Source organism: Canis lupus, chromosome 9, assembly GCF_011100685.1.
Source record: "Canis lupus familiaris isolate Mischka breed German Shepherd chromosome 9, alternate assembly UU_Cfam_GSD_1.0, whole genome shotgun sequence".
Taxonomy (NCBI): domain Eukaryota; kingdom Metazoa; phylum Chordata; class Mammalia; order Carnivora; family Canidae; genus Canis; species Canis lupus.
The window spans coordinates 24,993,667-25,064,933 of NC_049230.1; the positions used below are offsets into that span (position 1 = coordinate 24,993,667).

General features: G+C 43.8%; 1 protein-coding gene and 1 long non-coding RNA gene across 5 annotated transcripts; one reads left to right on the forward strand and one right to left on the reverse strand.

The window, feature by feature from the left end:
• Positions 1-5,608: 5,608 nt before the first annotated feature.
• LOC111097370 lies at positions 5,609-9,646 on the reverse strand. The gene is made up of 2 exons (XR_005364467.1): positions 7,579-9,646; positions 5,609-5,884 (listed from the first exon to the last, which is right to left on the reverse strand). It is a non-coding gene; the product is annotated as an uncharacterized LOC111097370 (long non-coding RNA).
• Positions 9,215-36,593, forward strand: CALCOCO2 (calcium binding and coiled-coil domain 2). 4 transcript variants are annotated; one of them, XR_005364465.1, is made up of 14 exons: positions 9,215-9,352; positions 16,466-16,655; positions 22,490-22,592; positions 22,743-22,876; positions 23,693-23,818; positions 27,191-27,279; positions 27,678-27,747; positions 28,376-28,498; positions 28,751-28,837; positions 31,280-31,375; positions 33,783-33,918; positions 34,008-34,252; positions 34,982-35,010; positions 35,535-35,646. XR_005364465.1 is itself a non-coding variant. In XM_038547598.1 (13 exons), the coding sequence occupies exons 2-13, from the start codon at positions 16,476-16,478 to the stop codon at positions 35,709-35,711; spliced, it is 1,350 nt and encodes a 449-aa protein (XP_038403526.1). In that variant the 5' UTR covers positions 9,215-9,352; positions 16,466-16,475; the 3' UTR covers positions 35,712-36,593. The 4 variants fall into 4 exon arrangements, 2 of the variants coding, with proteins under 2 accessions (XP_038403526.1, XP_038403527.1); XM_038547598.1 differs by lacking the exon at positions 34,008-34,252 and having other exon boundaries at positions 35,535-36,593; XR_005364466.1 differs by lacking the exons at positions 33,783-33,918; positions 34,008-34,252; positions 34,982-35,010; positions 35,535-35,646 and adding exons at positions 30,056-30,214; positions 30,487-30,690 and having other exon boundaries at positions 31,280-31,366.
• The last annotated feature ends 34,674 nt before the right edge of the window (positions 36,594-71,267 follow it).

Below are 71,267 nucleotides of genomic sequence, written 5' to 3' on the forward strand. Positions count from 1 at the left end.
TTTCTTTCCCTTGTGTCCTACCAATCTGCTCTGCCAAGCTCCGGCTTTAGGTCTCAGGTCCCTCTGGAGTGATATTGTGATGGAAATGAGGGAAAGGATGCAGGAGAGAGCAACAAAGATTTACAGCTTCCAGAGGGTTTCCATTAAAATCCTTGACAACCGGTTATTTATGAGAGGGTTGGCTGCTGCAGGAGCTAATAGGCCAGAGCCTGGCACCCCTGTCCTTTCAGGGGTGATGACAGGAACAAACATGGGGTGAACAGTAGAGCTGCCCCCACTGTAAAGCAAAGCAGGCTTCAATCCTGTCAGGCACCCCTCCAGGGCCAGAGTGACAGCCAGGAAATCAGAAAGCATTAGTGATTTGTGTCAGGCAAACCCAAAACAGAAAAATCCCCGAGGCCATGGCTGGGGCACCTGGGGGGCTCAGTTGGTTAAGTGTCTGACTCTTGATTTCAGCTGAGGTCATGATCTCAGGGTTGGGGCTAATGTGAGGCTCAGTGCTCAGTGGGGAGTCTGCTTAAGATTCTCCCTATCCCTCCATCCCCCCTTTCCCTCCCAAATAAATCTTATTTTTTAAAAAATATTTTATTTATTTATTCATGAGAGACACAGAAAGAGAGAGAGAGGCAGAGATACAGGCAGAAGGAGAAGCAGGCTCCATGTGGGAAGACCAATGTAGGACTCCATCTTCGGACTCCAGGATCAGGCCCTGGGCCGAAAGCAGGCGCTAAACCACTGAGCCACCAGGGATCCCAATAAATAAATCTCAAAAAGAAAAAAAATACAAGAAAAACCCCTGAGGCAAACACTGAGGGTTTTTCTGGGCCTGGGTGTGAAAGTTTGAGGTAGTGTGTTGGGAGTCTCCCTTCTAGCAGTCAGATAATTGGGACCACGTCTCCTCCTCTGAGCTCCAACTCAGGCAAAACTGTGCAAGAAGGACTATAGGACACAGGTATGAAACTTATTTTCACTGTCTTTTTGTTCGTAAGGCACCTACCTGTCTAAATAATAAGACAATAACAAGGGGCAGCTGAGTGGCTCAGTTGTTGCATGTTTACCTTTGGCTCAGGTCATGATCCCGGGGTCCTGGGATCGAGTCCTGCATCGGGCTCCCCGCAGGAAGCCTGCCCCTCTCTCTGTGGCTGTCATGAATAAATAAAATCTTTAAAATAATAATAATAAAATCCTCAGAATGTTGTTTGCCTGACAGTCGATGCACAGACTCTTTTTCTCAGTTTGGGACTCTTTCCCTAAGTAGTTAATGGGAAAAAAAGAGAGTCCTGCTTCTGTCTGTGCAGTCAAAGAAAGTCTTTTTTTTTTTTTTTTTTTTTTTTGAAAGTCTTGGTATATGTACCAGAGACAGGCTAAGGAGTAGAAATGAAACAAAGATTCCTAGAAGATCTTTATTTTCATATACCAGATTTTTTTTTTTTTAAAGTCTGTAAGGTATGAGGGAGTGTTGTGGAAGTATGTACAATCACAGAATCAGAATTCTGGTTAAATCAGAAAAGCTCTTACAACCTGGTATTTCCCTTGCATTTAGGAGAGGACACTGAGGCCCAGAAAAATGTAGTGGCTTGACCAAGGCCTTGCAGTGAGTGGGCTCACAGAGACCACTACTTCCTCCTTCACATACTCTTATTACTGTTACTGCTGAGATAGAAGCAGAGATTGCTGCTCAGCACCTCTTTTGAGTTCCCCCGTTTTGACATCTATCGATGGGGCCAACAGAGCCCCTGGGAATGGGGCCAGTTGTCCACGAGCAATGGGGCTTCCAGGCTTCTGTCATTATCTTGTCCTTCCTCATCCTTCCCTTTTCCTTCTGGGGAAAACAGCTTACCCTGAAAGGAGCTGTTCATAGTTGTATTCAGGGCTTCCTCTCCTTGGTGTGGTGAATCTTAGAAGCAAGTTCCATAAAAAGTGCCCTCCTGCATGTGAAGTCACAGGCACATTACTTGAACACCTCCTGTGTGCAAAGCAGTTTTCTGGGTGCCTTGGGAACCACACAGACACATGCCCTAATACATCTGCTATGTGTAGCAGAAGGACCCTCTGCCATCAGATCAAAGTTGCCTGTTTATCTTCAAAGAGCTTGGAGCATACATTTCCTGTTAACACTTATTTTGGGGGGTGCCTGGGTGGCTCAGTCGGTTAAGTGTCTGCCCTCAGCTAGTGTCATGATCCCAGGGTCCTGGGATCCAGCCCCATATCATATCATCAGGCTCCCTGCTCAGCAGGGAGTCTACTTCTCCCTCTCCTGCCTCCTCTCCTCTGCTCATGCTCTGTCTCTCTCTCTCTCTATCTCTTAAATAAAGAAATAAGATCTTTTAAAAAAAAACACTTATTTTTGGTGGGTCAAACAATATGTATGTGTACAAAATGAGTATAATAATAGGAGGTCCTCTTTCTTGCACAGTGATATCATTTTATATGGTGAAAAAAAATAGTGATATATAATCCAGACATACATGCAGTTAAATTCACATAGAATCTTTGCTTTTTGAAAACTATTTATTTATTTTTTTTTGAAAACTATTTAATGAATAATTTAAATATTCAATGGTTAGAGAATGGTGAAGTAAATTATAATAGAATCACTTATTGTAATAAGAAAGAAACCAATAATCAGGAAGTTTATACCAATAAACATAAGTGTTTGACCTAAAAGCTGTAAGAAAAAAAAACTGTAAAAGCTATGACTATAATTGTGTCAAACACATATTTGTATGCATAAAAAACTGAAAGAGGGCAGCCCCGGTGGTGCAGCGGTTTGGCGCCGCCTGCAGCCCAGGGTGTAATCCTAGAGACTAAGGATTGAGTCCCTCGTTGGGCTCCCTGCACGGAGCCTGCTTCTCCCTCTGCCTGTTTCTCCGCCTATCTCTCTCTCTGAATGAATAAATAAATAAATCTTTAAAAAAAAAAAAAAACTGAAAGAAATGTTAAGAGAATTTTCCCCAAAAGGGGGCAAATCATGACTCTCTTCCAGATATGAAAATGTACACATGTTAAAGATTTTATGTAACTCAGTCAGTAAGGGAACTGGTCAGATAGTCAGATGTTCAGCTGGTTCCAACAAGGCAGCACAATTTGAGAAAATGAATGTTGAAAGAAATTGTAAGAGGATACAAAACTGTTTCCCCCCCCCCCCCACACACACACACACAAGGAAAGGAGGGAAAATAGTCAAACCTCTATCAGACCGAGCAGGAATTCCTTGCCTATCAGTTACCTACAATTTACAGAGTTGTAAAATAATTCCCATAGAATCAGTTTAAGTCAGCTAATCAAGGAAAGGTGTCCTACATTTTTCTCTATAGAGAACAATTTTGAAAATATGGGTGGTATTATGAAATGTCTCTCTCTCACTCTCTTTTTTAATTTTACTTTATTTAGTGTAATTTTAAAAAAGATTTTATTTATTTATTCATGAGAAAGAGAGAGAGGCAGAGACACAAGCAGAGGGAGAAGCAGCCTCCATGCAGGGAGCCCGACATGGGACTCAGTCCTGGGTCTCCAAGGATCACACCTTGGGCTGAAGGCAGTGCTAAACCACTGAGCCACCCGGGCTGCCCAGTGTAATTTTTTAAAACAAAGATAGCCCTCTAAAATTCTTACAGGGACCACTGCAAAGCACCTTTAAATATTAACATCCCCTGCAGTGTTTAATAGGTCACTTGGTTTGCCCATACATTCTAGAAACCATGGGGTTAGGAACACCTGGGTGGCTCGGTTGGGTGTCTGCCTTTGGCTGGGGCCATGATCTGGGATCCTGGGATCAAGTCCCACATCAGGCTCCTTGCTCGGTGGGGAATCTGCTTCTTCCTCTACCTGCTACTCCCTCTACTTGTGCTCTCTCTCTCTCTTTCTTTCTTTTTTTTTTTAATCTCTCTCTCTTTCTGACAAATAAATGAATAAACTATTTTAAGAGAAAGAAAGAAACAAAGAAACATGGGGTTAATATGAGGCATACCTAGGTCTGGTTACTCCAGACGTTTATGAAACACCATACTTCTTTTTAAATTTTTATTTATTTATTCATGAAAAACACAGAGAGAGGCAGAGACATAGGCAGAGGGAGAAGCAGGCTTTCCATGGGGAGCCCAAATGCAGGACTCAATCCTAGGACCCCAGGATCATGACCTTAGCCAAAAGCAAACGCTCAACCACTGAGCCACCCAGGTACCCCATAAAATACCATACTTGACCTGCGTATGGTGAAAGCCTGACAGCATCCCAACCTCATTAGTATTCTCCTTCTTTCCAATGATTATTCAATCCTTCTCCTTCTCAAACCGGGACATAGAAGCTTTCTATACTTTATAAGGTATCCAATTGCAGAGTTTTAGGTGGTTACAGAGACAGTGAGCTTCAAGGAAAACATTTCTCTCATCCTCCTCTTTCATAGAGCTGAGAGTCCAAAGGCCAGAGTCATTGCTACTGAGTAGAGCTGGGCAGGGTTGAAGCTGAGGGCAGAGGTAAAAAGTAAGCAGCTGCTGTTGCTTGGACACCTGGTAGCCTACAGCTGCCTTCCTCTTCTCTTTCCCATAGTCCACACCCCTGTCACCCAGATGCTGTAGATCTGTACCAGCTAGGACAGTGATCAAATATGTCGATTTAAATTTCAGTTTGAGGGGCACCTGGGTGGCTCGGTTAAGCATCAGACTCTTGATTTCGGCTCAGGTCATGATCTCAGGGTAGTGAGATCAAGCCCTAAGTCAGGCTCATGCTTAGGAAAGAGTCTGCTTGGGATTCTTTCCCTCCCTGCTCCTCACTCCCTCCTCCTGCTTGCCCTCTCTCTCTGTCTAAAATAAATAAACGAAATCTTTTTGAAAAACAAAATTTCAGTTTGATAGGGAATTTCCATGTCTGTGCAGGTTCCCCATAGGTACACATGTATGCTATTAAATCTGATTTTCTCTTGTTAAATAAATAAATAAATAAATAAATAAATAAATAAATAAATAAATAAATCGAAACTCCATAAAAAACCCAGTTTGCAGTTGCAATAGCCACATTTCAAGTGCTTGATAGTCACATATGATTAGTGGTTACCAGGTCAGATAGTGCAAATAGTAAGCATTTCCATCGCTGCAGAGAATTCTACTGGACAGCACTACTGTAGATGACTACTCCCTCCCTCCATGTAAAATTTCTCTCCCATCCCTTTTTCTGCTGGCCAAGCTTGTTACTCAAATAAATCATATGTCTCCTTTGACAAAGACTCTCTCTTGACCAAACTTTAGTGATTTAGGTTCCTCTGAGCTCCCCCCCCCCCTTTTTAAAGATTTTTATTTATTCATGAGAGACACAGAGAGAGAGGCAGAGACACAGGCAGAAGGAGAAGCAGGCTCCATGCAGGGAGCCCGATGTGGGACTCGATCCAGGGACTCCAGGATCACGCCCTGAGTCAAAGGCAGACGCTCAACCACTGAGCCACCCAGGCATCCCTGAGCCCTTTTTTGACTAGGCTTCAACCGTGAGCTTCTATGTCTGTCCTTGCCAAGTCTGTAGCTGGGGCACAGGGTGCAAGGGCACCTGGCTATGGGAGCCCCAAACAGACCAGGTTCTGCCTCTCACCACTGACAAAGTCTAAAGGCAGAGAGACGAATCACAGAGAAACAAGAAAGGAATTTATTTCAGGGAGGCCAACACGGGAAGACAGTAGACAGTCTCAAAGACCGTCTGTGAAGTGCTGAAAATACTTGCAGTTTCTACGAGGAAAATGTGGGACAAAGGTCAGTGGGTTCAAACAGGTGGGCAGTAAAGGTCAGGTCTATCACTGTCTTGGAGTTGGTCTTTTGGAGTCCTGCTGGCTCAGGGCAATCCTTGTTGCTTCAGGGGGTAGTTTCAGAGCAGGAGATGTTTTGCCTGCAGGGTCTTTTGCCTGAGTTAAGAGATAGGTGAGAAAAGAGAACTTAATTAGAAAGTACAGACTAAAAAAAAAAAATAAATAAAAAAGAAAGAAAGTACAGACTGAGGTCAAAATGGAGGTAGTTGAAGTTCTCTTTCAAGTCTAATTTCAGCAAAAATCCTAAATCAGCTTATTTAGAGAGAGAATCCTTATTCTTGATATCTGATCAATCCCTAACCTGCCTTCAGCAACAATCCTATTAAATCAGTTTAGCAAGAATCCCCCATTCTTCATATCTCCTCTTAGTAAATTTCTACCCAGTGACTCCCTCAGCCTCCTTGATGGCTGTAAATTCCCACTTGTCCTTATTGTTTTTGGAACTGAGCACAATCTCTCTCCCCTTTTGTAATGTTCCTATTGCAATAGTCCCAAATAAAGTTTTCCTTATTGTTTTAAAAGGCTTCAGAATAATTTTTTCTCTAACACCTTTTTTGAAACCTTCCTTCTTGCCCTTAGGAAAAACTAATTTAATGCTACCTCAGCACTGTGTAAATTCCTCCTATAAAGCTACTATCATGTGGCTTCATACTCATTTATGCACTGGTCTTCCCTTATGGATTACTGAACTCTCATAAAGAGTATAGTGAATCTCATGATTAAGAGCACAGTCACTTGAGTCAGAATGCTTGGTTCAAAGACTTCTGATGACACTTACTAGCCAGGTGAGCTTGCGCAAGTAACTTTACATCTCTAAGCCTCAATTGTCTCATCTGTAAAATGGGGATAATAAAAGTGCTTCCGTTGTAAGGATTAAATGAGAAAACCCACTGTGTCAGGTACAGAATAACTACCCCCAGCCTCAGTCTTTATCTGTCTCCATTCCTAATATTTGAAGATAGAAGTGGAGGATCTTCTCTGTGAGTCTGAATATCAATTCTTATTCCTTCAATATCTAATTATAAATAGTTATACTTGCAGCCCTCCCTTGATACTCCTATTGGAAATAAATCAGGCTAATTTTTTTTATTATTATATGCTGTTAAAGTTAACTTCTCAAAATATCAACAAAACAACCTATCAATAAGACAAAACTGAGGGGTACTTGAGTAGCTCAGTCAATTGAGCAGCTGACTCTTGATTTCAGCTCAGGTCATGACCTGAGGATCCTGGGATCCAGCCCTGTGTTGGGCTCCATGCTCAGTGGGAAGTCTGATTCAGGATTTTCTCTCTCTCTCTCTCTATCCCTCTCTCTCCACTAAAAAAAATAAATAAATAAATCTTTTTTAAAAAGACAAAACTGGGTGCCTGGGTGGCTCAGTGGTTGAGCTTCTGCCTTTGGCTCAGGTCGTGATCCTGGAGACCCGGGATCAAGTCCCACATCGGGCTCCCTGCATGGAGCCTGCTTCTCCCTCCACCTGTGTCTCTGCCTCTCTCTCTCTCTCTCTCTGTGTCTCTCATGAATAAATAAAGAAAATCTTAAGGGGATCCCTGGGTGGCGCAGCGGTTTGGCGCCTGCCTTTGGCCCAGGGCACAATCCTGGAGACCCGGGATCGAATCCCACATCAGGCTCCCGGTGCATGGAGCCTGCTTCTCCCTCTGCCTGTGTCTCTGCCTCTCTCTCTCTCTCTCTCTCTCTCTGTGACTATCATAAATAAATACAAACTTAAAAAAAAAAAAAAAAGAAAATCTTAAAAAAAAAAAAAAGACAAAACTGACATTATTCTTACCTCAGTGAGGAAGAACACTTCTCTTGACAAAGTTGTAGAAGCAGCTCAGAAGCAGGACAAAATAGTGGTATTTATTGAGACTTTGAAGTTTGGTTTGGGCGGAGGGGTTGATCTTTCAATGTGAAAGTAGAGGCAAAAGTTGAGGATAAGAGTCATGATATAACAGCCTAGGATTGGTGGACACAGCCAAGCAAGAATTTTGAGGCCAGGGGTTCTAAGAGTCTTGAAATATATAGAACTATCATCATGTGATGCTTTCTATTAGAAAATTGGTGGTGCTTTTAGATGACTCCAGAAATGCACAACGATTTCATTTGCATTTTTAACATCCAGGCAAAGGTGCCATGAAATAGTTGTGTTAAGATGGATGTTAAGGTGTGTGGGTGTAGGGGATGTCAATTCTAACAGCTTTTTTAAAAGCTAGTAAGGAAAATTAAAGATGTATCCAGATACTGAGGGCACTTATCCCTGTGGGCAGAGCTTAAAATGAAAGAAGCATAATTTGGTAACACAGAAGGTGATTGAACTTTCAAGAAATACCCCAGTCCCTGGTTTACATATTATTTCCCTGCCAACCATTCTCAGTTGAATGCCACCCGTTTTGTGGTAAGGCAGTATAAGGAATGCTCAACCTCCTGCATGAAACGTAAAGTGTCTTCAGAGGTGTAAACTCCCTAGTTAGACTGCATAGAAAAGTTTCTTTCCAGATTTAGAAGAATGCTACTCCTTGCAGAAGAGGCACTTCTAAATTTAACCAGCCATAGATAGCATGGCAGGTCTTAAATAATTATTCTGACACTTGTTAAACCAGTAAGAGAAACTTTATCCAGGAGTATTGCCATAGGGATGTTATAATAGAGGAGATTGCACTCAACTCCAAATACAATAAGGTCAAGAAGTTGGAAAATTACTAAGAGGAGACATCAAAGGTGGGGGAGGGGGGATTCCTGCTGAACTGACTTAACAGGATTCTTGCTAAAGACAGGCCAGGGATTGATCAATTATCAAGGGTGAGGAATCTCCTCTAAAGTGACTTAGCAGGATTCTGAGTTCGAGTTTATTTTTTACACTGCAATTAGGAAGAATAGGACCTTGACAAAATTCACGTTAAAAAAAAATAATTTCTTTATAGAACGGGAATGGTGAGAGTATAGGGTTGCTCAGTGGTGAAACGTCAGGGTCCTGGGATCAAGCCCCACATCAGGCTCCCTGCAGGGAGCCTGCTTCTCCCTCTGCCTATGTCTCTGCCTCTCTTTGTGTCTCTCATGAATAAATTCTTTTTTAAAAAGGGGGGTGGGTGATGAAACACAGAAACTGGGACACCCAGGGAGACTGCTGGGTCTCCTTCAGGGGCTGACGGAAGGATGATTAAATGCAAAAAGGGGTCTCATCTATAAGACTCTTAGTGAAGTGGTATGTAGAGGCAGAAGAAAATTAAGATGACCTCTCAATGGCCTTTTCTCGTTCAGGACTGAAAGAAAATTCTGTGATTTTTGTACAAGTAAACGACTCCTTCTAGGGGAAGAAATAGGCTCCTTGGGGTGAGATTGCTGTTCTGGACGGGAGAAAACCACCTAGTGCAGCTGAGCAGCCCTGGAGCCCAGCACCTGAGTACTACAAGTCCCAGCAGGCACCGCGGCGGGGCGGTGCTTGGCAGCCGTTGTGACGTGGTAGGCGGGACCATACGGGATGGGCTCTCCCCTGGGTTTTTAGCTCCGCCCCTGCCCCTTGCCCTGCCCTGTTGCTGTTGCGCCGACGCCGGCTGCTACCCCCGGTGAGTCCCTGGGGTATAAGAAGGCAATTAGGGGCATTTGGGCCTTTGGGTTCTCCAAATTCAGACTTTCACTCCTCAGAAAGGACCTTGGGAGGCAGAGGTGCGACTGGTTTCGGTTTTCGCTTCCTTCCATCTTTCTAGGGTGACAGTAAGTGTGAGTGGCGTCATGGAGCCCCTGGAGCTCCTTCCCCGGCCCTGGAGGGTTGAGGGGCAGTTTTCTCCCTAGGAACGCAGAGTTTCGGTGCTTGTGGCCGGGTGGCAGGCTCCTTGAGTAGAAGGGACCCCCTCTGACGCGAGTCGGTGTCTTGACGTCACGGCGTCAACCCCACCCCCACCCCCGTCTTCTCACTCCCCTCCCCCCAACGGGCAGAGATCTTGGTAGTTCCTTAATCCCTGTCCTTGAGGCTTCAGCATCTCTGCTATGGGGCCGAGGCGAGCCCTAGGCAAGTTACTTTCTCTTTGGCCTCAGTTTCCCTGTTTGTAAGCTTGATCCCTGAAGTCCCATTTCTTCAGATGAGGCTTTCTGTAATTGGAGATATTCTAGGCAGAAGAAAGAGCAGCTGGAGTGTAATGACCTTCTGCTTTACAGTTGATTCCCGAGAGCCCCTCCCCACCGCTACCAATCAGCCCAATTTAGCAATTTAGTCTTGGGGCTGATGTTTTCCCATTATAATTTCAACCCCTCCTGGGCATGTTAACTTTTTTCTATCACTTGGATTCTTTGCTTCTGGTGCAAGCCAACAAGTGGCTATTACTGGAGTTGAGTGGAAGGATACAGATGCTATGTATTATTTTTTTTTAAAGATATTATTTATTTATTCATGAGAGAGACAGAGAGAGAGGCAGAGACGCAGGCAGAGGGAGAAGCAGGCTCCATGCAGGGAGCCCGACGTGGGACTCGATCCTGGGTCTCCAGGATCAGGCCCTGGGCTGAAGGCGGCGCTAAACTGCTGAACCCCCCCAGGCTGCCCAGATGCTACGTATTATAACTTACTTCCCCCTGTTGCAAAAACCGTTTAAAACCGAGGACTCTAATGCAGTAGGTCTTTGTAGATTATGTAGGGTACATAATTAGAGAATATCCAGGTGACTCACTTTCACAGGTATTTTCAAAGGGCTTCTGCCTGAAACGCTACCCTTTAGCAGATATGATAGCTCTGGAGTAGAAAGGACCCCAAGAAAGGTAGTAGGAGATACATAGCACCAAGAAGTATTATCTTTCAAGTCAGATAGTATCTAGGGCTCTTTAAACACTTTGTACTTGTTGATATAATACCATGGTTCCTTATTTCCTTCGATGAAAAGAGAGACTTAAAATGACCTTTGACTCTCTTTTTCCTTCACCTAGGTTCATTAAAGCTGGAAAGTTTCTTAGAGATTTTCTAGCCCAATCCATGCATTTTACTGATGAAGATACTGAGGCCTAAAAGGAGGTAGTGCGACTTGGCCAAGGTATCAGAGCTAGTTAGTGGCAGAACTAAGACAAGAACCCAGGTCTCTTGGCTCCTAGCCTTGTTCCCTTTCCACTGCACTTCGAACCCTGTCACCACCCATGTCACTTCAGGGGTTAGCACAGTCACCCCTTTCAAGGAAAAAGTGTACCATCTCACTTAAGGTAAATAGAGGTTTAGGACACAGCTTTGAGGCTTTCACACAGTTTCTTCTATTGCCTGCATCTCATGTCCCAGAGCTGTTTTTCTTTCCTTTCCTAGTACTGCTGGCACGGCTGTTGTGGGATGTGGCTGAGGGCCTGCTTAGAACAAGCTGGGCAGCCAGTCCCAACAGTTGTTAATGAGGAGTACTACAAGCCTCCTGGAGATCTACAGGTTCTCTAAGGCACTCTGAAAGATTTTAGGTAAAGAACTAGAATGAACTTGGAAATTTCTAATTAGAGCAAGTAGTTCAGTAATTTGAAGGCCAATGACTGTGTATCTTTGCTTTTGCTCGGAGCCATAGTTGCCACTGTCCAGGTTTTCTAAGGGTAGTTTTGAGCATCTCTTCCAGTACACAGGAGGAGTGGGATAGAAATCAGATCATCCATTTTGCTAATAGCTACTAGTTTAGAAAGTTACATAAGCAAGATGAAGGAATTAAATAGAGTTTGGGTTTGTTTGCTTCTCTTTTTTTTACTGTTCCCAAACGAAGAATTGATTTGCATTTCTTTCTTGGCTTTGAGAACATTTGGTTTCCTTCTGTGAACTACTGATACTGATAGTCTTCATTTCTCTAAATATGTGCCCACTGGTACAAAAGGCTAATGTAAAACTGTTAGACATACTCTACAGTAGAACTTTAGTTATTTTTTTTCTTAGTGTCTGTTCTTTTTTTAATAATAAATTTATTTTTTATTGGTGTTCAATTTGCCAACATACAGAATAACACCCAGTGCTCATCCCGTCAAGTGCCCCCCTCAGTGCCCGCCACCCTAGTCACCCCCCACCCCCGGCCCTCCTCCCCTTCCACCACCCCTAGTTCATTTCCCAGAGTTAGGAGTCTTCCATGTTCTGTCTCCCTTTCTTTTTTTTTTTTTTTTTTTTTTTTCTGTCTCCCTTTCTGATATTTCCTACCCATTTCTTCTCCCTTCCCCTCTATTCCCTTTCACTTTAGTTATTTTTTTTAATATGCATGTCTTCTTCATGGTTCAGCATACATGGGGAAAAATCTTTAGGAAGATTGGGGAGCTGATTTGGTTGCGTATTTGCATTGTTAGAGTCTGAACCAGGAAACGTTACAATATTTTAAAATTTTCCTGCTAGAAAGCATATCCATGTGCTTTACAGATTCACTCAGCAAAAGTAGAATTAGCTGTTCATTTCTTCAGGAGAACGTAAGAGAATATATGCCCTCATGGAACAGTCATGGGAGTAGTATATTAGGCTTGAAAAGCTCATTAGATGAAAATGTGTCAGGTTTTCTTAGAAGCCAGAAGCCAGTTCAGGGGACTCATTTTAAAACACATTGCCTGTTACTGCATACATCCTCTGAGGACACTAATACTTTTGGAAACTGAGCTGGAAAAATCAGAGTCCAAGTGAAGTGCTTCTGACAGTTTGTAGAATCTCTGCATTATTTTCCCATACTCAGTGGTTTGCTTTTAGACATTCCTATTTGTTTTTCCCTGCTCGCTCCTCATGTGGCTAGTCTTGGTTATGAGGGTAGGAGGAGGGAATTAGGTGGAAATCCCATGATTTCTATGGGGCCTAATTCATCCCACTGCTTTTACATGACTCCATAGTTCTCCAGGCTTCTAAATTTAACTTTTGCTCTTTTACTATTTCTTACTTCCTTTAATGGATATTGTCAGAATTATAAGTGGATGATGGAGAGGTTCTATAGTGGGAAGAGGAGTTCAAGAAGGGGAAGCTGATGCTTAAATCATTCTGCTTTTCTTTCCATGTCCTCTTTGGCCCCTCCACAAACAGTCCTTTCTGGACCGCTTTGACAGCAAGGTGATTTCCCTAGCCAATTTCAGAGCCCAGTTCTCCCAAGGAACCTAATCACTGGGAAAGAGGAAAAGGTTTACTGAACAGGATCACTGATCTTAAAAATTAGTAGTAGATGCCTTCCTTCCAGAAAAAGTTTTTTTGTTTTTCAAAGATTTTATTTATTCATTCATGAGAGACACACAGAGAGAGGCAGAGATATAGGCAGAGGGAAGAAGCAGGCTTCCTGCAGGGAGCCTGAAGCTAGACTTGATCCCAGGACTCTGGGATCAGGACCTGAGCCAAAGGCAGTCAACCACTGAGCCACCTAGGTGCCCCTCCCCCCCCCTTTTTAAAGCAGAAAAAGTTAAATCAGGTAACTCCTAACTGACCCAGGTCAGATTATCATGGTTATGCTCACGGCCTCTTCCATCTTCACTTCAGCAGAGAAGTGAAGCCATTGCTGTTCTCCACTCTGCCTACCTCCTCAGCTCCTTCCCCAGTCTTGGCAGAGGAGAGTTTCAAGAACAATTGAGTTCCCGAATACCTAGAGAGCCGCTAGGTTCCCTCTGGGTCGTCCTGGTGATGAGATCTCTGAAATGGGAAACTTCACGGAGTCTTACATTTTTGATAAGGAACCAACCAAGACTGTTGACTTTTCCAGACAGATGATTAGGTGTTTGTATGAGTGAAAAGAGCTAAAAAAAAAAAAAAAAAAAATAAAAGGAAAGAAAAGAAAAGGGCTGGTTTCCTTGGGATGCCTGGGTGGCTCAGTGGTTGGGGCGCCTTCGGCCCAGGGAATAATCCTGGAGTCCTGGGATGGAGTCCCACATCGGGCTCCCTGCTTCTCCGTCTGCCTGTGTCTCTGCCTTTCTCTTTCTGTGTCTCTCATGAATAAATTAAAAAAAATATTTTTTAAAGAGCTAGTTTCCACTGGCTATATGTAAACTCAAGCCTCAGAACATGAATTCTTGTGTATTTGTGTGTGTGTATGTGTGCATGCACGCATGTGTGTACACATACTGTCCTTTCTCCAGTGTTCTGTTCATGAACTTATAGATTGTTTTTCTAGTAGGAAAGAGGGTGTACGAAGCCCTCATACCTTTGGCTGGTCTTGCCTTTCAGAGTAACATCCATTTGCAAAACAGCTTGCCGGAGTTTGAGTGTAGAAGGTGGGTAATGGAGTGTGAATTTTATGGGTCCTTAAGGAAATCAAATCTGTGCCTTTTGTTTTTTTGGCACCATGCCACTTGAACCAGCTATGCCAGCTGAACCAGCCATACCAAGAATTGATATTGCACTTGGAGATTATCATCTTTTCATCCTATTTTAGAAAAAGAAAGCTGAGAAACAGCAGCTCCTCTAAGGTATCCAACAAATTAAGAGTAGGGCTTAAAAAAAAGAATTAGCCCCATGGTCATTCAAACCATTGTTTACCTACAAAGCCCCCCCTTCCTTTCACTTTTTGATGAATCACATGCATTTCATTTCACTTACTCAGTGAATAGTTAATCAGCAATTACTCTGGGCTAGACATTATGTTGTATATACAGGGGTGATAGTGTTATGAAGTAAAAGAGAGTTGAGTACTTAGGTTAATTGAGAGATAGGCCCTGAAGCCACTCTTACCTGAGTGTTCTTTATGATCCACAGACAACAGATTAAATTATTTTACAAGCTCATAAATGCTACTCCAGGCTGAGGACAGAGAGGATATGCTGGCCTCAGTATGACTTGAGACCCCTAGGAAAGAGAGGGGTCTGCAAGCTGAGAAACCTCCCTTCCCACCCTCCCATAGCATCCAAGAGATCACACAGACAACAGCTTATCATGAGGAACTAGTTCTGACCTAGACTGGAGTGTGACCTCCCTTTTCCTGAGAAAAACTGATCTGAGGTTTGAGGTTAAGGATGTGGCTAAACTGTGCCACAACCCAGAAAGCCAATACATTTCTTACTTCCTTAACTCAATCCCAAGAATAGTTCAGTGCCACCAAAGTCCCCTTGCCTTCTCTTGTGAAAAAATTGACTACTGGAGGAGTTGGAAGAAGAGGCCTGGTTGTTCAGAGTTGAAAATAAAATCAGGAAATAAATAGGACCAGGCAGGACTAGAAGGGCTGTGTTTTTTGGTTATTGTACTTATTTTCAGAAATTGAATGTATACAATCTTTTGTATACAACCCAAATGTATAAGGTATCATATAGTAGTCATGCAGCTCTCCTTCATACAGCTCTCCTTCATCTGCTGTGTACAGCTACAATATTGTTTCCATTTCCCAATGAAACCCTAGGTTGAGGATCATGGATTCACTAAGTGTTAGACCTGGGGAACATTTAGAAGATGGAGTGGTGACTTTTGAGAGGCAGGAAGTGTCAGATCCCAACAATTTGAAAGACTTTGTTTCTTTTCTATATTGTTTTTATCTCCCAAATAGTTTGCCATCCTTGATCACATTTTATCTGTATTGTGACCTGCAAAAGTGAAATACAGGTTATATCCCCAGTGTTTTAAATAGGGATCCAACTTGCTTGCTGTCCTCCAAACGGAGCATTTCTCTCTTCTGTTGCTTTTATGCATGCCATTTCCTTCACCTGGAATTTCTTCACCCCCAAGCCTAAAGGCTCATCTTCCTTGAGGGCTTATGCAGGACTCTACTCACTCCTCAGAGCTCTTCTCCATTTTCCTAGCCAGTTGCATCTCTCCCTCCTTTGAACCCAAGAGTATTTTGCACTGATTCCATCTATTTGTCAGTCACTTGTTTTCTCATTTAACTACCATGTTGCTATGGAACCCTTCTGAGGGCACAGACTATACCAGAAAACAAAACACTCCACAATATTAAGAAAATCACTAATATCTGGCAAGCCCTTCTTGCAGACTCTGCTAGTACTTTATTCTATCATTCTACATATTTCTACTTTGTGTGACTATATGGCAAGTAGTGAGTTAAGGCCTGCAGATTTTGCATTATTTCAGTTAATGTTAAAAAAAAAATGATGTAGGTGTTAATAGCCCTATTTTACAGGTGAGGGAACAGGCATTGAGCCCAGCTGATTTAAGTGTGTTGCTTAAGCTCATGCATTTAATGGGTGGTGAGGCTAGAATTTGAACTTCACTGTTCGGGTTTCAGAACCCATGCTTGTCATCGGTGCCTGTCAAATAATCTGCTCTCAACCCTACCTTTCTTCTGCACTCACACCCAGCTCCTAGCAGAATGCCTTAATACATACATGCAAAGACTTGATAATTATAAATGTAACTGAATGAAGAAACTGAAATCTAGAGAAATTGATGTTCCAAAAGTCACAGGACTTGTGGGATGAAAAATCTAGACTCTAGGTCATACCATTCCCAGCTCAGGTTATTTTCTTCTAGCCTGCCTTACTTATTTAAGGCATTTAGAAAAAGTGGAACAAACAAGCTATAAACAGAGAATAAAGGTACATGAGGGCGGTGGTGCCTGTGGTGGAGATCAAAGACATTCTTAGAAAGTTCTTAGAGCATAGGAAGCTATGAATACAAAATGGCTCAAAGTGAAACAGAAAGCAAGTGGTATGATCTCAGTCCTTGTCAGGCCTTTGCTTTTCCTGACTTGCCTCCAATGGAATGTTCCCTGGGTGAGAGCCCAGAAATCTCCCAACATTTCAGACAACACTGTCTGAGCTTTATTTTATCCTGTATCTCATAACAGGACGCCCACCATGGATGAGACAGTAGAAGATCCCCCCACGTCAGCTGTCTTGCTGGATCATTGTCATTTCTCTCAGGTCATCTTTAACAGTGTGGAGAAGTTCTATGTCCCTGGAGGGGATGTCACATGCTATTACACGCTCACCCAGCATTTCATTCCCCGTCGAAAGGATTGGATTGGCATCTTTAGAGTAAGTGGTTATTTTAGTACCAAGTGACTGGAAACTAGAGGTTATCTGAGTGTGTGACTGTGTAATATAAGCATTTTGTGTCTTATATCTGGCCTTTTAAATTTTTTTTAAGATTTTACCTATTGAGAGAGAGAGAGTAGGATGTGGCATGCGGGGGGAGGATAGAGGGATAAGCAGACTCCCTGTTGAGTGAGGAGTCCAGTGCAGGGCTCAGTCCCAGGACTGTGAGATTATGACCTGAGCTGAAGTCAGACACTTAACCAACTGAGCCACCCAGGTGCCCTCCTCTCCCCGCCCCCACCCCCTTTTTTGGCCAAATTTAAAAAAAAAAATTTTTTTAAGATTTTTACTTATTTGTTTGACAGAGAGCATGAGCAGGGGGAGCAGTGGACAGAGAGGGAGAAATAGGCTCTCTGCTGCACAGGGAGCCTGATACAGGGCTCGATCCCAGGACCTTGGGATCATGACCTTAGCTGAAGGCAGACACTTAACCAACTGAGCCACCCAGGTGCCCCTTGCCAATTTTAAAATCCTAAACTAAACTCCCGTTCACACACCAGCATGTGCTATGGGACTCAAGTTTTTTTTATTTTTATTTATTTATTTTTTATTTATGATAGTCACACAGGGAGAGAGAGGGAGGCAGAGACACAGGCAGAGGGAGAAGCAGGCTCCATGCACCGGGAGCCCGACGTGGGATTCGATCCCGGGTCTCCAGGATCACGCCCTGGGCCAAAGGCAGGCGCCAAACCTCTGCGCCACCCAGGGATCCCAGGGACTCAAGTTTTAATTTCAGTTGCAAGCCAATATGGCAAATCCTATAGCCCTCCAAGTTTTATTATGCTTTCAAAGACCAAATGTAAATATTTTAAATTTATCTTATTTTGAAATATTCATCTGTGAGTTGGTGAGTGGCTCCTTAGGTAATTTCTGTGACCTTAAACGTTACTTTCTTACTTAGAAGAGTGTTCAATTTGTTCAATATGAGTATTACATACCTAAAAGGGATGTTGAGAAGTTACCTGGTTTGACACCGTGCGTCCAAGAGGTTTGTTCCTGAATAAGTATGATTTGCTTCTTTGTAAAGATTTCCAGGCATAGAAATTTTCTGAGGTCCCTAATACCCTTCCAGTTAAAGTACAGAAATAGTACTTTTTTTTTATTATAATCAACTTATTCTCTACCTTCCATTCTCCCCCCATCTGTGTGTCTCTCTCTCCCATCACACACACACACACACACACACACACACACACCATAATGACAGATATTCCTATTATATCCAGAAGACAGGAAATAAAGGTCAAATATAAGTAATCTACACTGCTGAATTCCAACGTAAGTGACCTTTGTTTTGACACTTCAGTATGTCATATGCTTATTTGCCAATGTTGTTTATCCTGAAATCAGACATCATTCTTGACTGCACTGTGAAGGAGCTGATGCTTATTCACAATCCTCATAGAGTTACTTTTCCTTAATTGTTTGGAATTCCAAGCTAAATGATGGGGCCATGGAAGCTGGCATTTAGAGGCAGGGTAGTAGACAACCAGAGAGACACTGGCAAGTATCAGGATACCTCCTGAGACTGCAGATACTGAATCATTAGACTAAAGAATGTCCTGACACAGAAAACTGACATACCGAGTGTTTCCTATTTTGGAAAAGAGAATTCCTCCCCATGTGTAGCAAAGCTGTCCAGTAGAACTTTCTACTATGGAGCTGTACCTTCACTGTCCAGTACAGTGGCCTCTAGCCACATGTAGTTATTGAGCACTTAAAACGTAGCTAATGAAAAAAAAAAAAAAAAAAAAAAAAAAAAAAAAACGTAGCTAATGAATTAACTAAAATTAACTTAAATTTAAATGTTCTCATGTGGCTCATGGCTGTCATTCTGGACAGTGCAGATATGGATTATTTTAAAAGAGGACAATTAGAAAATTGTTTATTTGCCTTTGAAATGTAATCTGTAACTTTTTTTTTTTTTTTTTTTTGCAACACAGTTATAGTTCTGTTTAGCCTAGACTGTTTGTATTCTCCAAGGATGCAGCAACTTCCAGTGAGGACTTGACATAAACCAAATGAAAATATTATGATTTTTACTAACAAATGTTTAAAAACATTTTTGAAAACTGCATCTATATTTGGAATGCTTCATGCATCTCAGAGGTATGACCATGACTCCATAAAGAAAACCATTAATACAAAAAATGGCCTCTCATGTTCATTGTCCATAAAGCTATTATTGATTTGAACAGCTACCCAGCCTGAAAGAAAGTTTTAAGAATAATGAAGAGAATACAAACTTTTTGAGAACATATGATGTGCAAGGTTTTTGATTAGGTTTTATGCATGCTTGCATACATGAGTATGTGTGTTTTCTAACTGAGCCTCACAGCATAGCAGCACCCTCAGGGAGTGTTATCTCTTGTGCACAGATGAATAAAATGAATTACTCAAGATGGTGACTTTCCCAAGGTCTCCCAGTGAGTAAATGGTGAACATTTGTTTGATTCCTTTTTTTTTTTAATTTTTTATTTATTTATGATAGTCACAGAGAGAGAGAGGCAGAGACAAAGGCAGAGGGAGAAGCAGGCTCCATGCACCGGGAGCCCAACGTGGGATTCGATCCTGGCTCTCCAGGATCACGCCCTGGGCCAAAGGCAGGCGCTAAACCGCTGCACCACCCAGAGATCCCTATTTGATTCCTAAACCTCTTCTTTTTTTCCTACTCTGCTGAATTCATATGAACAACAGATGGTAAATTAGAGAATTAAGAGTTGATTATAAAATGTTGTCTTTCGTATCTCCCTTGGAAAGCTCACCTGGTATTCTTATAGAATAGTCTCTCTCTTTCTCTTTTTTAAAAGATTTTATTGGGGATCCCTGGGTGGCGCAGTGGTTTGGCGCCTGCCTTTGGCCCAGGGCGCGGTCCTGGAGACCCGGGATCGAATCCCACGTCAGGCTCCCAGTGCATGGAGCCTGCTTCTCCCTCTGCCTGTGTCTCTGCCTCTCTCTCTCTCTCTCTCTGTGTGACTATCATAAATAAATAAAAATTAAAAAAAAAATAAAAGATTTTATTTATTTTAGAGAGAGAGCATGCATGAGGAGGGGGCAGAGGGAGAGAGAGAATCTCAAGCAGACCACATGCGGAGCACAGAGCCCAATGCAGGGCCTGATCCCACAACCCTGCAATCATGACTGCAGGGTTATCAAGAGTTGGATGATATACTGAGCCACCCAGGCACCCTTCTATTTAATTTTAAGTAAACTCCACATCATACATGGGGCTCATACTCATAACCCTGAGATCAAGAGTTGTATGTTCAGGGTGCCTGACTGGCTTAGTCAGTGGAGCTGAGCAACCCTTAATCTTGGGGTTGTGAGTTGAAGCCCCACATTGAGTGTAGAGATCACTTTAAAAATTTTTTCTGGAGCGCCTGGGTGGCTCAGTTGGTTAACTGTCTGCCTTCGGCTCAGGTAATGATCCCAGGGTCTTGAGATCAAGCCCTGCATCTGGCTCCCTCCTCAGAGGGGAGCTTGTTTCTCCCTCTGCTCCCGCTCCCCCTGCTTGTTCTCACACACTCACTCTGTCAAATAAATAACTCTTTAATTTTTTTTCTCTCTTTTTTTAAATTAAAAGTCTCGGGTAGCCCCCGTGGCACAGCCGTTTAGCGCCGCCTGCAGCCCAGGATGTGATCCTGGAGACCCCAGATCGAGTCCCACGTCAGGCTCCCTCCATGGAGCCTGCTTCTCCCTCTGCCTGTGTCTCTGCCTCTCTCTCTCTGTCTCTCATGAATAAATAAATAAAATCTTTTTTAAAAAATTAATTAATTAAAAGTCTCATGCTTCACCAGCTGAGCCATTTGCAGTGCAATCTCAACCATATTCCTCAGCTCCTCACCAGTCCTGATACTGATCCTTCCTGACACCAAGCAGGCACTTGTGAACTGTTTTTGAATGTGCTATATGCTTCATCTTCTCAATATAGCAAAAGCTATGAGCAATGATAGAGCCTAAAGTAAGTGGGACTTGGCTTTCCTGCCTTTAGTGCTTAGTCCTATGCTCTATGTTCTCCCTTACCTGGGCATTTAAATATTTCCAAGGACTCAGAGGACCGTCATGCCATGAGAGGCACACTGGGACTAGGACTACTCAGGTGGAGGAGCCAAGCCAGAAATTGCAGGTGGTTAGAAGTTTCCTTGTTCCAAGACTGCAGTAATTCTTAGGCCTTCTCAAATGATATTTTGGTCACAATGCATTAAGAAACTCCAGGATGTGAATGAAGACTCCATAAAATTCCTGCTTCCTGTACCACCGCAGGCCATGGTGGCTCTGAGATGCTTACAGCAATGGGGTGTGTATTAATGAGACACTAAAACATGCCCTGGTATGTTCTGATGAGCTTTCAGTGTAGCCTTTTCAACCCTGCACTGATTCCTTCATATATAAAAGTGGAATTTATTTTTAGTTCTTTTTCTTCCCACTGGGCTCAGGCAGGGTCAAAATATGGCAATAAATGTAATTTCACTTCTCATTTGCTGAGTGTTCTCCCCTTGAAGACACAGTGGCTCCCTTTCTATTCTCTGGTGTGCCCTTATCTTCCAGATATGACTTGAGCCATCTTTTACCCCTCTTCACATTTACTGAGAATATTTTCCACTTAGCCAGCTTTCTGCTCTGAGGCATATTTTACGGTGTACTTATATCATGACTTATTGCATTCAATACCTAGAAGAGGCCTCTATGACTACCAGATTGTTGTCAGTATCTTTGTCACCAAAAAGCCTTTATTAAGCATGAATTAAGAAAAACACTGAAGAGGGACGCCTGGGTGGCTCAGCGGTTGAGCATCTGCCGAGCATGATCGGCCAGGATCTGGGATCGAGTTCCACATCCGGCTCCTTGCACAGAGCCTGCTTCTCCCTCTACCTGTGTCTCTACCTCTACCTCTATCTCTCTCTCTCTCTCTGTGTCTCCTGAATAAATAAATAAAATATAAATAAATAAAAATAAATAAAATCTTAAAAAAAAAAACACTGAAGAAAATTCTAACTGGACTCTGTTATCTGGGACCTACCTCATAATCTAAGAACGCTTTTGCCCCTCCACTCCCATATGCACATGATTCAAAAACTGTATTTTGGGGGCCACCTTGGTGGCTCAGTCAGTTAAGCATCTGCCTTCAGTGCAAGTCATAATCCCACAGTCTGGGATTGAGCCCCATGTTGGGCTCTCTGCTCAGCAGGGAGCCTGCTTCTCCCTCTGCCTGCCACTCCCCCTGCTTGTGCTTGGTATCTCTCTCTCTCTCTCTCTCTCTCTCTCTCTCTCTCTCTCGTCAAATAAACAAAATCTTAAGAACCGCATTTTTTAAATGTACTAGTATAACTAGGTTGGTGGGTGACAAGACTGGCCTGGACACGGGAGAAGACTGATCAATGGAGACGGCAAGTCAGAAGGACTTTGTGATTAAGAAGTTCTAAAAACACTGTTGGGAGAAGGTAGCAGGATCAAGATTCACACCCCCAGAACTGTCTTAACTATTTTCCCCAGTCACTCACCATTCTCTGTCCGATGTAATGATAGAATTTTTAGAACTCTTGTCTCAGGTGTCGAGTCCGTTTTCATTTCCTTCTAAGACAGGTATTCTGCACTGTATGTGTGTGTGCCAATATCTAGTTGTATCAGGCCTCCTAGCACATATCATAATGGACTCATTCTGTGGTATTTTCAACACAAATAAAAAGTGAGTGCATTTTAAGAAGACCTTGCACAAATAAGGAGTTTCCTCTGAGCACTTTAAGATGCTGAATGAGAGTCTTCTGTCATTGCAGGTGGGATGGAAGACAACCCGCGAGTATTACACCTTCATGTGGGTCACTTTGCCTGTTGATCTAAACAGCAACTCAGCCAAACAGCAGGAAGTCCAGTTCAAAGGTGAGAAAAATACTGGATCAAAGGTGTTGAAGACAGCAACCAAGACTAATTCCCTTGAGTTTAAGCTTTCTGAGGCAAATAAAAGACTTCCAGATTTTTAGTTTTCTTAACAGACCTTATTTTGGATTAAAAATCATGTTGTGTTTTCAGCTTATTACCTCCCCAAGGATGATGAGTATTACCAGTTCTGCTATGTGGATCAGGATGGTGTAGTTCGGGGAGCAAGTATCCCTTTCCAGTTCCGTCCAGAAAATGAGGAGGATATCCTGGTTGTTACCACTCAGGTCTGTAAACATCTCCCCTCAATCCTTTCCTGCCATTAAGAGGAGTAATTTCAGGATAGGGTGGAATTTCTGTCAATAGGCCTTTATCAGATGTCTTAACAGATACTACTGGGAGAAATGCATACAGTACCCACTCAAACCTACTCAGAAATGGCTTAGGAACATTGAAAGGAATCACAACAATAAGTGATTTATCCTTTCTCTAAAGCTGCTGTAACTCAGTTGGCATTCAGTTATTCCCCTAACTTTTCCTTTTACTTAATTTTGGTCATCTGCACATCTTACCACAATTTACAAGCTCCTTTGAGGAGGGATGCACCAAATATGCTTTGTAGCTCTCAGTTCTGACCCAGAGCCTGGCATACGTGAATATTAGTTTCCTTTAATTACTCAGTTACTTCACAGGACACCTTTCCATTTAGCCCTGTGGTAGGCAGTGAAGAATACATTAAATCACTTACTGTCTTTGGCCTCTAGGAGCTGAGTCCATTAGGAGAGACAAACAGTACTAAGTGTTTGCAAGAAAAATCTACATTCTTCTGTCATTCCCCCTTTTAATTCTTTGTGGCCTTAATTTTGTCTTTCTTTCTTGGTAATGACAGGCTCAGTGTTGCAATCATACAGATATACCTACATTATCCCCTCCCCTTCGTACTGAAGAGGTGCTCCCATTCTGGGTACATGGATGTCACCATATGGGTGGGAATCCACCAGACCCTCAGCATCCTGGCCTATGGGAATGTTCCGCTAGAGGGACTTGATTATCTATCGAGCTATAAAGGGTCAAATATGAATTTATGGGATGTTCTTTCATAGGGTGAGGTGGAAGAAATTGAACAGCACAATAAGGAGCTTTGCAAAGAAAACCAGGAGCTGAAGGACAGCTGTGTCAGCCTCCAGAAGCAGAATTCAGACATGCAGGCTGAGCTCCACAAGAAGGAGGTATGACTGCTAGTTAAATGTGAACCTGAAAACACACACACAAACCAAAAAAATGAACCTGGAGTACTGAGGTCAGATCTGGATGGTGTCTCTTTTGCTTGTGATCTTACTCCCTTATACTGATATCTTTGAATAGGCACAGTGTTAATAGTTTTTATATAGATTACCTTATTTAAACTTTAGAGTAGGTACTATTATTACCCTGGTTTTATAGATGAGTAACCGGGAGGCCTAAAAGAGTACATAATCTCTTCAGCTAATCCGTCATGGAGCCAGGATTCAAACCCAGGCAGTCTGAACACTTCTTCCTCGTTCCTATGTAGACTGTAAATTATTCTCTTTGATTAGCTGGAATGTGGACATCAAGAGAGTAAAGAGTATTACAGCAAGGTTGCAGATTATCCAAACTCTCTGCTACTTCTCTTTTGAAACATCTTTCCAATCAGCAGGTGGTAAATTAGAGTTGATAAGGAGCTAAAGAGGAGAGTCTTCTCTAAAGACTATAAAATGATTACACTGAGGTCATACCTTAGAAGTTCCAGAACACACAGACCTCAGCAGTCACCATCTTTAGAGCTCTTAATCTACAAGTGAGCACACTGGGGCCCAGAGGAAAGAGGAAGGCATCAGTTTAGTGATCACACTGGGTTAAGACTCACTTCTCTTGACTCCCAGACAGACCATTCTTTATACTTTGCTGTCACACAAATACCTGTGATGTCCTCAGCCCTGGGCTGGTAAAGAAGTGTGGGTGACAGGTCCAGGCTGCAGATCTGTCTTATTCCAGGCAGTGAGATAACAAACAGAGATGGCAGAGGTATAACTCACAATCTGTCAGAAACCAGTGTCTGCCTAGGAGCCCTACAGCTCACCTGCCAGGTGCTAGCCAAAGAATCAGAGGGTCTGGCTTCTTGGATTAGCTCTCCTGCCGACTTGCTTCCAGTTGTAAGGATAACACAAGCCAGTATTTGTTCAACATCTACTATGTGCACTGTAAATTAGGCACTATAATTAAGCAGATCACTTCCCTTAATCCTTACAACCACCCAGCAGCTCAAGAGATATTAAGGTGATTTGCTCCATGTCACAATCAGTTCATGACTTTGAAAGGAGCTTAGATTTGAGCTCATATTTTTTTTATGTTAAAACTCATGTTTTTTAGGAATTAAAATATAAAACTTAATAAAAATGAGAGGAAAAACTCGTACTTTACAGCCAGGACCTTATAATGGTTAAAAACCCCATATTTGGAGTTACACAGACTGGTTCTCCCACTTATTATTTGATGAGGCAGGAGAAATTTCTTAACATTTCTGAGTTTCAGTTTCCCTGTCGGGATTGATAATACTTGTATTCTGAAAGAGAAACTAATAACAGCCATGTTCATAACAGCAGCTTTCACAACAGCCAAAGGGTGGAGGCAGCCCAGGTGTCCAGTGACAGATACATGGATAGACATGGTTTAGCCTGTAGATAACAATGGAGTATTAATTCAGCTTTAAAAAGGAAAGAAATTCTGACACATGCTACAACATGGATAAACATCAAGGACATTAAGCTGAATAAAATGTGTCAGACACAGAGAAACATCATGTGATTCCACTTGTATAAGGTCCCTGGAGTAGTCAACATCATAGAGACAGAGTAGAATGGTGGTGGCAGGGGAGCAGAAGGGCAGGATGGGGGGAACAGGGAGTGTTTTCATGGTATAGAGCTTCAGTTATGCACCATGAAAATAGTTCTGGTTTTATAACAGTGTGAATGTACTTAATGCCAGTGAACTCTAGGCTTAAAAATGATTAAGATGGAAAATTTTATGTGCCTTTTCCTACAATTTTTAAAAATTATTTTTAAAAAGATTATGAGGGGCACCTGGGTGGCTCAATGATTGAGCATCTGCCTTTGGCTCAGGTCATGATCCTGGGATCGAGTCCCACATTGGGCTTCCCACAGGGAGCCTGCTTCTCCCTCTGCCTATGTCTCTGCCTCTCTCTGTGTCCCTCTCATGAATAAATAAGATCTTTTTTTTTTTTTTTAAACAGTGGGTTTATTTATTTTTTAAATTTTTATTTATTTATGATAGTCACACAGAGAGAGAGAGAGGCAGAGACACAGGCAGAGGGAGAAGCAGGCTCCATGCACCGGGAGCCCGATGTGGGACTCGATCCCGGGTCTCCAGGATCGCGCCCTGGGCCAAAGGCAGGCACCAAACCGCTGCGCCACCCAGGGATCCCTGAATAAGATCTTAAAAATAAAAAGATTATGAATTTATAAACCTTGAAGCTAAAAAAGAGGGAGTTGTTATTGATGCACAAGGTTAGCTGCAGAACAAAGTTGGGAAAGAAAAATGTGTAGGCCCAGTATGGGGCCACTAGCCACATATGGCTTTTGAGCACTTGAAACATGGCATCTTGTGATATGCTGTAAGCATAAAGGATGTATCGGATTTTGAAGACTTAATAAAAAAATTAAAATATTCCCCTTATTTATACTTTGAAACAATATTTCAGATATATTGGGTTAAATGTACTATTAGTAAAATGAAGTGTATCTGTTTCTTTTTACTTTTTTATTTTCATTTTTTTATTATTTATTTATTTATTTTTAGAATATTTTATTTATATATTCATGAGAGACACAGAGAGAGGCACAGGCACAGGCAGAGCTAAAGAGAGTCTCGCAGGGAGCCTGATGTGGGACTCCATCCCAGGTCTCTAGGATTAGACCCTGGGCTGAAGGTGGTGCTAAACTGCTGAGCTACCCAGGCTGTCCTCTTTTTACTTTTTAAATGTGGCTCCTAAACTTGAATTGTGTATGTGGCATTCATGAATCTATTGGACAGCACTTTTCAAAGAGAATAGTCGCTTTATTTCATTCTCTGCTGTGTCTGCAGTACAGGGCACTCCTTAAGTATTTGTTTAATGACACATTTTTTTTTAAAGATTTTTTTTTTAATTCATTCATGAAAGAGAGATTGAGAGAAGAGAGGCAGGCAGAGACACAGGCAGAGGGAGAAGCAGCCTCCATGCCAGGAGCCTGACGTGGGACTGGATCTCGGGTCTCCAGGATCATGCCCTGAGCCAAAGGCAGGCACTAAACCACTGAGCCACCCCGGGATCCCCTAATGACAAATTTTTTAATGGATGAATATAAGCTCCGGTGGAAGAGAAATTAAGATGAGTACATTTTGTGGAAAGAACAAATTAAGAACATTTCAATATGGAAACCCCTTTACTTGGATATTTCATTCACTGTTGTGACATGTAATAAGTACCTGACAGGTAGTAAGTGCCCAGTAAATATTTATTGGCTGCCTGAGATACTAACGGTTGTCTCAGAAATGGTCTATTCCTTTGACGTCTTGATCTGCAGGAGGACCTAGAAACTTTAAAGAGCACCAATAAGAAATTGGAACAGCAAGTGAAGGCACAGAAGGACTGCTGGGAGACAGAGCTGCTTCAGTGAGTGTGATTCTTGGAAGGGAGGATCTACTATGTTACAGACCCACTTGGGCAGGGTCAAATTAGATCTCCAGAATTCTTTAGCAAAGAGTCTTCCTATTATGGCAGTGATAGGTGTGATTCTAGGTTGGAGAATTAGTATCTGAATGGTAAAGCAAAGTAACCTGAGTTTAAGTATTAATGTGAAGTGTTGCATACGTGCAGTTTGAGGTCAGGAAGCCAAAATAGTATTGAAGAAGAGTGGATTCTGAACTCATTCCGTACCCATAGGGTCAAGGCCAAATGGATTCTGAACTAATTCCAAGCCGTAGGGCCAAGGCAGCCTTCAGTCGTTGAAGGCCTGGGGGATCTGATCTGGAATGCGTGTATTTTTCACATAGTTCTCTTTACCTCCACAGACTGAAAGAACAAAATCAGAAGATGGCCACAGAAAATGAGAAGCTGGGAGTCCGAGTGGAGCAGCTCCAGGTAGGTAATGCCAGACCTTTCCCAAAGTGTACTATCTTCCCCTGGCTGTCACCCTGTGGTGGCCCAGGGAGAGAAAGATCCATTTCACTGTGGTGAGTACCTAACTGTGCCTTTCAAAGTGGCAAACTAAAGTTGCAGGGGGTTTTCTACTCTTGACCACCCCCCTACCCCGTTGACCACCCCCCCACAAGGAACTGAATACTTTCTTCAATTCATATATTCCATGAGTTCTTAAGATGGAGGACTGTCAGCTCTACCAGTGCTTTTCAAACTTTTTTTTTTTTTTTTTTTTATAGCTACAACATCTTTTCAAGCACTCTTTCTCAAAAGCCTAGAATGGAAAAAAAAAAAAAAAAACTCTAGAATGTAAAGCAGGTAACAGCTGAATCACTCTTGGTTTTCGGAAGCTGTGCCTTAAAGAGTGGTTTCTTGGATTTTCCTTAGTTGAGTTCTTAGACCCTCAGGGTGTGAGGGAGAGCTGAGAAGTGAAGATGTTCCAGGGATGTCCAACACTTGGGAGTTGCCGAGGAGTACACATTTCTCTGTGTTAGTGTACGTTAAGCAGTATTGTTCCTGTTCAATTTTCTTTTTTTTTATATCTTGGTTACATTCACTATTTTTGGTTTAGGCCCAGCTTTCAACTCAAGAGAAAGAAATAGAGAAGCTTGTTCAGGGCAGTCAAGATAAGACAGAGCAATTGGAGCATCTGAAAAAGGAAAAGAGCCAACTCCTTCTCACTTTAACTCAACAGGTAGAGTCACAGGTGGAACCAACATTTTTTAGACATTTGCAAGAAAACATACATTGTTCTTTCTTTACTCTGTCATATACCTGGCTGTCACTGGCTGTGGGAAAGGTCTCAGAGGAGGTCATCTGAGATGAGGGATCTCATGGCTCTTCTCAGAAACAAGAGAAGACTTGCTTCTCTCTCTCTGCCTCCTGCTTGCTCACTAGTTCAGCCTTTGTTTGCCCAGCAGTGGTACTGACATCTGTTTTTGTGCAGAGGGAGCACCAGAAGAAGCTGGAGCAGACGGTAGAGGAAATGAAGCAGGAAGAAACAACTGCCATGAAGAAACAACAAGAGTTAACGGCACGTCTGTCTTTGGATGGCTTTATGGGAGGGAATCTATAGGAAGGAAGGGACAGGGACTATTTTCAGGTGACAGGATAAAAAAAGACAGGAGAATAGTGTTTACCTCTGGACATCTTGTTCTTGACCAGAAGGATAGAGAATTTGTCATTTACGAAACGTTTAGGAGAGGTGGCCGTTTCCACGTGTGATCAGTGGTAAGGGGATATCGAAAGTACTTTATAACAGGTTGTCATCAGTAGGGCCTTGGGCCAGGAGTCACCCAGAGTCACCCCTACCCCCTTCTTATCATGGCAGACAAATGAACAATTATAAAGTCAAGTTCTACAGTTAGAAAATACTGCAGTAGTCAAAATTTTTGTTATAATTAATATTAGCATTTATCATCCTAAATTATTCTGAGCTATAGTAATATAGTAATGAAAGCCTAATTGATAATTTTCTATAATAGATTGTTGGAAAAGAGGCCTCATGGTGGTGATAGGTACCAGGAAGCTTCATTTTCTGAATTGATAGAAGGGTATGAGAAACCGTGGTGTCAGGAAGATATCTAGCTGTTGGGATTATAAATCCCATCGTGTATGCAGTATTATTCATTCACTCAGCCATTATTCAATCAACTAGGGAGTACCTACCATACATAAGATACTAGATATTTTAGCATGATAAACAGGAGAACAAAGTTAAGAAATCGGCCGCTCACAGGTTAAGTTTAGCCCAAAGAAATGTTTTATTTGGCCTAGGTGGTGTTTTTTCAAAAATTGAATCCATTACCAACAACTACAAATAGGAACATTCCCCATTTTTTTTTTTAAATGTGTATTTCTAGCTTCTTGAAAACGTAGAGCCTCTGGCAGCATGGAGCCCGTGTTCCTGCACAGCAGCGATGCCTGGGCTGGGTGGCTGCTGCATCCTTTAGATAGGCCGCATGCTCTTACTCACCTATAGCCTTCACTGTTCTGTTGCCTTCAACTCCTTCATTCAGCCACATTACTGGCACAGCCCCAGCCGCCACAGTGGAGTTTGTGACCTCTGATGTAGCAAAGGCATCACTATTTTAAGTAATCTGTCACCATTCGAAGGTTTGAACCTCCTTGTGGCAGGTATGGGTTTCCTTGGTTATTGTGGAATATATTTCAAGACCCGGGGGCTCAATTCTTTATTCCTCACATCCCCAAAGGGCCCCTACCTATGAGGACTATGTGTCTTATACCTTAGGGGCCTAGGAACAAGAAAACAGCAGTGGAGGAGCAGTTAGTACAAGAGGTGGAGCGCCTAAAAGCAAAGGTAGAGGCCGGGAAAGCCTGTTTCTTAGAGAAGTACAAAGAGTGTCAACGACTCCACAGACAGATCAGGCAACTCAGGGCTGCTGCACTGGTAGGTGACAGAGTCCAGGGGCCCAGGAAGCGTGGGGTGTGAAGGCCTGTGGTTCTTAGACCAAGCCCGGAGGACTGTCCACAGTTTTTAAGGAGAAACATTTCTCTTTCTGCTAAAAAGAGGAGGGATGGAGTGTGTGGCCAGAAACCAATCTGGGGATTCCCAGAAATAGAGGCCCCCGTCCAGCCAGGGGTCTCAGGGAAGGTTTTTGTAACCATTGGGCAGGTTTCTGTGCAGACTCAGATGGTCCTTTCTTATTTCTGCCTTTTGAGGAAGTGAAGCAGGACCAGAAGAGCCAGCAAGAGCCAATGGGGATGGGGAGCCAGGAGCCTGCAGTCACTGTCATCGGGTAGCCTCTCTGGCGTTACTACTTCAGGGTCGGCTAGAAGCGCACAGCAGTTTGGGCACCAGCGTTCAAATAAAAAAATCTTGGAAAAAACCACAACTAGTAGGATTAGCTTAAGTGTTTTTGTGAGGTATGTGCATATGTACGTCTGTAGGTAGGAGATGGGAAGCACGGAAGCATGCCTACCAGTTTGGGGTTTATGAAATTAGATCAGCCTGGGTTCCTTGTCTCAGATAAATGCCTTCCAGGGTTCCTTCTTCCTCAGTGTCACTGGAGTCCAGATGCCTGTCCTTCCCGGGAGGGAGTCACACAGACCTATGTACCTCACACCACATCAAGTGAGACATTACTCAAGACAAAAATGCTTGTTTCCATGGTTGGGTGCAGTTAAACAGAGTTCCATTTACTCCTAATTGAGAAGTCAGTCTTAGGGCTTTTCCCAAGCTTATTACTTTTCCACTCTTTGGTCACTTATACTACCAGCTAAACCAGAAGAAATAGGCATCTCGATGCCAGGCCTTCAGGCATTTTATTAAATCACTTCTTTGTAAGCCAGCATCGTCTCCACTGTGCCTTCTCTGCACCCCAGCTCCCTTCTCCCCTACTTCAGTCCCACCACTTTGGGAAACCACATCCTCTACAATCCCCTTGTTTTACCCCACCTTGGACCCAGATTATAGTATGTGATCCTAATCCTAATTGTTTTTTGTTATTGACAGGATGAGAACTCTGGCCTGTCTAAAACACTGAGTGAGAACAAGATTATGTGTAGCACTCTGCAAAGAGAAAAAGAGAGATTGGAAAAAGAAAATGATGTAAGTGTGTACAAGAGGGTAGAAACCCCAAGGTGTTTTGTTTTGTTAAAGATTTATTTATTTGAAAGAGAGCACATGGTAGGTGCAGAGGGGAGAAGGAGAGAGAGAATCTCAAGCAGACTCCCTGCTGAGCATAGAGGCTGACTTGGGGCCCAATCTCATGACCCTAAAATCATGAGCTGAAATCAAGAGTTGGCCACTGGGGTGCCTGGGTGGCTCAGTCAGTTGAGTGTCTGCCCTTGGCTCGGGTCATGGTCCCAGGGTCCTGGGATTGAGCTCCACATTGGGTTCCCGGCTTGGTTGGGAACCTGCTTCTCCGTCTCCCTCTGCCTGCCACTCCCTTCTTGTGCTCTCTCTCTTCCTTTGTTAAAAAAAATGGATAAAATTTTTAAAGAAAAAAAAGAGTTGGCCACTTAACTGAGCCACCTGGGGGCCCCTAGAAACCTCAAGGTTTTAAGGAGAAGAATCAGGGTGACCCAGAGATGTGATAAAAACTTCACACCTATTGTAGCTATTGTCTTTGGAGAAAAATATCCTACATCATTTTTAGGCTGAGGGGACCCCTTTCCTTCAGCACAACTCTTTCCTTTTCTTCTACCAAACCAGGGCAGTAGTGACGGTCTGTGCCAGTGTTGGACCCATGGCAGGCCCCTAATAAAATGCTCTGCATTCATTTACTCATTCATTCATTCATTCATTCATCCAATCAGTATTTATTTTCTGCTGTAGATTAAACACAAGCTATTATTGGTTGATCAAGGATGATGGCAGCTGGGAGATCCCTGGGTGGCGCAGCAGTTTGGCGCCTGCCTTTGGCCCAGGGCGCGATCCTGGAGGCCCGGGATCGAGTCCCACATCGGGCTCCCGGTGCATGGAGCCTGCTTCTCCCTCTGCCTGTGTCTCTGCCTCTCTCTCTCTCTCTCTCTCTCTCTGTGACTATCATAAATAAATAAAAATTAAAAAAAAAAAAAAAGGATGATGGCAGCAAATAAGCTGCACTTGGGGGCACCTGGCTGACTCAGTCGGAGGAGCATGTGACTCTTGATCCTCAGGGTTGTGGGTTCAAGCCCCATACTGGATATAGAGATTATTAAAAACAATAAATAAAAACTTTAAAAAAAAAGCTGTAGTTAAAGGTACTTTCGTGCTCTTGCATCAGAGTTAGATATCCATGCCCTCTGGCTTCTGCTCCTAGATCTACACCCCTCCATGGTTCTCCATCTTTCCCCTCTCTATAACCGTGCTGGGCCAGGCTTCTAAATGGTCATCACTAGGTTTGTCATTTATGCCAGTGCCTTTCAGCATCATAGGAATCTTAGTCTATTTGCAGTCCTGTCATCCTCACCCTCTTGATTTAGATATATATATAGGTTGACTTTGAAATCTCTGTTTCCTGGTATAGTTTGATGGGGCAGTGGGAGGGAAGGAGGGGGAGGATACACATAATTTGCAACAGGAAGGAAAAGATCTGATATTTGAAAGTTTTAAGAGCTATATAATAAAGCCCTCTTAAGATGTTAAGGGGCGGTTTACTCATTTTTTTCTCTAAGAACTTTTTTTTTTCTAAGAATAAATGCTGTATGTCCTCCTTGCTTGTTTTCTTTCAAATCTCTCATTCCTTCCCTGTCTTCCTCTTTCTCTCTCCTTCCTTCCTTCCTTCCTTCCTTCCTTCCTTCCTTCCTTCCTTCCTTCCCTCCCTCCCTCCCTCCCTCTCTGTTGGTATATGTATTTGAAAGGATAAAACATGAAGAAGGGAAAATTAGATGAATATTCATATTGTGTAAGAAAATTGTTCTAGGAAGGGAACTAAAAGAAGCGTTTTGCTCTCACCCAGGGGTGCCTGGGTGACTCCATTGGTTAAGCGTCTGCCTTCCACTCAGGTCATGATCCTGGGGTCCTGGGATTGAGCCCCACATCAGGCTCCTTGCTCATCAGGGAGTCTGCTTCTTCTCCCTCTGCCTCTCCCCCTGCTTGTGCACATGTGCGTGCGCTCTCTCTCTCTCTCAAATATATGAATCTTAAAAAAAAAAAAAAACAGAAAAACAAAAAACCTTTTTGCTCTCAATAATGTATAACAGCTTCAACTTTAATATAGCTCCTGCCACCCTCTTATATGCACACAACTTTTGTACCCACCTTCAGTTGATTTGTATTTAGAGACTTAGAAGTCTTTTTTACATTAGTCTAAACAATTCAGTATGCATTTAAATTCAGGCATTGGGAACTGAGATCTTCAGAGTATTGAGGCTGCTGTTTTTTCCCCTTTAGAAGAATAACAATTTATCACTTCCTGGGATTCTCCAGTGCGACATTGTTCATTGAGAACTACCTGTAATGGGCATCCCCTGGCTTGTGTGGCCATTCTTTGTTGTCTTTTAACATGTCTCTATAAATGTTCTCTTCCTAGCTTTTGAAGAGGGAGAACAGCAGATTGCTGAGTTACATGGGTCTGGATTTTGACTCTTTGCCGTATCAAGCACCTACTTCAGATCAAGCTGGTGCAGGACAAAACCCAGGACTTGTCTATGGAAACCCATATTCTGGTAAGACAACTGCCATTTGAGCTAGAAGGCCCTTGCCTGCAGCCATCTCCCTGACTAAATTTTTTTTTTTTTTTTTTTTTTGGTCCGAGATGTTAATTAAGACCAGTCTCATTGTTAAGACTTGCTGGGCAGAAGCTGAAGACCCAATAGAAAGATTGCCAGGCGAGAAGTGTTAATTGAGAAATAAATCTGAATCTAGAAGACGCAAATCAGATCATTCGCCTAGAGGCAGCAGACACAAATTGAGTCCCGTGGCTATATTCCAAATATATAAATCAGAGAAATGTCTCTATGCAGAAGATATACACATACAAAGCTAAGGAAGCTAATTAAGGTTTGGAAATGGAAGCATAAGAGATGGGTATGCCACCCAGGAATGGGCAGTTGTGGCAGCCATTCTGATGGCCTGACCAAGGGTAGCAGCAGCATGCCCCACAGAGACCCCGGGGTGGTTTGGAGGTCAGGAACAGGGATGAAAACCAGTCTTGTTACTTAAAGGCAGGGTGTCAGATTGTCCTTGCCAGGGACAAGGGAATAGGGAACTTTTTTCTTTTCTCCAAAAGTGATAGAAGACCTCGTTTCCTTTTCTTGACAGTTAAAGCAGTTGTGTTCTCTTAAAAGTCACAATCAAAAAAAAAAAAGTCCCAATCAAATCTTTACAACAGGCAGGGTTACACATTTTCTCTTTCAAAATATTTTTAAGATACCTATTTGCATGGCTTTAGTCTTAAAATCTATTCTCAAATTGCTTTCTTATTAAATCATGACATTTTATTAAAATCTGATATTCCCTATGCTGAAAAGAGGAGGTATTTTTTTCCTAATTATATAGCATAAACGTGTGTATCAAAAATGCCACTTCATTATTTTTTCCTCTTTTCCCTTTATCACTGACCTAGATCCCCTCTATCAGCAGTTAATGGTACATAGGAGAAAGAATGAGTCAGATGCAGTGGGGAGAAAGGGAATGAAGGGAGTTACAGAAACCAGCTGCTAGATGACAGCTGGAGAATCCAGGGATGGTATTTCTTTCACTGAAGGGAATCTTTTTTATGATCCTCAGGTATCCAGGAAAGTTCAGCCCCAAGCCTGGTAAGTATGTGAATCATGAGATTGCCCACAACAAATCCTTGAGAAATGCCCCTTCCTGCTCCAGTTCATGAGAGAACCATAGGGAAACTGGTTCATTTTGAGAACTCCAGAAGTCACCTGGATCAGTTGGGTCAAAACCCCCAGCTGAGTGAGCCTGTTGTGGTGGGGAGGAGAAAGCACGGTTCACCCATCAAGTTTCCGCTGCAGATTTCCACCTGTGAGCGGAGTTTGGTACCAGAACAAGGGAGGAGATGTGAAGTAGGCAGCCAGCCCGAGACGATATGTCCAGCGCCCCTCTGGGCTGGACGTTCTCGGAGTGCTTTAACATAGTAGGTCCTTTTAATCCTGAGGTAGGAAAGCCTCAGTCAGTATCTCCAAATATGAATTTGCTCATTCATCCTCTGATTCTTGGGCACCTGCTGTGTACCAAGCATCCTGCTCCGTGCTGAGGATATACTAGGACCGAGACCTGGCCCCTGCCGCTTAGGGCTTACACCGGTGCTGACTGCTGCTCTTCTCCCCAGCGCACCATGAAGAGATGCCCCACCTGCAAATCAGACTTGGCTGACGACATTTTTGGTCCCACCTTGGAGCAGCAGCACATGGAGGCTCTTTGTTTGAATTGTCCAATTTGTGACAAGACCTTCCCAGCAAGAGAGAAGCAGATCTTTGAAGACCATGTGTTTTGCCACACTCTCTGAGTGTCCCAGCCTCGGGTCTATACCGTACTCGGGTTTTCATAGAGTAGAACCTATAGCTTCTACTTAGGAGTTATTACCCATGATCCTGCCTAACATGAAATTATTAGGGATTTAACTCAGTCCTGCTGCCGTAAGGATGGAGTCCCGTCAATTATCTGAAGAATAGTGGTGAGCGTTTACTTCCATCCTTGTGAGTTACTACCTTTTAGATCACACAACTAGCTGGGTCATCCTCATCTCTGGTGCCCAGTCTTCTGAGGGCCTCCGGTGTAAGGGCCCTGGGCTGGAACTGAGCGGGCCCTTCATTCACAACAGGCTTGACTTGAGTACGAAGTGATTCCTTTTTTGAGTTGGCCCAGTGCCCATCAAGGTCAGCCCTTGAGTATATTTGCAGTCAGCTCTCAGTCCTAACCTTGTGGCTGGTGATTGAGCAGAGATTGAGAATTTCTTCCTCCACCTCCGTGTCCTCAGGTCTCTTTCTCCCACTGATTGAATTAAAGTAGCCAATAGGGCACCACAGACAACTCCAACATCCAATTGCAATACCAAAGGTTTCTCATCTTGATTTCTCAGCTCCCAGCAGAAACATCTTATTCCTGAACCATGGACACAAAATATTATTTCAGTCACAGAAAGCCTTCTTTGTCTCTGGATACCTCTGGCATTTTCTACTCTTTGATCTTTCCTATTCACATAATCTTTATTGTAACTCCTTTCCTAATTATTAGTAGGACTTGTTAGAAACTGTCTGGGTCTGCCTCTTTCTGAGCAGGTGAGTTTGAATATGGATAAGTCAGAATAATGAGAACTATTGTTAACCTCTTTAATACTAAAAATAAACTTGTCCTCTATTTCAGGGACTTTGGTCATTTAAATTGGTAATTTGACTTTCTGGTCTTTTGTTTTAAGCTTCTGTGTAAAGGGTACCAACAGGCTTGTGGAAATCGGAGAGCCTACCAATCGGTTTCACTTGTCTTAGCTAGTCAACAAGAGTGTCCTGGAACTTACCTTGAGATGGAGAGGAAGGCGACAGAGCATTAGTTTGAGCAATCTGGACCCTTGGCTTCTTGCTCTAACTTTCCTTATGCTTTTGAAAGGGGGCAGAGTGGATTGTGGCACCCTTCATGAACTAGGTTTGGTTCTTCCATCCAGATAAGAAAGCAATTCCATTTTCTTCCCTCTCACCCTCCCACACCCACCTCCTGCTCCCAAGGAACTGAACAAATGGAAATGACTCTCAAGCAGTCAACCAGCTGGTCACCATAGAGACTTTTACAAACACCTCTGTGGGGCAGCCCGGTGGCTCAGCAGTTTAGCACCACCTTAGGTCCAGGGCGTGATCCTGGACCTGGGATCAAGTCCCATGTTGGGCTCCCTGCGTGGAGCCTGCTTCTCCCTCTGCCTGTGTCTCTGCCTCTCTCTCTCTCTCTCTCTCTCATAAATAAAATCTTTAAAAAAACAAAAAACCCACAAAAACTTCTGAATGATGTAAAACATGATGTCATGAATAAGGTTGAGTCAAACTTCCTTCTGAGGTTCTCCCTGATGTGATGAGAGTTAGTTATGCCCTAGACTAACTGTATTGTCCTGGTCACTGCTCCTTGTCTTTATTTCAGTCCTTTGATAAAATGAAACTATACGCCGCCTCCTCCTGTATCACCATTTCAAGGAGATGTCTCTTGGACCCCAGTTTTTTTTTGCCCCTTAAGAATCAAATGTGATGGGACGCCTGGGTGGCTCAGCAGTTGTCTGCCTTTGGCTCAGGGTGTGATCCTGGAGTCTCAAGATCAAATCCCATATCAGGGTCCCTGCAGGAAGCCTACTTCTCCTGCCTATGTCTCTGCTATCTCTGTGTCTCTCATGAATAAATAAAATCTAAAAAATAATAATAATAAAGGGATGCCTGGATGGCTCAGTGGTTGAGCATCTACCTTCAGCTCAGGGTGTGATCCCGGGATCTGGGATCAAGTCCCACATCGGGCTCCTTGCAGGGAGCCCGGTTCTCCCTTTGCCTCTGTCTCTGTCTCTTACAAATAAGTAAATAAAATATTTTTAAAAATAATCTTTAAAAAAAGACAGATGCGACATTAAGGCTAACTGTAGCACAGACGTGTAATGAAGAGATAGTACCACCATTTTCCTGGCAGATCCTCTTCCTTTCTGCAGAATTTCTGCTGCTCCCCAATTCGTTCTGGTGAAGAAGTTCAGTTTCATTTATTTTGTACTAGTCAGCTCTTAATTAAGCACATGAATGGAGAAGAGCAGTGGTGCACATAATCCAAATCAGTGAATACCATTTTCTGGTGAATTACCCACCCCCTTTGCCCCTGTTACCCTGAGGGTTACCATGATTATCAACAGCAGCAGGAGCCCTTCACCGGCTTGGTAAAAAACCAATGTGTTAATGATCCTTTTTGCTGGATGTAAAACAAAGCATCTTTAACCACTGTTCATTATCCCCAGCTGCTCTTACCAAGGCTTTGAAGGGGAAATTCTGCTCCAGGCAGCTCCTACTGAAAGGAAACAATCATTCTTATATAATCCATTTCTCACCCCAGCCTTTCCCCTCTAACCTCCTTGTACCCACACGTTAGGGCTATAAAATACCTGCAAAAAGGAGCAGGAAGTTATGGGAGCAAACTATTTATGTCTAAATTGGATTTTAGAATCTTTGTACTTATTATGGCAACAAGTTTTCCTTCCTAATTCACTTCTGGTCTAATATTAAAATGGTTGCATTACTTAGCACACTTAAGTGATGGGTGGTGGGGAAAAGTCACCTGGCACACGTGTGTGTGTGAGAGAGTGGTGAGAGAGAGCGAATTAAAATCAGTAAAGTGAGGGATTCCTGGGTGGCTCAGCGGTTGAGTGCTTGCCTTCGGCCCAGGGCGTGATCCTGGAGACCCAGGATCAAATCCTACGTCGGGCTCACTGCATGGAGCCTGCTTCTCCCTCTGCCTATGTCTCTGCCTCTCTCTCTCTCTCTCATGAATAAATAAAATCTTAAAAATAAAATCAGTAAAGTGGAAAAAAAAAAGTGAGTTGGCAAAGTATTACGTAAACCTGCCCCCCCGCCCCGCCGCTCCGAACACCTGTGGTTTCAGCCCTTTTCCCTGGTCTTGCTAAAAAACAGGATGAAATGAAACTGCCTTGGTGTTTAAATATCTTTCCCCTATGATTTTGGTGATTTTCTGCAGTGGCAGTGGATTGCACAGAGCTAAGCTTTAACCTGGTCTCCTAGCAACAAATGGTAATGAGATGACAGGCCCTGGGCTGAGAGATGGCAGGCCGTCACCTAGGAAAAAAGCAAAATGGTTTATACATGGGGATCTGACCCAGAGACACTCAACTAATTGCCCTAAGGTGTAACCAACAACGAGCCACAAACTCTGGAGAAGTTACGCAAGCCCCAGCACTCTCACTTGCTCTCCTGTAAATATAAATATAATGTCTCTACATGCATGTAGGGTTTCATGTGACTGTGTTCCTACATCCCATGTCTACTCTCAGTAATCTCTGTAGCAGGCAGCTATGAACTCCCATCTTTATAGATGAATAAGTTGAAACATGGAGAAATAACTTGCCCTAAAAGTAGAAACAACCCAAATTCCCATCAGTTGAGGAATGGGTAAATAAAATATGGTATATCTAGAGGATAAGAGATTATTTGCCAAGAAAAGGGATTGAGGGGTGTCTGCCAGTCAATGGAGCATGTGATTCTTGATCTTGGGGTTGTGACTTTGAGACCCACACTGAGCGTAGAGATTACTTAAGAATTTTTTTTTTTTTTTTAAAGGAGAGGCACCAGGGTGGCTCAATTGGTTAAGCATCCAACTCTGATCTTAGTGTTGTGAGTTCAAGCCCCATTTTGGGCTCTCTGCTGGGCATGGAGCCTACTTAACAAAAAAGGAATTGAGTACTAATATGTCACAACATGGAAGGACCTTGAAAACATGCTAAGCGGAAGAAGCCCATCACAAAAGACCAGATAGTATATGATTCCATTTATATGAAACATCCAAGATAGGCAAATCTGTAGAAACAAAATAGAGGAGTGTTTTCCTAAGGCTGAGGGTTGGGGGAAATTGGAGAGTCAAAGTTCGTGGGTATGGAGTGTCTCTTGAGGATAAAGAAAATGTTCTAAAATTTATCATGGAGATGGTTGCACGACTCAATATACTACAAGCTATTTTTTTTATTACACACTTTAAATGAATGAATTGTACGCTATATGAATCCTATCTCAAGTTGTATTTTTAAAAGGTTAAAAAACTTGCTAAGGTCATCCATTGACTCACGGCAGTGTCTTACATACAGACACAGAGCTGGGTCCACATATTGAACTTGGTTAGCATATACTTTAGTACAACCCACTGGCAGCCACAACAGCGTTGGATTCTCCCCCTATCGGGCTGGAAGCAGGCAGCAGCTTCAGATGTGATGGAATCGAGACAAACAGGGTCGGGGCAATTATTAGTAGTTCACCATTTGGCCAGCAGCATTAGTGGTCTCTGGGAATATCTATTCTGTAGAGATAAATGTACCCAATAAAGTTAGGGGAGAGAGTCACCAGCCACAAATTTCAGATAATCATATTAAGGTATCCAGCCTGCTCTGCCTAATGTTATTATTTTCTCCCTGTGGAAAGAAAGAATACGACACTCTGGGGACTCCCGTCTATTGTTTACTCAGTCAATCAACATTTATTGAGCACCCACAGTGTGCAGAACTAGCCTGGGCCAGGAATTTAAAAAATAGAAAAGTTCTTCCCTAGAGGTATCTACAAGATTAATGAAGACATTCTCTCTGCCCTCAGGGAACTCTTAAACTGCTGGGGGAGAGAGTCTCAGGCTTCAGGGGACTCCTAATCTGATGGGGAAAAGAGCCACCCACAAAAGCAATCTGAAGATACAAAGATAAGGAAAGTCTTCTCATAGACTGAGGACACAAGGGCTGTGGGACCCAGGTGTTAACAAAGGTGTGATAAGGGCACCTGGGTGACTCAGTGATGGAGTGTCTACCTTCTGCTCAGGTCATGATCCCAACCCGGGATCTGGGGATGAATCCCGCACCTGGCTCCCTGCATGGAGCCTGCCTCTCCCTCTGCCTGTGTCTCTGCCTCTCTCTGTGTGTCTCTCATGAATAAATAAATAAAATCTTTGAAAAAAAAAAAAAGGTGTGATAAAAGCCCAAGTCAATGATGCCTTACAAGACTGCTTTTGAAGAGGTTGAGGGAGAGAAATGGCAGGCAAAAATGGGATTGTATTGAGGGTCTCTACCAAGGGAGAGGGAGCAGGGGCCCAGAATGCAAATAACTTTTAAGCAGAAGTACTAGAATATAAAAAGAGGGGACTGAGAGTCCCATTCCAGGGGCCTCTGTGCTGTCCCCACTGAAGCCTTCCCTCTTGCTTTCATGGTTAAAACAAAGCCACAGTTCAGAAGGAGAACTACACACACACTGTACCGACGTATTTGCTTGGCTTCTGTATTGTCCTAGTGACATAAAAAATGTAACCATTAGGGGAAAGTGAGTGAAGTGGACAGGAGACATCTTTCTACCATCTCTGCAACTTTCTGTGAATGCAAAATTAAAAGGTTTTTTTTTTTCTTTTAAGAAAGGAAAAAGAAACCAGTTTCTGTCCTGAAAGACTATAATCTAGGTGAATCACATCTAATACACTCATTTGAGCACAAGGGATAGGAGTGAGGGTGGGGAAGCATGGTGGTTATCAGGATGTAAGAGCGTCTGGGATCCCCAGGCTTCAGGACTCCCAGCATTCCGGCCTGGAGCTCTGGGTGGTGCAGAAACATCCCTTGTGCTGTGTCCTCCTGCTGCTTTGCGTCTGATTCCGTGCTTCTCTTTCCTGCTATAGGCCTACTCTGCCTCCTGGACCATGTGATGTAAAATGGTTGCTGCCTATTGCTCTGGGTTTTTTGTTTTTTGTTTTAAGAGTTCATTCATTTACTCATTAGAGACACAGAGAGGCAGAGACATAGGCAGAGGGAAAAGCAGGCTCCCTGCGAGGAGCCTGATGGGGGACTGGATCACAGGACCTGAGCCAAAGGCAGAAGAAACTCAATCACTGAGCCACCCAGGTGCCCCCAGTAGCTCTGGGTTTTGTTTTTGTTTTTTAAAATTTTATTTATTCATAGAGACACAGAGAGAGAGAGAGACAGGATCACACCCTGGGCTGCAGGTGGTGCTAAACCACTGTGCCACTGGGGCTGCCCTAACTCTGGGTTTTTAAGCTACTGTTTAAAAAAAATAGATTTGAATGAATAGGAATCTTAGTTCACTTCAAGATTCTCTGAGGGAGGAGCTCAGTTTCCCCGCTATGGTGAACCAGTGCTCACTCCTTGTTCATCTGTGACAGAAGGAGTGGGTACGGGATCCCTGGGTGGCGCAGCGGTTTGGCGCCTGCTTTTGGCCCAGGGCGTGATCCTGGAGACCCGGGATCGAATCCCACGTCGGGCTCCCGGTGCGTGGAGCCTGCTTCTCCCTCTGCCTGTGTCTCTGCCTCTCTCTCTCTCTCTCTCTCTCTGTGTGTGTGTGACTATCATAAATATATAAAAATTTAAAAAAAAGGAGTGGGTACAGTACCCCCGCCGAACCCCACCATCATGGCTACTCTAACTCACTGTGAGGATGGGGAGAGAAAGAATAGGTGTGAGCCGAGCATATAACAATTGTAACAATGTGTAATATGCTGAGGGTGGGAAGGCGCGATTTGAATCAAATAGTGAAAGATGAGAGTCCCATAGGTGGAAGAAAATTGGGGAGGGATGCAGTAAAAAGACACAGGATGGAGGGATGCTTGCCTGGGTGGCCCATTTGGTTAAGCATCCAACTCTTGGTTTCAGCTCAGGTCGTGATCTCAGGATCGTGAGATCAAGTCCCACGTTGGTCTCTAAACCCAGTGCACACTTCGCTTGGATTCTCCCTCTCCCTCTGCCCTTCCCCCCTCACTCTCTCTCAAATAATAAATATTTTAAAAAGAAAAAGACACATGATGGAATATTAGCAATAAAAAGGAAGAAACCAGATCCATGCAGTAACTTGACTGAAGTCTCCAGGGAATTATGCTAAATTTGCAAAAGTCACCCATTGACTCACAGAAGAATGTCTCACATACAGAAACAGAGCTGGGTCCACATTATTGAACTTGGTTATTTATACAGGAGGCCGTGGGAGAAATGTTTCAGCAAAGGGCTGGGTTGGGGCTGAAAGTCATTGTTGACATAGGGTGGAGAAGAGGGACAGGATAAGTTGAGGACATGGGGATCCCTGGGTGGCGCAGCGGTTTGGCGCCTGCCTTTGGCCCAGGGCGCGATCCTGGAGACCTGGGATCGAATCCCACATCGGGATCCTGGTGCATGGAGCCTGCTTCTCCCTCTGCCTATGTCTCTGCCTCCTCTCTCTCTCTCTCTCTGTGACTATCATAAGGGTAAGTTGAGGACAGACTCTGAATAAGATCAACTTAAGGGGTTGGCCAGCCATCCAAGAAGGGAAGAAGAGCCAGGAGAGAAGCAACTGAAAGTCAAGTAAGAAAACAGCTTCAGGAAAGGGGTTCAATCCGTAGTGTCAAATATTGGGAAGGTAGGGCTGGAAAGAAACCTTTGATTTTCAGAATTGAACAGACATGCAGGGGACATCTGAGTGGTTCAGTTGGGTAAGCATCTGCCTTCAGCTCAGGTCGTGATCCCAGGGTTCTGGGATGAGCCCCGAATTGGGCTCCCTGCTAGCTGAGATCCTGCTTCTCCCTCCCCCTCTGTTGCTCCCCCTGCTTTTGTTCTCTCTCTCTCTCTCTCTCTGTGAAAATCTTTTTTTGGAAAAAAAAAAAAATCTTTGGGGAGCCCCAGTGGCGCAGCGGTTTAGTGCTGCCTGCAGCCCGGGGCGTGATCCTGGGGACCCTGGATCGAGTCCCACGTCGGGCTCTCTGTATGATGCCTGCTTCTCCTTCTGCCTGTGTCTCTGCCTCTCTCTATATATGAATAAATAAATAAAATCTTTTTTAAAAATCTTTTTTTTTGGTATTATATTCTTTTAGTTTATTCTTTTTTAAAAATTTTTGTATATTTTTTTTACTGGGGTTCAATTTGCCAACATAAAAAGACATGCAAATGCACCTACTTTCTCCCTTTTTCCAAACCAATACATACTCATTAAAGAACACTTGAAATGCATGAAGTGGAGAGAAAAAAGTCGAGTATAGTTCTAGCAAGCAAACACAATCACTACCAACATTTCCATGGGGGTGGGGGGAGGTTCGCGCTTAAAACAAAGACCAGTTTCTTTAGATGCGTAGGTACAGGTAAGGTGCCTGCCTTGATTCCCAGCCTGAGCCTCTTTCTCCAAGTCCTCCCTGAGGGGCTGAGGCTCCCCTGGGGAAGCCTGTGGGAGTATGGCCCTGCGGCCCTGGGGTGCTTTCCTGCCCCTCCGCCCACGGAAGCTGCTGCACCCATTTGGCCTGCACAAACACCAGGCGCTCTTCCCTGCGTCAATATTTCACATCCTTTGTCACCCATCTTCAACATCTGCTCCCTGAGAGGTTGTCCTCTGCCTTAACACCTCCGACCAGCTCAGGGTCTGTGCCCCAAAAAGAGATTCTCTACAAAGACCCCAGTACTCATCATTATCATATTATTTAAATCCAACACATATTGAGTGTTTACTGTAAGTCAGTGCTGTTGTTACCACTTTCTACAGAGGAGGGAACCAAGGCTTGGTGAGGTTGAGGAAGGTGGTGGGGCCGCAGCAGGCAGGGTGCAGCAGGGTTTACGTTTGTTAACACTACTGTTTGGGGAAACAGCCAATCCCATTGTGGGAGAGTGGGAAGGGTGGGTGTGGAGCAGAGCCTGACTTCCTCTCACCCAGCCATTCTGTCCTCTGCAATTAAATTCATAGTCCAGGAAAGTCCCTGCAAGTGACAATGACCCTGAAACTTTCCTGAAGATAAGAATTGCTTAGCCTCATCACTTGCCACCCCATCCAGTAACCCTTTCTTTGCCAGCCTACTTTCAAGTCAGGACAAATCCTCTTTTTTTTTTTTTCTAAGATTTTATTTCTTTATTTGATAGAGCACAAGTAGGGGGAGTGGCAGGCAGAGGGAGAGTGAGAGAGAAGCAAACTCCTCACTGAGCAGGGAGCTCGATTCGGGACTCGATCCCAGAACCCTGAGATCATGACTTGAGCTGAAGACAGAGGCTTAAGTCTAAGCCACCCAGGCTCCCCAGGACAAATCCTTCTAAAGCCGCCCAGGGCAGCCCCGGTGGCACAGCGGTTTAGCACCGCCTGCAGCCCAGGGTGTGATCCTGGAGACCTGGGATCGAGTCCCACGTGGGGCTCCCTGCGTGGAGCCTGCTTCTCCCTCTGCCTGTGTCTCTGCCTCTCTCTCTCTCTCTATGTCTCTCATGAATAAATAAATAAAATCTTAAAAAAATAAATAAATAAAGCCGCCCAGATCCAGGTCCATCCCCATCATCGCCACCATGGGGACTCATCCCTGCCACCCCACGCAGCGCCCCCTCTCCCACAACTCAGCCTCCCCACTCAGCTGGAGAGAAACAATGGTCACGGTCACTGTTAAGCAGTAAGGAGACTTAAGGCAGGATCTCGGGAGTACTTGTAAAACAGAAATGGACCCGGGTCCAGAAACTGCTATAAATGGGCATCTTGGCAATGCAGGCCCTCATCTCCTGCTTGTAAACCCCGGGGCACAGCCAAACAGAGCATTTGTTTATCAACTGCCATGGATTCAGGAAGCCAAACAGCCACGCCCATCACCATCCCGGGCAAGTCCTCCAGTCTCCTGCCTCCAGAAATGACCACCCCTGAGATAAAACTCGCCCTTGGGAAGAACCCAGCAGCTTTTACAATTTGCTCTGGGCTTCACACCCTTTGTTGTGGCGAAATTCTTCCTGTAGCCAACTTCAGTCTCTGTTAATATAACTTGAGCAATCGGATTGGTTGTTTTGTTGTTGTTGTTCCCCATCAACTATATAATATCTACTTTTTAAAAATTATTTTTTTAAGATTTTATTTATTTATTCTTGAGAGACGCAGAGAGAGAGGCAGTGACACAGGCAGAGGGAGAAGCAGGCTCCATGCAGGGAGCCCAACGGGAACTCGATCCTGGGTCTCCAGGATCACGCCCCAGGCCAAAGGTGGCGCTAAACCGCTGAGCCACCGGGGCTGCCCATATTGGGTCATTTTAATCCCCATAACAAGCCATTAATCATTAATGTATGAACAATTAGTGATTAAAGATATCATTAATATACCCATTTTACAGATGGCACATCAAGGCAGAGAGAGGTTCAGTAAATTGCCTACAGTCGTACAGTAACAGAATTGGGATCTGAGTTCAGACAGTCCACAACATTAGACTGCATGTGCTTAGTTATTAATGCTCTGTGTCTCCCTACAGTTTTCATCCCCATAAACCTGCCATTATTCTCCTTTGAGCCAGGAAACCTACAACTGGTACCAAAGAACTTGAATAGAGGGACGCCTGTGTAGCTCAGTGGTTGAGCATCTACCTTTGGCTCAGGTCATGATCCTTGGGTCCTGGGATTGAGTCTCTCACCGGGCTCCACCTGCAGGTAGCCTGCTTCCCCCTCTGCCTACGTCTCTGCCTCTCTCTGTGTGCCTCTCACGAATAAGTAAATAAAATCTTTAAAAAAAATAACTTGAATAGATGTATTAGGGGCCAGAGCCAAGGACAGTTTCCTTCCCACTGCTTAATTCCATCTCTGACCATGTCCACACCAGCCATCTCCCCTGTACGGTCCTGTCTTGCCCTCCATCCTTCTTAACAGAGTGGTCCCTGACTCTCCCTGGAGGACTATGCTAGACATTCAGGAAAGCTCCAGCAGGCAGACCAGCAGCCCCAGACACAAGGGAAAAAGGAGCCCCTATTTCAGACCAGACCTTGTGTTCAGGATGGAATGGCCATACACAAAGGAGCCCCTGTTTCAAAGTGGCTGTATTTGCTAATTAAAAAAAAAAAAAACACTTTGACAAAACACACTGTGAGGGAGGCGTTATTTGCTCAGTAACTGGGAACTCAGCATTGAATTCCTTCTGAGAAAATAGCAGAGGAAAACATCACATGTCCCCTGTGCTTGAGGAATCCTTCCTTTTATTTTTTTAAGATTTTATTTATTTACTCATGAGAGACACAGAGAGAGGCAGAGACATAGGCAGAGGGAGAAGCAGGCTCCCAGTGGGGAGCCCAATGAGGGACTCAATCCCAGGACCCTGGGATCATGACTGAGCCAAAGGCAGATGCTCAACTACTGAGCCACTCAGGTACTCCAGGAGGTGTCCTTCCTTATCCCAGCTCCCTCATATACCTCACAAACCCCTACATCTCTGCACTACTGGGTCTGTCCCTGGCCCCAAGATTTGACAACCCCACACCTTGGGTCCCCATAGAGTAGGCAGGCTAGTAGAGTATCGTGGTCAAGAGGCCAAACCCTGGATCCGGACCACTTGGCAACAACCTTAGGCAAATCACTTACTCTTGCTTGGCCTCAGTGTCTCCATTTGGCAATGATAATTATAGTCTCTGCTTCAGCTAGGTGAGTTAAAACATGTAAAGGATTTAGAACAGCATCTGACACGTTGATTATAAGCCCTTGATTAATGTTCCACTCTGCCACTTAAAAGAATAGCCCCATGAAATTGAGTAGGCCTCTTTGAGAGAGAGTATGAGGTAGTGATCAAGAACACTGGTTTGGGATGCCTGCGTAGTTCAGTGGTTGAGCGTCTGCCTTCGGCTCAGGTCGTGATCCCGGGGTTCTGGGATCAAGCCCCACATCAGGTGCCCGCAAGGATCCTGCTTCTCCATCTGCCTATGTTTCTGCCTCTCTATGTGTGTCTCTCATGAATAAATGTTTAAAATCTTTGAAACAACAACACTGGTTTGAGGTCAGACAGCCTTGCCCTTGAATCCTGACTTTCAACAGCCTCCTTAAGCTCTCTGAACTTAAGTTTCCCTGTCTGGAACATGATCCTCATAACATCTACCTCTCATTAGTGCCTTTGAGAGGATTAAATGAGACGTGTATCAGGGACTTAGCGCAGGCTCTGGTTGGAAGGGAGCACTCAACAAGCGGCTCTTGTGACCATAACTAACTCTCTGATCTTCAGTGCCTTCCTGTGTCAAATGGAAACAGTAATAGTGCAAGAATTAGGTAAGGCCTGGAGGACCAGCCCTGGGGTTGCCTTTTCCCTCTCTCCTGCTCTTTTAGGATGCTCCACCTGCTGCCTGTGGGATGTTGACTCACCTGTCAAGGCACACTCAAAATGCTGCCTCTTCCCTGAAGCCTCCCTTGGGTGGTTCAGACTTAAATTCAGACTCAGTTGTAATCTTTTTTTTTTTTTTTTTTTTTAGATTTTATTTATTTATTCACGAGAGACACAGAGAAAGGCAGAGACAGGGATCCCTGGGTGGTGCAGTGGTTTGGTGCCTGCCTTTGGCCCAGGGCACGATCCTGGAGACCCGGGATCGGATCCCACGTCGGGCTCCCGGTGCATGGAGCCTGCTTCTCCCTCTGCCTGTGTCTCTGCCTCTCTCTCTCTCTCTCTCTCTCTGTGTGACTATCATAAATAAAAAAAATAAAATAAAATAAAATAAAAAAAAGAAAGGCAGAGACACAGGCAGAGGGAGAAGCAGGCTCCCGGATCCCAAGACCCCAGGATCACGACCTGAGCCAAAGGCAGATGCTCAACCACTGAGCCACCCCAGTGCCCCTCACTCGGTTGTATTCTTTCCTTCTGTTCATGTCACCCCGTGAAGTCCCAGGGGACAGCATCTCTTCCGATCCCGCAGCTCCCCAGTGTAGGAACTAAATAAATATTCCCCTCTTCCATTCTATCTCAAGATCACGAAAACATGGTTGAGGGCAGCCTTTGCTATTGACCCTTATTTCACTGGGTTTGGCTCCCGAGAGCCCTCAGCAGGAAGAGGGCGCCCTGAACCTGCAGCCTTGGACCCAGCCATTCTGTGCCTGAACTCAAGAGCAGCACCCAGAGCCCTCTGGCGGGGAGTCTGGGCTTCCACAGAACACTCCTTTGGGTTTACTCCCTCCCAGGGCCTTTCCAAAGGCATCGAGGGCCCTTGACACTTTAGGAGTGCCCGCATCATGTCAAAAATATCAAGATGCACTCACATCCCCCATGAAATGTGATTTGTTTTTTTATGATAGTCACACAGAGAGAGAGAGAGAGAGAGAGAGAGAGAGAGGCAGAGACCCAGGCAGAGCCCAACGTGGGACTCGATCCCAGGTCTCCAGGATCCAGCCCTGGGCCAAAGGCAGGCGCCAAACCGCAGCGCCACCCAGGGATCCCTGAAATGTGATTTATATACAAACTATGTACAAGTGGAGTTGCAGTTGATTGGTTGTTTTGTTTTGTAGCCATTTACTTAAATGTTTATGTTTCCATTTTGCAATCTTTTTTCATTTTGCAACCAGTAACGTTTCAACCTGTCCCTACATGGGTTCCAGAGCTTGTCAGCTCCGGAGCCCATTGGACCACACGCACACTACCTGTCTGTCCACTCACCCATCTATCTATCTACAGATTTCTCCCCAGTATCCAAAAAGTGGAGGGATCCTGTGAAATCTTATGTAAGCCAAAACGGCACAAAGTGAAGGAGCAATTACCATTAATTCATATGGAAAATTAGTTCAGGCCTTTCTGTTACCTTAGGACAGTTCTCATGAATGAATGCACAAAATAAATGAAGATAAAGCTCATATTAAAAAAAAAAAAAAAAACCTGGGCAGCCCGGGGGCCCAGCGGTTTAGCGCCGCCTTCAGCCCAAGGTTTGATCCTGGAGACCCGGAATCGAGTCCCACATTGGGCTTCCAGTATGGGACCTGCTTCTCCCTCTGCCTGTGTCTCTGCCTCTCTCTCTCTCTCTCTCTCTCTCTCTGTGCGTCTCATGAATAAATAAATAAAATCTTAAAAAAAAAAAAGCTTACGGACAGTGCAGAGCTGTGGACAATTGGTGCTGAGATGCTGAGTGTGGTTGGGAGGGACAAGAGGGAGTCTGTGGCTGGAGGGGCCACTCTGGTGCTGGGGGTACTTGCTGCCTCAGCAACCATTCTGCTCACTGCAAAACTAACACTGAGCAAGGGCTATTTTCACTCTTTTCATAAAAGCGAACGTCCTCTTTGGATTTCTATGTCTATGGAGCTGTCAAAGATGGAAAGGAAGCAACTGGGCAGAGGCCAGAGCAGCGGCGTGTGGTGTGACTGCCCTCTAGGGGTTGCGCCAGGAAGGTGCAGGTGGGGAGGCCCCTGCCCATCAGGTCACCAGGCCACCACTCCCTGGCACCCACCTGTGCACCCACCTGTACGAGGCACCATGCACATTCTCTGGGAACAAAGGGTAACATAAACAGGAATAAAACTCAGCCATGTCCTCCAGAAGGTCACCATCTCGTTAGTGGCAAACATATAACACATGATTATAGCTCCGTGCAAAGACTGCCCTGATTAGCTGTGTGAACCAAGTTCTATGGGAGATCAGGGGTATGAGAATAAGTCTGGAACAATAGGGGAAGGCATCCAGGAGACGTGACATATAACTTGGGCCTGGAAGGATGAGTAAGAGATGGCCAGGAAGCACTGGGAAGGAAAGGCATTCTGGGCAGGGGAGTCTCATGAGCAAAGGCAATACTCTGTAGAGGGGCAGGCTTGTTGGGGGCCACTGAGAGGTGTGGTGTGGCCAGAGCATGCACAGTATGAAACAGTGCAAGACTTATCTAGAGAGGCAGGCAGGGCAGATGGGGAGAAAACTTCCATTTGAAAAACAAAAGTGTAGGGGGCACCTGGGTGGCTTAGTCAGTTAGGCATCTCCTTTCTGCTCAGGTCATGATCCCAGGATCCTAGGATCGGACACCAAGTCAAGTTCCCTGCTCAGCAGGGATTCTGCTTCTCCCTCTGCCTCTGCAGTTCCCCTTTCTCATGCTCATTCTGTCTCTCTCAAATAAATAAATAAATAAATTTTTAAATTTATTCACTCATAAGAGACACATATTCAGAGAGAGAGAGAGAGAGGCAGAGACACAGGCAGAGGGAGAAGCAGGCTCCATGCAGGGAACCCGATGCAGAACTCGATCCTGGGACTCAATCTTGGGACTCCAGGATTTTGCCCTGGGCCAAAGGCAGGGGCCTAACTGCTGAGCCACCCAGGGAACCCCAATAAAATATTTTTTAAAAAGAAAAAGGAAAAAAAAAGAAAAGAAAAGAAAAGAAAAGAAAAGAAAAGAAAAGAAAAGAAAAGAAAAGAAAAAGAAAAATGTGATGCTTCTGGCCAAACAGGAGGGAGGCCTGACCCAGCCAAGCAGAGAGTCCCAGCAACAAGGGGAATTAAACATACCCAGGACCATGACATCAGATACTGAGACACAGCAGCTGTCTCTCAAAGTGACACAGTTGAAAACATTAGTGCTGAGCCAATGGAAGGGGGGAGGCATGTGGGAGTGGAAGATGGGACAAAGCAGCAGAGGACCCAGGGGAGCTTCCAGAGCCCCTCTATCCCCTGGGTACATCCCACATGAAATGTCACTTTTTTAAATTTTTATTTATTTATGATAGTCACACAGAGAGAGAGAGAGAGGCAGAGACACAGGCAGAGGGAGAAGCAGGCTCCATGCACCGGGAGCCCGACGTGGGATTCGATTCCGGGGTCCAGGATCGCGTCCTGGGCCAAAAGCAAGCGCCAAACCGCTGCGCCACCCAGGGATCCCCGAAATGTCATTTTTTAAAGATTTTATTTATTTATTCGTGAGAGACACAGAGAAGGAGAGAGAGGCCGAGAGAGAAGCAGGCTCCATGCAGGGAGCCCGATGTGGGACTCGATCCCAGGACCCCAGGATCACACCCTGAGCTGAAGGTGGCACTAAATCGCTGAGCCACCCTGGCTGCCCTGAAATGTCATTTATGTATAAACTACATATAAGTGGACTGGTAGGTGATTGGCCTCACCACCCACTTGCTGCGAGACTTTGAACAAGTCCCTAAATGATGCAGAGCCAGTTTCCTCATCCCTAAAAGAGGAATAGAATAATAATACCCATACTAGGGGTATCATATATGATAATAATAACACATATTGGGTTTGAGGATTAGAGGAGATGAAAGCATAGAAAGGATGTCCCTAACTCGGTCCCTGGCCTATGGTAGAAGCTCGGTAAATGATGGCAAGTTGCCACAATTCCATTCTCTTGTCTTCTGCATTAACTCCCACTCCTCAGTTGTGGCTCTCCCCACTACCCCCATGCCTCCCCAGTCTCTCTCTATACCTCTCTCATCTGAGCTCCAGACCTTCACACCCAACTGCCCATGAGACACCTGCACCCAAAGGTCCTAAGGGAGCCTAAATCCAATCGCCACCCCCACCCCAAAGGAACTTTTCTGGCCACCCTAGCACATTCTCTCTGACTTGACTAATGGCACCACCAACCACTTGGGATCAGAAGGCCGAGCTAGACTTCTCTCCCCTTCTCAGTGATTATTTGGTTCCCAAATTTCCAAACACCCCTAGAACTTGCTGTCTGCTTCCACGTCTTAGGCCTTATATTGTCCTCCTCATTTCTCCTCTGCTCCACTTCCCCTCTGGCCTCCACGGGGCTACCTAAGGATGCTCTAAATCACGGGGCTGCTCCCGGCCTGCTGAAATCTCTTCATGGCACACCAACGTGTTCCAGACAAAGGCCAAACCCCCCAGCCTCATACCTGAGGGGGTTAGGTTTGGGCTCTTTCAAGGATTGAGGACCTGAGCCACACTGAAGTTACTTACATAATGAGGGTTTAAGATGGGGCCACATGGGGGAAGGCAGGAGGAGAGGAGTCTCAGCCACCAAACAACCATACGACTTGGTGGCCGGGAGGTGACCAAATGGTCCATAGGGCTACAGTGCCACTGTGGGAAAGCAGCCTTTTACTGGAAAACATTCCCGTTTCCACAAAAAAGTGTATGAGCATCATATGGCTGAAAGTTGAAAAATAGATTTACGTGTTAGAGGAAAGAAAGTTCTGGTCCCAGAGAGCAAAAAATATCTCAACATACCTAAATATGATCCAGAAGTGGAATAAAATAGTGACTAAGTATTGCTCACAGCCAGACGGTCCTGGCTCCATTATATTATTGTCTGAGAGATTCCAAATAAATTAATTGACTGTTCTCTGCCCCAGTTTCCTTTCTATAATAATAGCATACTACCCATTCCATACATTATGGGGCAGACTAAATGCTTTACATGTGCCAAGTGTTTAGAATGGAATGTCTGCGTAGTAACCACTCAATAAATGTTCTCCACTGTGAGTCATCAAGGCAGGATGAATTCATCAGCTCGGTCATCTCATTTGGAAGCAGAGAGGACTAATGACCCCCTAAAGTGTTCTGCGTTACCCATACTCCCTTTCTTCCTGTTAGTTTCTACCCTTAAGCCTTAGCAGGATAAGTGGTAGCCCCACAGGAGACCAGATTTCATTACCGTCCTTGCAGCTAGATGTCCTGGCCAGCAGGAGGTGAGCAGTGGTGAGGTGTTCAGTCTCTGGATCCCATCCTTAGAAGAAGAAAAGTTGCTGGCTCTTCACCTTTCCTCTCCGTACTGATTGAGAAGTGGTCCAGACTGGGCAATGGAAGCCACACGTTGAGGGTGGCAGGGACTCTCTGGAAGCCCTGGGCTGTTCCTTCTTACCACTGCTGCGAAAGAAAAGATCTCTGACCTAAGTCACTGTGCATTGGGGCCCCTTTGTTACAGCAATGTAGTGTCTACCTTTAAAGAATACAGCATCTTGGGATCCCTGGGTGGCGCAGCGGTTTGGCTCCTGCCTTTGGCCCGGGGCGTGATCCTGGAGACCCAGGATCGAATCCTACGTCGGGCTCCCGGTGCATGGAGCCTGCTTCTCCCTCTGCCTGTGTCTCTGCCTCTCTGTCTCTCTCTGTGTGACTATCATGAATAAATAAATAAATAAAATCTTAAAAAAAAAAAGAATACAGCATCTTTTTCTACAATAATCCTTCCCTGTTTAAAAAAAAAAAAAAAAAAGGTGGGCAAAAGCATGAAGTGATAGTTTACCTACACACAAAGAAAGATCTGCAAACTGCCTGTAAAGATAGGAAAATATGGTCAATTCGCTCCTTGAGAACTGCAAATTTAAACCCATGCTGTAATTCTATCTCATTTATCAGGCTGGCAGAGAAATTCAAAGGTTTGACCACGGAGCCTGCTGGTGAGGCTCTGTGGGAAATAGGTCCTCTCATGCTCTGCTGGTGTGACATAATGAAAAATATCTATTCGGTCTCTGCCACAGGTTCTTAACACTGAAACACTGAAGCTCCTAAAACTCTGGGAATTTCCTGAGCAGACAGGTGAAAGGGGGCATCTTTTGTTATTTCAACCCTACCTGAGCTCATGCTAAAGAGGTGGCTCTTGGAGGTTGGGGCTAAGTTGTCTGAAGAAGGCACCGGATCAGAGGGTTAGAACTTTCAATCCCATGTCCCACCCCTACCTCTGGGGAGAGCAGAGTCTGGGGATGAAATTAATCACCAATGGCCAGTGATTTCACTCATCATGCCTATGTAATGGAACCTGCATTAAAACCCTAAACAAAGGGTTTTAGGTGCATATTGAGGTGCTGGGTGCACCTGGAGAGGGCCTGGAAGCTCTGCCCCTCTTCCCACATGCTTTGCCCTGCGCATCTCCTCCCTCTGACTGTTCCTGTGTTGTATCCTTCATAATAAGTCAGTACCAGTAAGGGATGTATTTCCCTGCGTTCCCTGAGCCATTCTAGGAAATTATCAAACCTGAGGACCAATCATCCCCAATTTATAGCTGGTCAGTCAGAAGTATAGGAGACCTGGAATTGCGATTGGTGTCTGTAGTTGGGGCCAGTGTTGTGGGACCGAGCCCTTTACCTGCGGGGTCTGCCCTAACTGGGGAGTTAGTGTCAGAACGGAATTGAATTGTAGGACATCCGGTGGGTGTATAGAGACTTGGAGAATTGGTCATTGTGGGGCAAAAGTCTGGCACATCTGGGGACAAATGTGAAGAGAGGTAACAGTTTTCCTTTAGCTGTTAGAAGTCCAAAATTAGGTGACCCCTATGGAGGAGGAATCAGTGATCTCTAACGAGATAGGCATTTATGCATTTTTTTAAAGATTTTATTTATTTATTCATGAAAGACACACAGAGAGAGAAAGGCAGAGAGGCAGGCTCCCCGCAAAGAGCCCAACGTGGGACTTGATCCTGGGTCTCCAGGATTACACCCTAGGCTGAAGGCGGCGCTAAACTGCTAAGCCACCTGGGCTACCCTTTTCTTTTCTTTTTTCTTTTTTCTTTTTTTTTAAGATTTGGCATTTATGCTTTGACCTGACAGTCCCGCTTCTAGAATTCACCCTGACTACAACCCTCCAACAATATGTGGAGAAAAAAAAACCAACAACATATTAACAAGGTTTTTCAGCATTATTTATAGTAGCAAAGGTTGTTTTGTGTGGGTTTTTTTTTTTTAAGATTTTATTTATTTATTCATGAGAGACACACAGAGAGAGGCATAGACACAGGCAGAGGGAGAAGCAGGCTCCATGCAGGGAGCCCAATGTGGGACTCAATTCCAGGATTCCAGGATCACGCCCTGAGCCAAAGGCAGATGCTCAACCACTGAGCCACCCAGGCGTCCCTATAGTAGCTAAGTTTTAGAGACAACTTAAATGCCCAAACATCAGAGACTGGCTAAACAAATCACAGTACGTCCATACATGGTGTCCTACACGCAGCTATAACAAAAGAAACAGGATGTTTGCTCTGAACTGGTTTACAGTAACAGCCAGGATATATTGTTCAGTGAGAAAAGCGAAGCACAAAAGACTGTGTATGTGTAGAAGGCTTCCATTTGGGTAAGAGAAATAATCTCCGCCACAAATGGGAACAAGGGAGCAGAGCCTTCTACACGGGGAGTGCCAAAGGAGCAGACCCGCTATCTAGATGCAGCCTGGAGGTAAAGGGCTTCTGGGAGGCCGGGCTTGACCTTGTAGAGACACATAATGAAAAGCCAATGGAGAGGAGGGTGGAATTAGCAGCAGCTGCAAAGAAAATAAAACAACCGGGCAGCCCCGGTAGCCCAGAGGTTTAGCGCCTGCCTTCGGCCCAGGGCGTGATCCTGGGGACCGGGATCAAGTCCCGTGTCGGGCTCCCTGTGTGGAGCCTGCTTCTTCCTCTGCCTGTGGCTCTGCCTCTCTCTATCTGTGTCTCTCATGAATAAATAAATAAAATCTTAAAAAAAAAAAAAAGAAAGAAAGAAAACAACCAAAGAAATGAGACTATTAACTCCAGGCAAAACAAAAAATTGCATAAAAAAAGAAATGTCATCATAATATACTCGGTAGCTCAGCTGGGAGTCACAGTTAATTTGCCATAAAATGGAAACATTGGAGTGTCTGGCTGGCCCAGTCAGTGGAGCATGTGACTCTTGATCTTGGAATTGTGAGTTCGAGCCCCACATTGGGTTATATAGATGGTTTAAAAATTTTAAAACATTAAGTAAATATAAATATATTAATATTAAATAAAAATAAATGTTAAGGGGCACCTGGATGGCTCAGTGGTTGAGCATCTGCCTTCAGCTCAGGGCTTGATCCCAAGGTGCTGCGGTCAAGTCCCACATTGGGTTCTCTGCATGGAGCCTGCTTCTCCCTCTGCCTGTGTCTCTGCCTTTCTCTCTCTGTGTCTCTCATGAATAAATAAATAAAGTCTTTAAAAATAAATAAATATGTTTAATAAAAATAAAGAAATAAAATGTTAACATTAAGCCAAATACTAATAAAAAATGATGATACACAGAATATGAGAATATGCATAAAAGCTACTAGACGGTCCAGGAGATTGGAAAATCCACCTCTGTTCTTACTCTGTCAGACCACATTCTATCCCTCTGACTTCAGCAAGGTCAGCACAGAAGAAAATCTGACTGGCAATTATCTGATCATATTGGGAGATGCTCAAGCTTTTAAGACACAACAAGAGACTTAACTTGGGCTCCCCCAGAGGCCGACACTGAGTCCTCAAGAACTCTTGAGGACAGATGATGCTACTGGGTGTTGATCTCAGGAAGCATGGGCAAGGAGGGGAGTGGGGAAGTGACGGAAGGAAGCCAACGTAGGGTCTGTGAATGGTCGTATGACTGCTGGGGACAGCTGGGGCTCAATCCTGCATAGAATCAGGCAGCCCGGGTGGCCCAGCGGTTTAGCGTCGCCTTCAGCCCAGGGCGTGATCCTGGACACCCGTGATCCAGTCCCACGTCGGGCTCCCTGCATGGAGCCTGCTTCTCCCTCTGCCTGTGTCTCTGCCTCTCTGTGTGTCTCTCATGAATAAACAAATAAAATCTTAAAAAAAAAAAATACTCTCCTTTCAAAGGCTTAGGATGGCAAGCCCCTTGCCTTGTATGGTAAGATCAGAACATGTAAGATGAAATTACTGCCTGTTTATTCCATGCACTATTGATCTTTTGAGCTCCTTCATTTACTGTTTCCCACTGTGTGTTTCATGAAAGGAAGACAGGCCCACCATTTTACAGTGGTCTTCTGTTGAGATTACCTAGAAGGCCTCAGCTCACCCTCCACCCTAGATTTCTAGATGGATTAACTATTAATCACCCCCTTGTGGTGTCAACTTTGCCTGAAGACTCTAGGCTGCCAGGCAAGAACAGCAGTTGCAGGCGTAAATCCAGGCAACAACACCCACAGCAAGTAAAGGGGTCATTTGGGTGCTTGGTGGCTCAGTTGGTTAAGCGTCTGCCTTTGGCTCAGGTCATGATTCCAGGGTCCTGGGATCAAGCCCCACATCAGGCTCCCTGCTCAGTGGGGAGTCAGCTTCTCCCTTTCCCTCTGCCCCTCCTCATGCATGTTCTCTTTCTCTTTCTCACATATGCTCTCTCTCTCTCACATATGCTTGCTCTCTCTCAAATAAATAAAATCTTTTTAAAAAGAAAAGAAAAGTGATCATTTATCCATTTTGTATCTCTTTCTCGGGAACCCCTAGCAGAATTTCTCTATAATCATTGGCCAAACTTGGGTTCCATGTAGAGGGACCGACCATCCTGCTTTGCCTGGGACTAAGAGGTTTTCTGAGGTGTGGGACTTACAGGCTAAAACAAAGACAGTCCCAGGAATACCAAGCTGGCTGGTCACCCTAGTCCCATCCTGTAGTGGATGCCATTGGTGTTGCACTCAAATCCCCTTTGCTGGGATATGGATTTTGCTGAGGGTGGATTGCTCATGACTCACGGCTATCTCTAACTCCAAAGTCTTGCGTTCAGCTGAACCAAAGCCACCTTGCTATGGAGCTTCCACCACCACCACCACCACCACCACCACCACCACCACCACTACCACTGCGCCTCCTCCGGGGAGCCTGTAGCTAGTGATAACTGACGGGGAGAGGAAGGAGGTACAATGGGTTGGCCCCTGGTCCCAAGATGGGAGCGACTATGTGGCGCATTTCACACCCCAGAGCTCCCCATGTGCTCAGACTGAAACTAATCTCCAAATGCGACCACATCCTCGCTTCCCTTTACCCAGTTTCCTCATTTCCTGAGGGTAATCAGCCCTGCCTCAGGCTCTGCTCTAGTGAACCCAATACTTGCCCGTTGCTACACCAGTCCACAAGGGAAGTGGAACTGCCGTGATTCACTTCAGGTTCTGCCCCAGCCTTGGAATGAAGTCCCCTTCTGACACACATGACACCGTGGAGAAGGAACACCTGGTCCAAACAGGTAGACAATTAAGAAGGAAGGAGATGAAGACATGCTTATTGGTAAACCCATCAAACCCAAAAAAAGAGCCTCTCACAAATAACTTTTGAGGGAAGGAAAGAAGTAATTTTGTCACATCTGGGCTACCCATTGTATAAGGAGAAGAATTTGGGGTTTTATGAAAGTTAAGGCCCCTGTGAAATAATAAATCCTTCCAAGAGTTTAATAAATTGCCTTGGAGTCTGTTCCTTGTAACCAGGCAGTCCTAGATGACACAGAAATGAGAATCCAGAGGAGGGTTCACAGAAACAACCCTGGGAGGAACTGTGGACTTGGGTGAGTGGGGGGATGGGTGCAAGGACAGGGAACCACAAAAAGGGAAGTGGCGGTCCTTGCCATGTGGTAGGGACGTGATTGCTTAAGTGCTTCCCTGATTTATTCTGTGTTCTGTTCATGTGTCCTCTGTGACTGAGGCTTTGGCAAACAGGGTGCGTGGGTCATTGCTGTGGGCTGCGGTAGGGTGCTGCCAAAGACAATCTGTTACCCAGCAATGACCTCATTGACAAAAGATGGTAAAACCCAGGGTAGCCTAGCTTTGACTGTTGCAGGCCAGATCAAAAATTAGCCTTGAGGAGCATCTGACTGGTTCAGTGGGAGGAGTGTGTGACTCTTGATCTCTGGGTCGTGAGTTCAAGCCCCACAGTGGGTGTAGAGATTACTAAGAATAAATGAGTAAACATAAGAAAAAGAATTGGCCTTCTCCATACCCAAGAATGAAGAGCATTGATTAGAAAACTTTAAGATCTTAGCTGTGGGAATGAGGGTATTGATGGATCCACTCACTACAAATGTATTAAGCACCTATTCTGGGCCAGATACTGTTCTAAGCACTGTGAAAAAACAAAATCACCCAAGTAAATTGGAAGATCGAATCGGCTTTATGAAACGATTCACAATTGTGGCAGCATCCCATCTAGCCAGGAGAGGGCTGCTTCAAGGAGTTGTACAAAATGGAAGGTTTTTATAGGAAGGAGGATGGGGGAGAAACGTATAAACAAAAGAAAAGAAAAGATTGTTCTAGGCAAGGTCACTTTGCTTTAGCGGGAAGGGCAGAGGGTCCTATGCAGATTACCTCATTTTCCTTTGGGGGATGGAGATGGCCTATGCACACCTGACCTCGTTGGTGCTTATCAGAAAATTCCTGACTGACCTTTCTGGAGGGGAGGTTGAAGCTGCAATTAGATTAAGTATGAACGCCTGGTTTGGTGACTTGGCCTGGCGCAAGTGACGCGGTTCTAGGCCTGTTGGTTTTCCTCTGAACCACAGAGTGAACAAAACAGGCAAAGATCTGTGCCCTTGAGGAGCTTAAACTCTAGGAAGGTGAAAGATGATACACAGTCAATATAACAAACAATTGCATTTGTTATAGTCTGAATAAAACGGTATGTTAGAAGGTGCTAAGGGGCACGGACGGGGGCGGGCAGTCAGTCAGTTGAGCAGCCCACTATGGATTTTAGCTCAGGTCATGATCTCAGGGTCCCTGGGTTTGGGCTCTGTGCTCAGCAGGTGGCAGAGAGGGCAGGTGTCCTGCTTAGAATCCTTTCTCCCTCTGCTCCAACCCCTGGCTGTCTCTCAAATAAATAAATAAATAAATAAATAAATAAATAAATAAATAAATAATTTGTAAAGGTGCTAAGTACTATAAAGGAAATACTTGAAAAAACTAGAGGAGTTTGGGGAGAGTGGGGGGGTGGTTGCCATTTTAAATAGGCATATCAGGGCAAGATTCATCAAAAAGGCAAGCTATGAACAAAGATAGGAAAAAACAAAAACAAGGAGTGAGTTCCATGGACATAAAAGGGAAGAGCAAGAAGAAGCCTGGGTGTTCAAGCAACAGGAGGGGAGCTCTGGGGATGAGGCTTAGGAGCAGTCAGGCAGACATGGGGGGCCATGCGGGATGGGATTTAAAGACTTTAGCTTTCGTTCTGAAAGAAATGGGAAGCCATTGCAGGATTCTGAGCACAGAGTGACCTAAAGTATGTATATCTTTAAAGGATCTCTGGCTGCCAGTGGGAGGAGGATAGATGATAAAGATGCAAGGAAAGCAGAGCAAGTGTTAGGCATTCTCTACAGGGATCCAAATGAGAAACTGTAGGAGGCTGGAGCCAGAATAGTAGCCCTGGAGGTGTAGAGAAGTGGCCAGTCCCTGATGTAGTCTGGAGGCAGAACTAGCATGGTTTCTTGGGACTAGATGTAGGGTGTCAGAGAAACCAGCTTTGTTTAAAAAACAGAAACAGAGACGCCTGGATGGCTCAGTGGGTTGAGTGTCTGCCTTTGGATGGGGCCCTGATCCCGGGATCCTGGATTGAGTCCCGCATCGGGTTCCTTGCGGGGAGCCTGCTTCTGTCTCTGCCTCTCTCTCTGTGTGTGTCTCTCATGAATAAATAAAATCTTTTAAAAATAAATAAATAAAAAACAGAAACAAAACCCCTAAAATCAAACTTCAGGTCTCTCCAAAGTATCTTCCATTGAGCCCCCTCTGCTGGACAGATGTGAAATTGCCTCCCTTTTAAAAGACCTTGGAGAGCTGTGGAATGCAGAAGTGCAGGGTTAAGTAACCTTCCGGGCAGATTAGTCGAGAAATGCTCATATTAGACACTTCCACTCCCCATTACTCACCATTCATACCCTGAAGCTAAGACCCTTAACTGAAGAGGAATTGGTATACATGAGCAGAGCACCCCACGCAAGCCAGGTTCTGACTCTTTCCCAGGCCTGAGAATAATTAAAGGAAGATAAGATTTCCGGTTTGGGGGTGCCTGGGTGGCTCAGTCGGTGAAGCATCTGCCTTCAGCTTATGTCATGATCCTAGGACCTTGGAATCGAGCCCCACATAGGGCTCCCAGCTCAGCAAAGAATCTGCTTCTCCCTCTCCCTCTCCCTCTGCCACACACTCTCTCTCTCAAATAAATAAATAAAATCTTAAAAATATATATTTATGGTTTGGGCTTTATAGCAGAGACTCCCAAATAAATAAAATGCTCAGGCCAGCAAGGTTTCATGGGAATTGTAGCACCAAAAAAAAAAAAAAATATATATATATATATATATATATAATGCTGGCAAGCAGAGGCCTGAGATTTTTTCTTAAACCAATGTTGCTGGAAGACTCTGTCCCAAACCACATAAAAAGGGCACCAGTAATAGTAGAAAATGAATGGCACAATTCTCACAACTCCCTGTAGGACACCCTGCCCACTGATCTTCTCTGGGACAGTCTTGAGGGATGCTGGTTATATAAGAACAGTCGCCCAAGCAGATAGATCATAGGGACCAAGGAATTCACTCCACTGCCCAGAGAGTTAGCTATGTGATGGCACCCATGAGATATGCTGGTTCTCATTTACCTATATGGACTTGTTCAGAAAGATACAGCACAGCCTCCAGACCAATGTACTCCAGCCAAGTACTGTGCTTTCATAGAGCCTTCCCACTAAATCCTTTATTCTTAAGGGTAGCTATTATGATTGTCCTTTTTCTTTTCTTTTTTCTTTTCCACTAATGTATATGAGTAATGATTAATGGTAGATACTTCTAATCAGAACTAAAACTGGAATTTTGTATGGTCAGTAATACATAGAGAAATGTACCTTATAATCGATGCTAATGTGAGCATAGATGTTTAGGAATATTTCGGGTCAGGAAAAATTCAGTAAAATTAGATGAATTTTGATAGTTGCACAACAATGTGAATGCGTTTAAAGATTTTATTTTATTTTATTTTATTTTATTTTATTTTATTTTATTTTATTTTAGGCAGAGAGTGTGTAAGAGAGTACAAGCAGGGAAAGTGGCAGGCAGAGGAAAAGGGAGAAGCAGACTCCCTGCTGAGCAGGGAGCTGACGTGGGACTCAATCCCAGGACCCTGAGATCATGACCTAAGCGGAAGGCAGATGCTTAATCGACTGAGCCACCCAGGTGTCCCAATATGAATGAATGTATGTATGTATTTATTTATTGATTCATTTATTTTTAAGAATTTATGTATTTATTTATTTGTGAGAGGCACAGAGAGTGACAGGCGGAGAGATAGGCAGAGGGAGAAGCAGGCTCCCCCTCAGGGAGCCTGATGTGGGACTGGATCTCTGAACTCCAGGATCATACCCTGAGCTGAAAGCAGAGCTTAACCGCTGAGCCATCCAGGTGTCCCCCAATATGAATGTATTTAATGCCTCCAAATTGTACATTTAAAAATAAATGTACAATTAGTTAAGCATCCAACTCTTGATTTCAGCTCAGGTCATGATCTCAGGGTCCTGGGATTCAGCCCCACATCGGGCTCCCTGCTCAGTGGGGAGTCGGCTTGTCTCCCTCTCTCTCTTAAATAAGTAAATAAATCTTTTTAAAAATGGCTAAGATGGAGGTGCATCTGGGAAGTGTAGTTGGTTAAGCATCTAGCACTTGGTATTGACTCAGATCATGATATCAGGGTCGTGAGATTAAGTTCCACATCAGGCTCCACCCTCAGTGTGGAGTCTGCTTAAAGTTTTCTCTCCCACAACCTCTCCTCCCGCTCACACACTCTCTCTCAAATAAATTTAAAACAAACAAACAAACAAACGGCTAAGGGGCACTTGAGTGGCTCAGCAGTTGAGCGGCTGCCTTCAGTTCAGGGCATGATCTCAGGGTCAGGGATTGAGTCCCACATCCAGCTCCTTGCAGGGAGCCTGCTTCTCCCTCTGCCTATGTCTCTGCCTCTCTCTTTGTCTTTCATGAATAAATAAATTAAATCTCAAAAAAACTTTTTTAAATGATTAAGATGAAGGAGGGGAGTGGATTTTTTAAATGGCTAGATGGTAAGTTTTGTTTGTTTTGTTTTTAAGATGGTAAGCTTTATGTTGCATGGATTGCAATGCAATACAAATTTTTCAAAAAAATAAATGAATGTGTCTTCATCAGCAACATGCTGGGAGTTGCAAAATTGATTTAGACGTAGATTGTATCATGTGACATTTTTTAAATCATGAGAGAGGGAGGAATTGAGCCAGAACTTGGAAGAAGTTTGTGCAAAGATAATGACTGAACAGAGGTGTAAGTTGTGGATAAACTGAAACACAGTAAACCCAGTTTCAAAAGGACTTGGCACTACACCTAGACAAATGAACCAAGTGTCCATGCATCTGCCCTGATGCTTGCACCATCTGAGAGTTTTGCTCAAGGAAGGAAGCCTGTGTGAGTGTCAGGGAGCCAGAATTCCTGTCGCCTCATGGGTCCTTCTAAGTGGGCTAAGAATCACATTGACATGAGACAGATTAACAGGAGAAAATCAAGTTTAATAGTGTATGAGTGGGGAATCCACACAGACATGGAACTTCCAAAGACGATCAGGCAAAATGAGGTCTATATGTCATTCCACACTAAGGAGAAGAGGTTGGAGTCTGGGGCTTCAGAGGGAAGGAATGCAATTCACAGGAGGGTGGAAGAGGTTCCCTGCCATACAGATGGGTTACGCAGATAATATTCCTCAGATAATAAGCTAATAACCCTTATTCTGGAAGGATCCTCCAGTTTAGATTCTTCTTTGCAGTTAAAGGAGGGGCGAAAGTCTCTCTTGAGCTCATAGGGTCTCCATTGCCTTCAGAATAATCTTCATGCCAAAGTGGCCATCTTGGGGTGGCCCACCCTTGGCCCCTACATGAGCATAGTGTGGGGCAGGTAGACATTATACTTATTGTTTACTCCATAGATGACAGAGTGATATAGAGTCATACTGAAGTGAGATTGAGCCTAAACTACAAGACAAGACAGTAGTAGATTATGTACTTGGTGGGGGATCCCTGGGTGGCTCAGTGATTTGGCACCTGCCTTTGGCCCAGGGCGTGATCATGGAGACATGGGATTGAGTCCCACATGGGGCTCCCTGCATGGAGCCTGCTTCTTTCTCTGCCTGTGTCTGTACCTCTCTCTCTCTCTGTGTCTCTCATGAATAAGTAAATATATTTTTTTTAAAAAGATTATGTACTTGGAAAATAGTTACCTCATCGTGTTGCCTCTGGAAACTAGCTGGATGTGGATGATTTTAACTTTGGGAAGATGAGTTGTAGTTATCGAGCTTAGCGGGCTCATCTTGGGCTGTATTAGGAGAAAAGTGTGTGTGTGTGTGTGTGTGTGTGTGTGTGTGTGTGTGTGTTTGCACAAATGTGCATGCATGTACCAGACAACATGGCCTACAATATAGTAGAGACCTTTTGGGGTGTCTGCTTGGTTATGAGTCTTCACTTAACCTTTTCCAAATACTATCCTCAATTCTTGGTATGACTCTAAGTCACATTTGAAAGGGTTTTGTGTGTGTGTTTTTTTAATGTCTAATCACATAGATTTTAATGTCTTGGTTTCTTATTTAATTGCATTGTGGTCTGAGAATGTGGTCTGTGTGATATTGACTCTTTGATATTTATTTATTTTTTATTTTTTTTTAATTTTCATTTATTTATGGTAGTCACAGAGAGAGAGAGAGAGAGGCAGAGACATAGGCAGAGGGAGAAGCAGGCTCCGTGCACCGGGAGCCCGATGTGGGATTCGATCCCGGGTCTCCAGGATCGCGCCCTGGGCCAAAGGCAGGCGCCAAACCGCTGCGCCACCCAGGGATCCCTCTTTGATATTTATTGAAGCTTATTTTGTGGCTCAGTAAGTGGTCAATTTTTATAAGTGTTCCATGTGTGCTTTTTCTTTTTTAAAATATTTTATTTATTTATTCATGAGAGACAGAGAGAGAGAGGCAGAGACAGGCAGAGGGAGAAGCAGGCTCCCTGCAGGGAGCCCAATGTGGGAATCAATCCCTGGACTGGGATCATGCTCTGAGCCAAAGGCAGACACTCAACTGCTGAGCCACAAAGGCATCTCCCATGTGTGCTTGAAAAGAATGCATACTCTCTAATTACGGAATGCAGAGTTCTGTGTAAGTTAAATAAATGAAGGTAGTTAATTGTGCTGTTCAAATCTTCTATACCATAGTTAATTATTGGCCTGCTAGATCTGTCTGTTACAAACAGAGATGTGTTTTTTTTTTTTTTTTTTTTTTTTTTTTTTTTAAGTTTGTATTTATTTATGATAGTCACAGAGAGAGAGAGAGAGAGAGGCAGAGACACAGGCAGAGGGAGAAGCAGGCTCCATGCACCGGGAGCCTGATGTGGGATTCGATCCTGGGTCTCCAGGATCGCGCCCTGGGCCAAAGGCAGGCGCCAAACCGCTGCGCCACCCAGGGATCCCCAAACAGAGATGTGTTAAGTCTCCCACCATGCTGATGAATTTCTGGATTTCTCCTTATAATTCTGTCAGTGTTCACATCACATGCATACTATTAGATGCATACAGTTCAGAATTACTACAGTCTCTTTATGAATTGAACCCTTTATTGATGTTTATATGATCCTCTTGTCTGTAGTAGTGCTTTTTGCTTTTAAGGATATCGTGCCCAATATTAATACAGTCACCTAAGGCCAGCTCCTCTTGGCCACTTAAGAGCATTTCTTTGGACGTCCTCCCCTTTCTCTCCTTTATCATCAGTTTTTTGCATATCTGTTGGTGCATTCCAATCAGCATAAAGTCATGCTATTTTTCTTTTTTTTTTTTAAGATTTTCTTTATTTATTCATGAGAGACACAGAGAGAGGCAGAGACATAGGCAGAGGGTGAAGCAGGCTCCCCACGGGGACCCCGATGTAGGATTCAATCCCAGGATTCAATCCCAGGATCATGCCCTGAGCTGAAGGTGGACAGACGCTCAACCACTGAGCTACCCATGTGCCCTCACTCTTCCCTTTTCCAGGAAAATTCCTCAAAAGAAAGATATTTAGTCCTCTCTCCCCATTCCTCTCTTTTTCTCATTTTCAGTCTTTTCAGTATTTTATATTCAGTATTATGTTTTTAAAGAACCTGCTATTATTCCAAAAGACATCCACAAGCATTGCAGAAAATGAGAAAATGTAGGGAAGCAAAAATAATAAAATGGAAACATCATATTCTAACCACACTGAGAGTACCAATGTTAATAATTTGGTACTCCAGTAATACCTGGATCTTTTTTTTTCTTTTTTAATTTTTTATTTATTTATGATAGTCACAGAGAGAGAAAGAGAGAGAGGCAGAGACATAGGCAGAGGGAGAAGCAGGCTCCATGCACCAGGAGCCCGACGTGGGATTCGATCCCGGGTCTCCAGGATCGCGCCCTTGGCCAAAGGCAGGCGCCAAACCGCTGCACCACCCAGGGATCCCCAATACCTGGATCTTTTAGATATATATATTTTAATGTATGGGTTTTTTTAATCAATGTGAGATCATGTTGATACTATCTAATAACTTTTTTTTATCAATCATCTCTCTTTCCAAATTAGTAAATTTTCCTCTCATTTAATACCTAAGCCATAATAAAAATTTCCCAATTATCCCCATCTAAAAGGTATTTAGGTATTTTAGATGCCTTTCATAACTGCTTGTTGAAGGCATTAGCCCAGATGTCCTAACTCCTGGATTTGTCTAGTTGCTCCCTTGTGGTATTGTTTAGCTTGTTCCTCCTATCACCTGGATTTCTTATAAACTGAAAATTAGGTGTTTGGGATACCTGAGTGGCTCAGTCGGCTGAAAATCCAACTCTCAGTTTCGGCTGAGATCATGATCTCAGGGTCATGGGATTGAGCCCCACATCAGGCTCTGCCCTAGGCTCGGAGTCTGCTGGAGGTTATCTCTCTCTCCCTCTCCTTCCCCCTCTGCTCTTCTTCCTCCTGGCTTGTGCTTTCTCTCCCTAAAATAAATAAATAAAATCTTTAAAAAGAAAAGACTTGGGGATCTCTGGGTGGCTCGGCGGTTGAGCGTCTGCCTTTAGCTCAGGGCAGGATCCTGGAGTTCTGGGATCGAGTCCCACATCAGGCTCCCTGCATGGAGCCTGCTTCTCCCTCTGCCTGTGTCTCTGCCTCTCTCTCTCTGGGTCTCTCATGATTAATAAATAAAGTCTTAAAAAATAATAATAATTTCAGAGGGTTTGCAAAATGGTGGTGTTCAAATTCTAGATTATTCAGTAAAGGTTTTTTGTTTTGTTTTGTTTTGTTTTTTACGATTTTATTTATTCATGAGAGACACAGAGAGAGGCAGAGACACCCGGGCTCCATAGAGGCAACCCCACGTGGGACTCGATCCCAGATCTCCAGGATCAAGCCCTGGCTGAAGGTGGCACCAAACCGCTGAGCCACCAGGACTGCCCAAGTCTTTCTTTGTCAATTGATCTACTACTTGATTATCCTAAAATACATTTCCTACTAGAAAGACCAGATAAATGCTTATTTTTCTTTAACCATTTTTATTTACTTTTAAAAGATTTTATTTATTTATTTATTCATGAGAGACACAGAACGAGCCAGAGACACAGGCAGAGGGAGAAGCAGGCTCCCTGCAGGGAGCCCAATGAAGGACTCCAACCCAAGATCCCAGGATCACGAAGTGAGTGAAAGGCAGCCACTCAACTGCTGAGCCACCCAGGCGTCCCCCCCAATTACCATTTTTAAAGTAAGTTTTAGTTGAACAGCCAGATGAAATGGTGAAAGTCAAATGAAGAGTGTTTTAAGGAGAGAGTGATCAACTAGATGAGATTTAGACTTGACTTCTCGATGTACAAGCTTAGATCATTATTAATTTCACAAGAGGAATTTTGTGGATACCTGGGTATGAAAGCTGATTGGAGTGGGTTTAGTCATTTGTCACCGTTTTACCTTAATTATCCTCCTACTTCACTAGCCATTCCTTCTCAGCCTTCTTTGCTAGTTCTCATTTCCCCAATCTCACAATATTGGAGTGGCCAAAGCTCCTTCCTTGAATTTCTCTATCTATACTCATTCTTTTTTTTAACCTTGAACCAAAAAGTATGTGTTTTTTTTTCTGAATCTGTATGCTATTTATTTATTTGTAAATTTAATTTTTTTTAGTATAGTTGACACACAATGTTGCACTAACTTCAGGTGTACAACATAGTGATTCAACATCTCTACATTATGCTGTTCACCCAAAAGGTACATTTTTATTGTTAATTTATATATTTTATCTTTCAAAGTAAATGTGTAATATATATTATTTTGTACAACGTAGACAATGCAAAGAAGTAAAAAATAGATTAATTAAAGCATCTGTTACTTTATAACCTAAAAACCCAGAGGAAACCATGATGTATTTTTCAGATTTTTCTGTTTCTCTCTGTGTGTCTAAGAGTCATGATATGCCATTAAAATATTTACACATTACTTGGATATATTTTTCTCCATGTTGTTGTGTATATGTGTGTTGCATATATGTGTGATATACATGTATACATTTTAATTGTAGTAAAATATACATAATGAATGTACCATTGTAACCATTTTTAAGTGTACAAATTAGTGGAATTAAGTACATTTACATGGTTAGGCAGCCTAAAAAAATATTTTTGACTCTCAAAGAGTTTTCATAATTCACATGACATATAATTCACCCATTTGAAATTTATAATTCCAGGATTTTTAATATATTCAGAGTCGTGCAATCAGCACCACAGTCAAGTCTAGACATTTTCATCACTTTAAACAGAAGCCCCATACCCCTTAGCATCACTCCCACTTCCCCCTCAGCCCCTGGCAACTGATAATCTACTTTTCATCTCTATAGATTTGCCTATTCTGGAAAAATTCCATATAAATAGAATTTACACAATATGAAATTTTTTGTATCTGGCTCCTGTCACTAAGCATAATGTTTCCAAGGTTTCTCCAGGTTGTAAAATTTATTAATATTCATTCCTTTTTATGATCAAACACTATTCCATGTTATGGATATGCCACATTTTGTTTATTCTTTTATTGGTTGATGGAAATTTGTATTATTTCCAGTTTATGGCTATTATAAGTACAGCTGCTATGAACATTTATGTACAAGTTTTTTATGGACATACATTTCCCTTTCTCTTTCATTTCTGGGTATATACCTAAAATGGAAATGCTAAGTCATATGGTAATTCTATGTTTAACATTTGGAGAAACTGCCAAACTATTTTCCAAAGTGGCTGCAGCATTTTATATTCCTACGAGCAGTGAGTGAATGAGTGTTCTGATTTCTCCATGTCTTCACCAGCACTGGTTATTATTTGTCTTTTTGATTTTTTTTTTTAATTTTTTTTTTTTTTTTTTTTTTTTTTTATGATAGTCACAGAGAGAGAAAGGCAGAGACATAGGCAGAGGGAGAAGCAGACTCCATGCACCGAGAGCCCGATGTGGGATTCGATCCCGGGTCTCCAGGATCGCGCCCTGGGCCAAAGGCAGGCGCCAAACCGCTGCGCCACCCAGGGATCCCTTATTTGTCTTTTTGAATATAGCCATCCTAGTGGGTATGAAGTGGTATCTCATTGCAGGTTTTTTTTCATTGCAGTTTTGATTTGCATTTTCCCAAAAGCTAATAACTGATTATCTTTTCATGTGGTTATTGGCCATTTGTATATGTATTTTTTAAAGATTTTATTTGTTTACTTGAGAGAGAGAGAGTGTGAGAGAGAAAGCATGAGTAGGGGAAGGAGCAGAGAGAAAGGGAAAGGAAGAAGCAGACTCCCTGATGAGCAGGGCTGACACAGGGTTGGATCCCAGGATCCTGAGATCATGACCTGAGCCAAAGGCAGATGCTTAACTGACTGAGTCACCCCATTTGTATGTTTTTGAAGGGGAAATGTCTCTTCAGATCTTTTGCCTATTTTTATTTTTTTTAAGATTTTATTTATTTATTCATGAGAGAGAGAGAGAGGCAGACACAGGCAGAGGGAGAAGCAGGCTCCATGCAGGGAGCTCGATGTGGGACTCGATCCCGGGTCTCCAGGATCAGGCCCTGGGCCAAAGGCGGCACTAAACCGCCGAGCCACCCAGGCTGCCCCTTTTGCCTATTTTTAAATTGGATTTGTCTTGTTTTGTTTTGTTTTTACTGAGTTATAAGACCTCTTCATATATTTTAGACTCAAGTCCCTTACTAAATATATGATTTGCAAAAATTTTCTTGTATTATGTGGGTTGTCCTCTCACTATCTTGATGGTATTCTTTGAAACACAAAAGGTTTTAATTACATCCAATTTATCTTTTTCCTTTTGTTACTTGTGCTTTTGGTGTCATATCTAAAGAAATATAGCCTAATCTAAGACCAGAAAGATTTATACCTATTTTTCTTCTAAGAGTATTATTGTTTCAGCTCTTATATTTAGATCTGTCATGCATTTTGAACTAATTTTTGTACCTGGTGTGAGGTAGGAGGCCAGCTTTATCCTTCTGCATGTGGATATCCAGTTAACCCAGTACCATTTGTTGACACCAGTATCCTTTCCTCCATTGAGCTCTCTTAGAAAATGAGTTGTCCAAAAAAAAAAAAAAAAAAAAGAAAATGAGTTGTCCTGTTGAAAACAATTTAACTGTAAATGTAAGGATTTATTTCTGGACTCTTACTTCTTTTACATTGATCTGTCATCTGTCCTCATGCTAGTACCATACTCTCCTGAGTACTGTAGTTTGTAGTAAGTCTTGAAATTGGGAAGTATGAGTCCTCCAACTTTGTCCTTCCTTTTCAAGATTGTTTTTGCTGTTACAGGTGCCTTGAATTTTCTTTTGAATTTTAGCGTTAGCTCTTCAATTTCTGCAAAGAAGCCAGCTGAGATTTTGATAGGGATTGTATTGAATCCCCATAGCAAAAATTCCCTCCTGTTCCAGTTTATTGAATAATTTTATCATGAGAGTA

Coding starts and splice junctions, on each gene's coding strand:
- CALCOCO2 (XM_038547598.1), top strand. CDS start 16,476: ATGGATGAGACAGTAGAAGATCCCCCCACGTCAGCTGTCTTGCTGGAT. Junction 23,819..27,190: donor CTGAGCTCCACAAGAAGGAG/GTATGACTGCTA, acceptor CTTGATCTGCAG/GAGGACCTAGAAACTTTAAA. Junction 28,499..28,750: donor TTCTCACTTTAACTCAACAG/GTAGAGTCACAG, acceptor GTTTTTGTGCAG/AGGGAGCACCAGAAGAAGCT.